The following is a 72,089-nucleotide window of genomic DNA, read 5'->3' on the forward strand; positions in this document are numbered from 1 at the left end:
TTAAAACGAAAGGTAACCTCACGAGGTCAGTCGATCGACCAAGTATGTCGGTCGATCGACTGACACGCGAATTCAGTCCAATTTAATACTTCGCCGCCTATGCCATAATTCGCCTACATCCTAGCACAAACTATTTAGCTACTCATGGTGAGGGTGATAACAACAATAATACTAGGGCATAAAAGCATTGAATTCATAATTAAAGCAGTAATTAACATGCAACAATAAGGTGGTTTCGGGAATCTAACTAGCAATTCTATACTAATAACGAAATAAGACGAACTGAAAGTAGAACAGGAAGAATACCGAAAATCGCAGGAGAACAGTAACGGGATGATTAGAAGTATGAATAAAAATCCGATGCAACCAATATTCCAAACCCTAACTATGATATTGAATGTGAAACTTAGATAAAAAACTTGATGTAAAAACTGGATGCTAAACTGAAGTTTCTAGGTTACGTTATATAGCAACTAACATAATTTTATTTCCTTAACCTAACATAACTTTGGGCTTCAAGATTCACGGTCTTTTAATTCTCGTCTGGAATAACAACCTGGTCGATCGACTGCTAGGACTGGTCGATCGACTGGTCTTCAGTAAACAGTAGCTTCTGGAACCCGCAGTTTGGTCGATCGACTGATGGCAGTGGTCGATCGACCGCTTGAGCTGCTACTTGACTTCTATAAACCCGTGGACTTGTCTTTTGGGCCTTGAATTGCGCACCAAGCTCGTTCCTCGGGTGAATACTTCACGTCATATGAAATGCAGGATACTCGGGGACGGATTTAGCTCGATTTCCGATAGGTTCTTCACATTTCTGCAATAATGTACAAAAATACGGAAGTAGACGGAAATAGGGAGAAATGTAGCATAAACTACATGAATGAGCCTGAAATGCGTGTAAAATGGGATGTAAAACATCATATAAAGAACACGCATCAGCCTTGATGTTCACGTTTGAGTTTCGATTTATCTTTCGTGTTTATAAACTTAGTTTAATTAACTAATGAGGCCACTATCCTTATTGGTGACGGCATGTATCCTCTTGAATCAAAAATCATCTTAAAATGTTGCCCAAAATCTTTTAAAATTTCATCTTAAAATGAATGACTTTGATCTTGGCACTCAAGACTTGTTCCAGTTGTTTCTTGGTATTTAGTGCTTGTTGATATTGCATTGTGTTGTATTAAGCTAACGGTTTTGCCTTACAAAATGTTTCAAGTTTTGGCATTTATGTTAGTTATACCGACAAATCCGATTTTTATATCCCATTTTTGTCTAATTATGTCATAAAGATTCAAATGTTGTTTAATGATGTCAAGCAGGGTCTACAAATTTGAAAATCTTGTCTTAGAGTTTTTCTTAATTTAACCGAGTAATAAGACTTCAATTTTGTTAATAACGTTATGTATTGTCTTTAGTCGAGAATCTTACCTTAAAATTTTGCTTAAATTTTTTTTTATACCGTAGTGTATATGATTGAATTTCAAACTTTCTATTTGAAACATAGTTTCCTTGTTCCATAGTGTTGCAATCTTTGTTAATGATGTATTATTTTGCTTATATATGTGTCTCAATGTTTGTTTACCATGTGAGTTGTATGGTTTTGATGAGTAAAGACGTGTAGACACACGTGATTATGATTGATAGGATGTGAAACAAAAGTGAGTCGGCGAACTTATGAGGATAAAAGGGCAAGTGCTAATACTGTGTGATGAGTGATGTTGCATCTTGAGAGTTATGAATGTGAAACATGTATTTTATTAGGATTGATGTAAGTTGTTCGTTTGATGTGGATTCGAACCGTGTAAGTAGATAGGGGTGTAATTCATGTTTGGAAAGTAGGAGTAGGAGAAAGTGACTTTAGTTTGCGTAAGGTGTCTTGAATTGGGTATGATGACTGTATGAAGTAATTTGTGGATAATGAGTGATGTGTAATCTAGGTTGAATATTTGTTAAGTATTTGAACTTATGGATAGTGAACACGGTTTGAGTTGCCTGTTCAGGGATATTCTTATTGAGTATAACTTGAAAACTTTGGTTGAATTAGTATTACCAAGTTTGGTTTTCGCGGTCAATAGAGTAAGAGTGTGGCATGTAATACTTGAAGATTCAATCATATAGTAGAGGTATTTGATCATTCGTGTTATAAAGTATAATCGTTTATTTTGAGTGTGTATGCATGAAGCATGAAAATGGTTGTGTGGAACTCCGACCCCATGAGCGGTAGTATAGATGATGTTGTAAAGTTGCCTCCTAATTGTCAGGTAAAGCGTCCGTGGTATATATCGTGATCTTGTTGTAGTGTTCATCTAAGGGGTGATGTTGTTGTTATTCCTTGAGAATAATGAGTGGTTAGGCCATGCCCATGAAATAGTATGTTTGCGTCGGTAGTATGTCTCCAATATTTCATCTTAATTGTGTAATAATGATGGCTATAAGGCCAAGAGTTTGTGTTTAAATTCGGTTAGATGGTGTATTAGTCACCATCGGAGTCTATTAGCAGTTGTGTGATGAAATAGGAAAGTTGGAACCGAGTTGAGAATGAAAACCTTCTGCTCAGGTGACACTCGACCGAGTGCACCATGCACTCGACCGAGTGGCCTCCTACACTCGACCGAGTGACCTGCTTTGACCCTTGTTTTGTCGATATTTGACCAAATACTGAGCGTGTACCCTCATTTTGCGGTTTATATTAGTTGACTTTTGTTTGGATGAACATGTTGACCTTACATGGGTGATGTTTTGTGAATTGTTTACGTTTGATTATATGGTGTGGCATTTTTTAAATAAATGGAAATTGTTGATTCGACATGAGTGGATTGACGACAGAAATGAGGTGATAATCTTGTTTGATATGTGTTAATTGATATGATTCTATTTTGCTCTGTAAACGCAAGACGAAAAATGCAATTATGTGTCGCACAATGGTCATTTGCATGATTGTGATTGTGCCCTTCCGTATGAGATGAAGTGTTGATGATGGATGGGAATAGATTTGGAAACACATGTGTGATCATGGGGTGGATTTGACGCGGCATTTGCGTGGCATAATGTCCGGAAATGGGCATGTTAAACATGGTTGAGTCACATTACGTGTAATTTTGCATTATTTGATTGTTTCATGGAGTTCGCATTTTCACGATTGATGTGCATACATATGAATGTATGATATTTGATGTGATACAGATACGTAATAATAATCGAGTTATACCCAATGATAGATACGTATACATATAACCAACATAAATGGGAGTTATTCATAGGATTATCGATTGGAACCGAGGGTTTGACCCGGCGCTTGACCTTTGGGAGGATTGTAGATGGGGGATAATATTGATGGAATTAAAACAATACGAGGTTTGATTACGGATTTGCAATGAGTAAGAGAGAGTGTTGAATCTGGAACATAGTCATTTGTGGAATTTAGTAATGAACGTATGAGAGCACACTATGAGGTTTGATAGTTGAACTTCGAGACTAAGTTCTCTTTTAGGGGGAGTGAATGTAACAATTGGGAATTTAAAGCAGGAAAACGGGCGTAATATGTACATGAGTAGCGTATGAGTAAAGAGAGGATATACGATAAAGGAAAACGCGTGAGCTTGTGTGAGCCTGATGAGATAGGTGAGAATCTTATTGGCACAATGAGAGTGATGATGACAGTAAGAACCTCGAGAGAGTACTTAAGAATCGGTGATGAGACTTGAGGAAAAGAGAGAGTAGGGCGATCTTCGCGGACGAAGTTCATTTTAAGTGGGGAAGACTGTAATACCCCGTATTTTATTACCTTGGTCAAAGGCTAGTCAACGGTAAATGGATAAATATATTTATATATTTTACATGGTTTATAGGAGTTATGTATGAGACGGAATAATAAAATAATAATTATAAGATGGTAATAATGATAGTAATAATAATAATAATAATAAGTTGTAATGATAATAATAATAATACGTAATACGATACATGTGTGTGTGTGTGTGTGTGTGTCTATATATATATATATATATATATATATATATATATATATATATATATATATATATATATATATATATATATATATATATATATATATATATATATATATATATATATATATATATATATATATATATATATATATAAGTCCCTTATATGTTTTGAGTCCCTAAGTCCTCACTACATCTCTTGGATCTTCCAATATTGATGGTTGAGATTAAAAGCAAGAAACACACTTAACACTAATTAGTTTCTTATACACTAATTAATTCTACTTTCTCTCTCTAGCTTTAATTATACATTCACTAATTGATTATTCTACCCAATTAACACTATCTTTTGCCTTCTTATATTTTCAAGTATTTACAAATTGTTTTTTTTTAGAGAGAGTTTATACAAATTTTATGACACTTTTACTGTTTTAAAAGTGTAACTCTAACAAAAAAAGTGTAATTTTAACAAAAAGAAAGCGGTTTTGACGGATATTATTTTGAAATTTCAAATTTTGAAGCAAGTTTACGACAAATTTTGCGTTTTACGACAAATTTGAAATTTTGAAGCAATTTTATGTCAATTTTTGAGAAATATTATTTTTTTTTCAAATTTTAACACAACTCATTCTAAATTGAGTGATTTATAAGTGTAACTTTAGTCTTTTAGAAATGTAACTTTAGTCCATTAAAGTGTAATTTTAGTCCATTAAATTGTAATTTTAGTCCAGAAGTGTAGCTTTAGTCCATTAAATTATAATTTTAGTCCAGAAGTGTAACTTTAGTCAACTAAAGTGTAATTTTAGTCCATTAAATTGTAATTTTAGTCCATTGAGAGTATATCTTTAGTCCATATTCAATGTGTAACTTTAATCCATTGAGAGTGTAACTTTAGTCCTTTGATAGTGTAACTTTAGTCCATTGAGAGTATAACTTTAGTTCTTGAGAGGGTAACCTTAATAGAGATAAGTGTAACTTTAAAAGAAAAAAGTGTAATTTTAATAGAAAAAAGTGTAATTTTAATGGGGAAAAGTGTAATTTTAATGGGGAAAAGTGTAATTTTAACAGAAAAAGTGTAATTTTAATAGAAAAAAGTGTAATTTTAATAGAAAAAGGTGTAATTTTAATAGATAAAAGTGTAATTTTAATGGAGAAAAGTGTAACTTTAATAATAGAGAAAAATGTAATTTTAACATAAAAAAGTGTAATTTTAATAGAAAAAAGTGTAATTTTAATAGATAAAAGTTTAATTTTAATGGAGAAAAGTGTAAGTTTAATAATAGAGAAAAATGTAATTTTAATAGAAAAAATGTAACTTTAATAGAAAAAAGTGTAACTTTAATGAGTATAACTTTAATGGAGAAAAAAAAAGTAAATCTAAAACAAAAAATAGATCTAAAATCTAAAATTTGAAAAATGTAACAATAATATAAGATCTATTTACTAGATCTAAGATTAAAATAAAAAGATCTCACAAAATATGAATAAGATCTAATAAAAAAATATAAACGAAATTTTTTTAAAAATATGTGTCACAAAACAAATTTAAAAGGAGGGGTATATGAAGGAGAAAAAAAACAAAAACAAAAAAAAAACAATAACAACATCATGAAGGAGAACATAAAAAGAAAAAAAACAAAAATAAACAATAACAATATCAATCGACAAACACATTATTTAAAAAAAAAAAGTAGATCTGAAAATCGAAAAAGGAGGAGAAGAAATGGGAGAGGATGTTGGAGCTTGTGTCCTCCAGTGAGTGCGGATAACGTCATTGCACGTACACTTGTATGGACAAGTGGGAGCTTGTTGGGGCTGGTGTCCTCTACAGTTAGTGCAAGGACTTATAAATCTCTAAAAGGATCAAAGGGTATACTTTTTTATTATAATCAATTGGTCCACGTTTATCAATAACGGTTGGCTTGCTAGATAAGTTTGACGTTATTGTCATACAAATGGCGGTGATCAACTGGTCCCTAAAAGTCACACCTATAGGATACGTTTGAGAGATGTGACGGTATGAAAATACAGTCATGTTGATGCCAAAGTTGACTAAGCAGTTAGTCGGAGTCATTGACTAATAATTAGTCAAACGCGATGTTGAGATAATTATTTAATACGGATTAAATAATAATGGCTAAGACGAATTAAGCGGTTAATTCGTAAATTAAATATAAACGATTCTATTTAATTGATGTATATTGAATTAATTATACAATATTGTCTTTGTCGGACATGTATTAATAATTCAACTAATCCGTGTTATTAGTTGATATTTTAATAACCGATAACCGATGACGATTTATAATAAAACCGCGTCATATACATTTAGCATTTTTCGAGTCGGACCTCGAGTTAAAATTAAGAGGAAATGAAAGCCCATTTCCCCTCTAGGCTCACGGTTTGGCCGAATAGAGCAAACAAAAGGAGAGCCTCTCCTCATTTGTAACCTAATCATTTTTCATTTGCAAAAATATTAGGGTTTTGGAGGCATTTTTCCTCTGAAATATCTAGATCTCACATCGTAAAAATTCACAACAATTCTCTCAATATTGCAAGGCAATTAGAGAATACATTTCTAGCACAAGGGCATAGTCTCAGACGGTCTTGGGTGTATCGATTAGGAGGAAATCTACTTTGATTTTTGTTCTTAGGCCGCATCTCAAAGGACCCGAGGTTATTTCTTATGCTTTATCGTTTCTTTGTTGTCTTTCGTTTATGACAATAAATCGCATATTAAATTTACGTTATAGTCCTATAATTTAAGGGTTTTATACGGATATTACCCCACAAGTGGTATCAGAGCGAGGCCACGTAAAATTTTCTATGTGATTTTCATCAAACGAATTTGAATCGATAAATTGTTTGCATAAAATTCCGTGCGGCACAAATTTTTTTTTTGTCTCGGCTAATTTTTTTTTGGAAAACCGTGCGGCCTTTGTTGTTTCTCGGCCTGTTTTCTGTTTTTTTTTGCCTAGAAATGCGTGCCACACGATTCATGCTAGATCAGACGATCTTTTGTTTTTCGTTTTGTTCTTTGCGTATTGTTATTTTAAACGATAATTATAACAATATGTTAAGATCATGTCAATTGTAATTTTGTTTTAATACGGATTATGTTCTAATTGCAATTGGGTTTTGTCAAATCGATTTGGTATTGTTTGTTGAGGCTCTCGTTTTTGTACCGCTGGAATTTATTTATTTTGCCTTTTGAGCTCTCGGCAATCAGCTTCAAAATAAAAAAAAAAAAAAAAAAACAAATTTTTTTGGTACTGTTCACGGTCAGACGTGAAGAAAAAAAAAAATTTGAGTTTTATTTTTTTTTTGGCCTTAACATGTGCATAATACGGATTTTATGCATTCGCTTGATAGTGAAACGGTTCACTCACGTACCATTTAGTTATTTTAAAGCGATTTAAAGTAACGGATTGTAATGAATTAAAATTAAGTTGATTAAAGCGGTTTTGTCACATAATTTTAATTATTAAAGGTGGTTTGGATAAATTTAACATAATTACGGAATTATGTCACGAATAAATTTTATTTTAGTTGATGCATTTTATTTATCGTTATTTTGAATGTTTTGAATGCTTACATTACGTATTTATTTATTTTTACAAACGGTTGTAACTTAGTGTGGCCTTAGTAGAACGTGTTACCGTAATGATGGAACACGATCTTGGTTGTATTTTCAGATCTCGTATCTCCATTTTGATTTTTCCCTTGTAATTACAGTTTTATTTAGAATGTAAATAGGTTTATTTTTGTAAATTTTAATTGTAATTTTGAGAAGACCAAAGATGGAGATCGGATGCTCACTCCCGCTGCATGGACAAAGATGGAACATCAAGACAAGCTTCTCGGGTCCAACGGTGGATTCCAAAGTTGTATTATGTTCTTTTTACTAGGATAGGCCACACTAGGAATTTTTACTTACGTTTTTGCATTCTTTTATTTATTTTATCGTAACGATAGATTGCATCATATTCCGCCTAAAACCAAACCACCTAATAATTGCATGAAAACTGACTCATATAGAGGTCACGCGTTAGTTTTCTTTGACATTCTTATGTCACACGATCAATTTTAAGCCATCACCTAAGTTAATTCATTCACGTAATGCTAGTTATTCGTTCACTTAAAATGAATTAAAACTAAGTTGATGGGATCTTCCTCGTATAACCAAAAATTGAGAATAGTCTTTATAGGTCAAACTCCAATGAATCCCTTCTTCGTCGGTAGGCATAATATGACCCCTTCTACGTCGGGTAAGTTGGAACCGATTGACTTATTTTATCTCAACACTATGGTCACCAAATACGATCCTGTGATTATGGTGGACTATAGATAGGATTTACGGAAATCTATCGACCAAGAGTTCTTACGGAAGAACTAGCTAAACAGTTGGCTTATCAATTTACGGAAATTGAGTCTTGGGATCACTTGTATTATTCTTGAGGGAGATCAATTATGCAAGTGCAATGAGTCTACACGATTAAAATGAATTTTTAATAGACTTAAATCACCTCGATGAGTTGCTTATTTCGTTTTGTTTTTCCTTTCTTTTTCAATGTAGATCACGATCACTTAAAGCGCAAATAACAAAATGGCTGGCCGTCTTGACGACCCAATGCCAAGTGCCACATTGGACCGTGAGTCCCGGCTTCGGATCTTCATGAATCGGATGAATCGATCAACTCGATCAAGAATGATGGATCAAACTTCGCATGGACCGGGAGGCGGCATTACGGAATCTTTGCCGCGGCACCGACTGGGAAGCTCAAATTTCGACAGAGCCCATCCCGTCAAACCCGGGTCCCACGGTGGAGCTAACGAGATCGCCAAGTATAACGATTTCGTCATGGAAGCTGGTGCGATTAAAAACATACTCATTTTTGCAATGGAATCCAATTTGCAGAAACGCTTCATAGCCCAAGGTGCAAACAAGATTTTCACCACGCTCACCAAGGAATTTTTCGAAAGCACCGAGAATCGTGACCTATGAGCATACCACTCGCTTCTTTGATGCGAGACTCCGTAAGGGCCAACGGTTAGCCCACACATTCTCAAAGCATGATTGAGAATGTCGAGAGATCGGAGGCGCTTGATTGTAAAATCAGCGAGAACATCGTGATTGACCGCATGCTTCATTCACTCCACGATGGTTTTGCGCTCTTTAGAGCGAATTACAATATGAATGATTTGAAGAAAAGTCCTCATGAACTACACTCCCTACTCGCATGCACCGAGAAGGATATGAAGTTGAGTGGGAGCTTGAAACAGGATGTTCTCGTTGTGTCAAACAAGGGCAAGGGTAAGGGCAAAGCTCAGGCAGACCTAGCGGTAGGTAAACCGAAGTTCAAGAAGTCAAGATCAGGTAAGAGTGGGCCTGGTGAGGCAAGCAACTCATCAGGCGCGACAAAGAGCAAAACCGAAAACATGGAATGCCATCACTGCCACAAGACTGGGCATTGGAGGCGCACATGTCCTGTTTATCATGAGGACATAAAAGCAGGTCGCGTTAAACCTGTTGGTATGTCTTCTTTCTCTTCTACTTTTATTCATATGATTGAGATTAACCACACAAGTTACGGAACTTGGGTACTAGATACTGGTTGTGGTTCTCATCTGTGTAATCATGTGCAGGGGCTCCGAAACATCGAACCCCTCGTAAAGGGTGAGGTGGACCTGCGTGTCGGGAATGGAGCACGAGTGGCTGCCGTCTCGAGGGGAACATATGTGATCCAGCTTCCTAGCGGATTTGAGTTATTTTTATATAACTGCTATTATGTACCCAGTCATTCTAAAAACATTATTTCAGTTTCTGCACTTGACAAACTTGGTTTTTCATTTGTAATAGAGAATAATTCTTGCATTTTCTCATTACACGATATGATTTATGGCAAGGCAGTCTCCATGAATGGAATTTATGTTTTAGATCAGACCACCGAAATATTACACGTAATGAATAAGAAGTTAAAGGTTGGTGACAAAGATCAAACGTATCTATGGCACTGCCGTATGGGACACATTAATAAGAAACGCGTAAAACAGCTCATAAAGAATGGAGCTATTTCAGCCTTTGATTTTCAATCATTTGGCACGTGTGAATCATGTCTCGTTGGTAAGATGACTCGAATTTCCTTCAAAGGTGTTGGAATGCGCGCTGCTGACTTATTAGGACTCATACATACGGATGTGTGTGGACCTATGTCAATCACCGCACGAGAAGGCTATAGGTATTTCATCACTTTCATGGATGATTTAAGTAGATATGGCTATGTCTACTTAATGAAGCACAAAAGTGAATCCTTTGAGAAATTCAAGGAATACCGAAATAGGGTACAGAACCTCATCGGGAAGAAAGATTAAAACACCGCGCTCGGACCGTGGTGGCGAGTATCTTTCTCACGAGTTTGATCAACACCTCAAAGACCGTGGGATTGCCTTACGATTAACTCCACCGGAACACCTCGGTTGAATGGTGTGTCCGAACGGAGAAATCGAACACTACTTGATATGGTTCGATCCATGATGAGTCGCACCGTATTGCACGACTCATTATGGGGTTATGCTCTTCTCGTCATTTGCTCTAATACTTAATCAAGTCCGTCTAAAGTGTTGACAAGACTCCATATGAACTATGGAAGGGAACGGTCCCTAACTTGTCCTTTATACGGGTTTGGGGCTGCGAGGCTTATGTCAAGTGGAGACACGAGGATAAGCTTGGCCCGCGATCAGTCAAGACATACTTTATAGGTTATCCTAAAGGAACACTTGGTCATTACTTTTATTCGCCAACCGAACAACGTGTATTTGTTGCGGCTAGTGCGACATTCTTAGAGAAGGAATTTCTCGAGAATGCAAAGAGTGATAGAACCTTCGAGCTGTCGGAGGTTCCAGAACCAAATACCGAGCAACCATTGGAGGAACCAATTCCTTCAATCCCGGCTGCGGTTAATATTCCTGAGGAACCTAGGAGGTCGGGAAGAGTCTCTATTCCTCCGGACAGATACATTGGTATGGTCGAGGAACATGACATAGATGACATTCTACTCTTAACGAGTAGTGAACCCGCAACCTATAAAGGTGCCATGACTAGTTCCGACTCGAAGCTATGGCTTGAGGCCATGCAATCCGAGATGGACTCCATGTATGAGAACAACATATGGGATCTTATTGACTTACCTGCTAAGGTTCGTCCCCTTCAATGCAAATGGCTTTACAAGATAAAGCATTCTGTGGAAGGTCAACAAGATATCTATAAACCACGACTAGTTGCTAAAGGTTTCACCCAAGTGCCAGGCTTGCACTACGATGAAATTTTTGCACCCGTAGTCATGCTGCGTTCCATTCGGATTATCTTAGCGATTGCCGCTTTTCATGACTATGAAATTTGGCAGATGGATGTGAAAACCGCCTTCTTAAACGGTTTTTTGGAGGAAGAGTTGTACATGGTACAACCCGAAGGTTTCGTCGATCCAGAATATCCTAAGAAAGTGTGCAAGCTTAAGCGTTCCATTTATGGACTTAAGCAAGCTTCAAGGAGTTGGAATCATCGTTTCGACCAAGTGATAAAAGAAAATGGATTTACTCGATCGGTCGAGGAACCATGTCTATATATCAAGTCGAGTGGGAGCAAGATTGTCTTCCTAATATTGTATGTCGATGACATACTCCTGATTGGGAATGACATACCTCTCTTAACTTCGGTGAAAGTATGGTTGAAAAACCATTTCCAGATGAAAGATCTGGGTGAGGCACAAAGAATTTTGGGCATCCGTATCTATCGAGATAGATCACGTCGGATGTTATCTCTCAGTCAGGAGTCTTACATAGACAAGATCCTAGAGAGATTCAGCATGACTAACTCCAAAAAGGGGTTTCTTCCTATGGCTCCAGAGGTGCATTTGAGCAAGTCTCAGGCACCAGAGACACCGGAAGAGAAAGAGCGCATGACACGAATTCCTTATGCCTCGGCTATAGGATCAATCATGTATGCCATGATATGCACACGTCCGGACGTGGCATATGCATTGAGTATGACAAGTCGATTCCAACAGCATCCAGGTGAATCACATTGGATGGCTGTCAAGAACATTCTTAAGTACCTACGGAGGACTAAAGATTGGGCATTGACTTATGGAGGCAATCAAAAGCTATGCGCAACCGATTCTGTGAGATGCTAGCCTCCAAACGGATCGAGATGACTCGAAATCTCAGTCTGGATTCGTTTTTACTCTTAATGGCGCTGTGATCGGTGGAAGAGTTCCAAACAAAGTGTTACAAAGCAGATTCTACGATCGAGTCCGAGTACTATGCCGTCGAAGCCGCAAAGGAAGCGATATGGATGCGTCAATTCTTACAAGGACTATCTGTAGTGCCTAGTTCGAATGACCCGATCACCATCTATTGCGACAATAGAGGTGCCATCTTCCAAGCTAAGGAGCCAAAGTCTAGCAACAAGTCTAGACATGTACAACGGAAAGCTCATCTAATCCGAGATTACGTGGAGAAAAAGGAAGTAGTGATAGAAAAGATTGCTACAGATGATAACATAGCAGATCCTCTCACTAAACCATTACGACAAGATAAGCATGAAGGGCATGTTAATTCCATGGGAATTAAACGTGTTCCTAAGTTGTAGTACTCTTTTATGGATTAGATTCATTCTCTTATGTACTCTATACGACATCATCGTTTTGATATTTATATATTTTGTTTTTCATGTGGATTTGTACGACAATTTTGAACACCACAAAGTGAACTGAAAAAACATTATATTTTTGGTCCTTAATTGCCCACGTGAGCTGATAACTCAAGGTAATTATTTTGTGACGTTGGTTGATGGTTGGTTCAACGAGCCATAAGTCAAAAGGTTTACTGACCACTCACAGAGGCGATTTATACGGATATCTCGTAGGACACAATTGTGACATCGACGTGGAGTCCTAAATGTTTTATAACATTTGGTGCCAGGTCGTGGATAGGACCTCCATGGTGATCCTAAGAGTCGATTCTTTTGACTATCGACTGTCTCTTGAGACTAAGGCAGATTTTGGGTGACTTTGGTTTCTTTCTCACGGTCATCCGTAACAGGGGGCCAAGTAGATTTTTTCTGGGTCATTTCATGCTGTGCTTAGTTCGGAAGGAGTCGAGTTGAAGGAAATATTCAGCCTTTATCAGGTACTCGATATTTCTCAGGGCCACTCGAGGAGTCAGAATCGAAATGCATGGCCATGCTCGAATACGAATTCGTTTTATCAGTTAAGTTACTCTCTAGTCGGGGAAACCACTCTTGATACAGATCGATTGTAAAATACGACCTTTGGGGATCCGGATCTGCAAATTGTTTTACATTGAGTGGGAGAAATTTTAAATGAATATGAGAATCGGTTATCGCACATACACTTGTACGGACAAGTGGGAGTTTGTTGGAGCTTGTGTCCTCCGGTTAGTGCGGATAACGTCATTGCACATACACTTGTACGGACAAGTGGGAGCTTGTTGGGGCTGGTGTCCTCTACAATTAGTGCAAGGACTTATAAATCTCTAAAAGGATCAAAGGGTATACTTTTGTATTATAATCAGTTGGTCCACGTTTATCAATAACGGTTGGCTTGCTAGATAAGTTTGACGTTATTGTCATACAGATGGCGGTGATCAACTGGTCCCTAAAAGTCACACCTATAGGATACGTTTGAGAGATGTGACGGTATGAAAATACAGTCATGTTGATGCCAAAGTTGACTAAGCGGTTAGTCGGAGTTATTGACTAATAATTAGTCAAACGCGATGTTGAGATAATTATTTAATACGGATTAAATAATAATGGCTAAGACGAATTAAGCGGTTAATTCGTAAATTAAATATAAACGATTATATTTAATTGATGTATATTGAATTAATTATACAATATTGTCTTTGTCGGACATGTATTAATAATTCAACTAATCCGTGTTATTAGTTGATATTTTAATAACCGATAACCGATGACGATTTATAATAAAACCGCGTCATATACATTTAGCATTTTTCGAGTCGGACCTCGAGTTAAAATTAAGAGGAAATGAAAGCCCATTTCCCCTCTAGGCTCACGGTTTGGCCGAATAGAGCAAACAAAAGGAGAGCCTCTCCTCATTTGTAACCTAATCATTTTTCATTTGCAAAAATATTAGGGTTTTGGAGGCATTTTTCCTCTGAAATTTCTAGATCTCACATCGTAAAAATTCACAACAATTCTCTCAATATTGCAAGGCAATTAGAGAATACATTCCTAGCACAAGGGCATAGTCTCAGACGGTCTTGGGTGTATCGATTAGGAGGAAATCTACTTTGATTTATGTTCTTAGGCCGCATCTCAAAGGACCCGAGGTTATTTCTTATGCTTTATCGTTTCTTTGTTGTCTTTCGTTTATGACAATAAATCGCATATTAAATTTACGTTATAGTCCTATAATTTAAGGGTTCTATACGGATATTACCCCACAGAGGAAGGCAATGGTTGGTGGTGTAATGTGTTGAAGTTGTGGGTGGTGTAGCGGCAGGGGACGAGGGAACGGCGACAGAGGCAGTGGTGGTGTGTGGTGACTGGGGTTGGGGACGAGGGGAGACGGCAGAGGCGGATATGCGGCATAGGAGAGGCGTGGGGTGGTCGTCGGTGGTGGAGAGAGGAAGAGAGAGGCGGCAGAGGAGGGTGGTCGTCGTTCGGTGTGCTGGTAGTGGGTGTGGGTGGCGGTCGTGGTATTGGTGTCGGGTGATGATGTGTTGTGCATCGAGTGGTGGTGACCAGAGGATGGGTCGTTGATGGTGGTGACTGCGTGGTTGTGCGTGGCTGTGTGGAGGTGGTGGCCGCTGATGGGTTGGCCGGGGATGGGTAGGTCGGTGGTGGTGGTGGTGGTGGTGTAAGGTTGTGAATTAATTTGGCTTTTTTTTGTTAGGTTGATGGTATTTATTTGGGTTTTGAATTAATTTGGGATTTAGAGAGGGAGTAGAGAAATGAATTGTGTGAATGAGAGAGAAGTGAGTGGAAAAATAAATGTTATATAGTGGATTAATGTTGATTAGTGAAGTAGAGAGGGAGAGTGTTTAACTAGGCATTAATCCTCCCATTTTTGCTTTCAATCTCAGCCCTTCAAATCCCTCATCCAAGGGCTCTAAGGAAGACTTATGGACTCAAGGGTAGAAGGAGGATCTTGTGAGTTTGGTTCTTACGGTGAGTTATGAGTTTGTGTGCTCACAAATCTCAGCCATTGAATAAAGGGAAATAGATGGCTAAGATTGAATCTAATAAAAATTGTAATAATAATAAAAAAAAAAGCTGAAAACAAACTTACAACTGCAAGTCCCAGACTATTACTCTTTTTCGTCTCCAAATTCTTCGATTCAACATTCAAAAATCGCAGATCTCAAAACGTAATTCTCTCTTTCTCTTCCTCTAATCTTGAATTCGTGACATTCGCCAACGAGAAATCGATGAACGATGCGATCGAAGGAATGAATGGACAAGATCTCGAGTGTCGTAGCATTACCGTCAACCAAGGTCAATCCCGTGGATCCAGCGTTGGAAGCGGTGGTTACCGTGGTCGTAGCGGAGGAGGAAGCCGAAGATATGGCGGTGAAGGTGGTAGTGTTGAGGTTATGGAGATCGTCGTGAAGAAGGAGGAGGTGGTTACGGTGGTGGAGGTGGAGGATTAATGGTGGTTTTAGGGGTCTTTGAGGGAGGATTAATGGTGGTTGTAGGGCGGTTGAGGGGGTATACAGCCGTTTCTAGTGATTCACTGATGGCGAATGGTGGCTGGTGAGGGGTAATATCCGTATAAAACCCTAAAATTGTAGGACTATAACGCAAATTTAAAACGTGATTTATTGTCATAAACGAAAAACAATGAAAAACGATAAAGCACAAGAATTAACCTTCGGTCCTAGTGCAATTCGGCAATGAGAGATCAAAGTAGATCTCCTCCTAATAGTTGCACCCAAGATCGTCTGAGAATATGCCCTTGTGCTAGAAATGTGTTCTCTAATTGCCTTGCAATATTGAGAGAACTTGATGTGAGTTTTCTTTAGATATGAGATCTGAATTTTTTGAGAGGATATGTTTCTCAAAAACCCTAATTTTGTTGTCAAAATGAATTAGGTCACAAAAGGAGAGAAGGCTCTCCTTTTGTTCTCTAGCATTCGGCCAAACCGAGCTCATCATGGGGAAGTGGGCTTCCACTTCCTCTTAATTTTAACTCGTGGTCCGGTTCGTAAATTGCTAAAATGTATATGACGCGGTTTTGTTATAAATTGTCATCGGTTATCGGTTATTAAAGCATCAACTAATAACACGGATTAGTTGAATTATTAATACATGTCCGACAAAGACAATATCGTATAATTAATTTATTCAATATACATTAATCAAATATAAATCGCTTTATATTTAATTTAAGAATTAACCGCTTAATTCGTCTTAGCCATTTTTATTTAATCCGTATTAAATAATTATCTCAACATCGCGTTTGACTAATAATTAGTCAATAACTCCGACTAACTGGTTAGTCAAAATTTGGCATCAACATGACTGTATTTTCATACCGTCACATCTCTCAAACGTATCCTATAGGTGTGACTTTTAGGGACCAGTTGATCACCGCCATCTGTATGACAATAACGTCAAACTTATCTAGCAAGCCAACCGTTATTGATAAACGTGGACCAACTGATTATGATACAAAAGTATACCCTTTGATCCTTTTAGAGATTTATAAGTCCTTGCACTAACTGTAAAGGACACCAGCCCCAACAACCTCCCACTTTTCCGTACAAGTGTATGTGCAATGACGTTATCCGCACTAACTGGAGGACACAGCTCCAACAAACTCCCACTTGTCCGTACAAGTGTACGTGCGATAACCGATTCTCATATTCATTTAAAATTTCTCCCACTCAATGTAAAACAATTTGCAGATCCGGATCCGCAAAGGTCGTATTTTACAATCGATCTGTATCAAGAGTGGTTTCCCCGACTAGAGAGTAACTCAACCGATAAAACGAATTCGTATTCGAGCATGGCCATGCATTTCGATTCTGACTCCTCGAGTGGCCCCGAGAAATATCGAGTACCGATAAAGGCTGAATATTTTCTTCAACTCGGCTCCTTCCGATCTAAGCACGACTGAAATGACCCGGAAAAAATCTACTTGGCCCCCTGTTACGGATGACCGTGAGAAAGAAACCAAAGTCACCCAAAATCTGCCTTAGTCTCAAGAGACAGTCGATAGTCAAAAGAATCGACTCTTAGGATCACCATGGAGGTCCTATCCACGACCGGGCACCGAATGTTATAAAACATTTAGGACTCCACGTCGATGTCACAATTGTGTCCTACGAAATATCCGTATAAATCGCCTCTCGTGATTGGTCGGTCAACCGGTTGACTTATGGCTCGTTGAACCCACCATCAACCAACGTCACAAAATAATTGCCAGAGTTATCAGCTCATGTGGGCAATTAAGGACTAAAAATATAATGTTTGTTCAGTTCACTTTGTGGTGTTCAAAATTGTCGTACAAATCCACATGAAAAACAAAATATATAAATATCAAAACGATGATGTCGTATAGAGTACAAAAGAGAATGAATCTAATTCATAAAAGAGTACTACAACTTAGGAACACGTTTAATTCCCATGGAATTAACGTGCCCTTCATGCTTATCTTGTCGTAATGGTTTAGTGAGAGGATCTGCTATATTATCATCTGTAGCAATCTTTTCTATCACTACTTCCTTTTGCTCCACGTAATCTCGGATTAGATGAGCTTTCCGTTGTACATGTCTAGACTTGTTGCTAGACTTTGGCTCCTTAGCTTTGAAGATGGCACCTCTATTGTCGCAATAGATGGTGATCGGGTCATTCGAACTAGGCACTACAGATAGTCCTTGTAAGAATTGACGCATCCATATCGCTTCCTTTGCAGCTTCAGACGCGGCATAGTACTCGGACTCAGTCGTAGAATCTGCTGTAACACTTTGTTTGGAACTCTTCCACCTGATGCAGCGCCATTAAGAGTAAAAACGAATCCAGATCGAGATTTCGAGTCATCTCGATCCGTCTGGAAGCTAGCATCTGCAGAATCGGTTGCGCATAGCTTTTGATCACCTCCATAAGTCAATGCCCAATCTTTAGTCCTCCGTAGGTACTTAAGAATGTTCTTGTGACCATCCAATGTGATTCACCCGGATGCTTTGTTGGAATCGACTTGTCATACTCAATGCATATGCCACGTCCGGACGTGTGCATATCATGGCATACATGATTGATCCCATAGCCGAGGCATAAGGAATCCGTGTCATGCGCTCTTTCTCTTCCGATGTCTCGGTGCCCGAGACTTGCTCAAATGCACCCCGGAGCCATAGGAAGAAACCCCTTCTTGGAGTTAGTCATGCTGAATCTCTCTAGGACTTTGTCTATGTAAGACTCTGATCGAGAGATAACATCCGTCGTGATCTATCTCGATAGATACGGATGCCCAGAATTCTTTGTGCCTCACCCAGATCTTTCATCTGGAAATGGTTTTTCAACCATACTTTCACCGAAGTTAAGAGAGGTATGTCATTCCCAATCAGGAGTATGTCATCGACATACAATATTAGGAAGACAATCTTGCTCCCACTCGACTTGATATAAAGACATGGTTCCTCGACCGATCGAGTAAAACCATTTTCTTTAATCACTTGGTCGAAGCGATGATTCCAACTCCGAGATGCTTGCTTAAGTCCATAAATGGAACGCTTAAGCTTGCACACTTTCTTAGGATTTTGTGGATCGATGAAACCTTCGGGTTGTACCATGTACAACTCTTCCTCCAAAAAGCCGTTTAAGAAGGCGGTTTTCACATCCATCTGCCAAATTTGATAGTCATGAAAAGCGGCAATCGCTAAGATAATACGAATGGAACGCAGCATGACTACGGGTGCAAAAATTTCATCGTAGTGCAGACCTAGCACTTGGGTGAAACCTTTAGCAACTAGTCGTGCTTTATAGATATCTTGTTGACCTTCCACAGAATGCTTTATCTTGTAAAGCCATTTGCATTGAAGGGGATGAACCTTAGCAGGTAAGTCAACAAGATCCCATACGTTGTTCTCATACATAGAGTCCATCTCGGATTGCATGGCCTCAAGCCATAGCTTTGAGTTGGAACTGGTCATGGCACCTTTATAGGTTGCGGGTTCACTACTCGTTAAGAGTATAATGTCATCTATGTCATGTTCCTCGACCATACCAATGTATCTGTCCGGAGGAATAGAGACTCTTCCCGACCTCCTAGGTTCCTCAGGAATATTCACCGCAGCCGGGATTGAAGGAATTGGTTCCTCCAATGGTTGCTCGGTATTTGGTTCGGGAATCTCCGATGTGGTCGAAGGTTCTATCACTCTTTGCATTCTCGAGAAATTCCTTCTCTAAGAATGTCGCACTAGCCGCAACAAAAACACGTTGTTTGGTTGGCGAATAGAAGTAATGACCAAGTATTCCTTTAGGATAACCTATAAAGTATGTCTTGACCGATCGCGGGCCGAGCTTATCCTCGTGTCTCCACTTGAAATAAGCCTCGCAGCCCCAAACCTGTATAAAGGACAAGTTAGGGACCGTTCCCTTCCATTGTTCATATGGAGTCTTGTCAACAGCTTTAGACGGACTTCGGTTAAGTATTAGAGCAAAGTGACAGAAGAGCATAACCCCACAATGAGTCAGGCAACACGGTGTGACTCATCATGGATCGAACCATATCAAGTAGTGTTCGATTTCTCCGTTCGGACACACCATTCAACTGAGGTGTTCCAGGTGGAGTTAACTGTAGGGCGATCCCACAGTCCTTAAGGTGTTGATCAAACTCGTGAGAAAGATACTCGCCACCACGGTCCGAGCGCAGTGTTTTAATCTTTCGCCCAAAGAGGTTCTGTACCCGATTCTGGTATTCCTTGAATTTCTCAAAGGATTCACTTTTGTGCTTCATTAAGTAGACATAGCCATATCTACTTAAATCATCTGTGAAAGTGATGAAATACCTATAGCCTTCTCGTGCGGTGATTGACATAGGGCCACATACATCCGTATGTATGAGTCCTAATAGGTCAGCAGCGCGCATTCCAACACCTTTGAAGGAAATTCGAGTCATCTTACCGATGAGACATGATTCACACGTGCCAAATGATTGAAAATCAAAGGCCGAGATAGCTCCATTTTTGATGAGTTGTTTAACGCGTTTCTCATTAATGTGTCCCATACGGCAGTGCCATAGATATGTTTGATCTTTGTCACCTACCTTTAACTTTTTATTCATTACGTGTAATATTTCGGTGGTCTGATCTAAAACATAAATTCCGTTCATGGAGACTGCCTTGCCATAAATCATATCGTGTAATGAGAAAATGCAAGTATTATTCTCTATTACAAATGAAAATCCAAGTTTGTCAAGTGCGTAAACCGAAATAATGTTTTTGGAAAGACTGGGTACATAATAGCAGTTATATAAAAATAACTCAAATCCGCTAGGAAGCTGGATCACATATGTTCCCCTCGAGACGGCAGCCACTCGTGCTCCATTCCTGACACGCAGGTCCACATCACCCTTTACGAGGGGTTCGATGTTTCGGAGCCCCTGCACATGATTACACAGATGAGAACCACAACCAGTATCAAGTACCCAAGTTCCGTAACTTGCGTGGTTAATCTCAATCATATGAATAAAAGTAGAAGAGGAAGAAGACATACCAACGGGTTTAACACGACCGCCTTTAAGTCCTCATGATAACAGGACATGTACGCCTCCAATGCCCAGTCTTGTGGCAATGATGGCATTCCATGTTTTCATTCTTGCTCTTTGTCGTGCCTGATGAGGTGCTCGACTCACCAGGCCCACTCTTACCTGAACCCGACTTCTTGAACTTCGGTTTACCTACTATTAGGTTTGCCTTAGCTTTGCCCTTACCCTTGCCCTTGTTTGTCACGACGAGAACATCTTGTTTCATGCTCCCACTGAACTTCATGTCCTTCTCGGTCTGTACGAGAAGGGAGTGCAGTTCATGGGGACTTTTCTTCAAATCATTCATATAGTAATTGGCTCTAAAGAGCGCAAAACTATCGTGGAGTGAATGAAGCATGCGGTCTATCACAATGTTCTCACTGATTTTACAATCAAGCGCCTCCAGTCTCTCGACATTCTCAATCATGCTGAGAATGTGTGGGCTAACCGGTTGGCCCTTCTGGAGTCTCGCATCAAAGAAGCGAGTGGTATGCTCATAGGTCACGATTCTCGGTGCTTTCGAGAATTCCTTAGTGAGCGTGGTGAAAATCTTGTTTGCACCTTGGGCTATGAAGCGTTTCTGCAAATTGGATTCCATTGCAAAAATGAGTACGTTTTTAATCGCACCCGCTTCCATGACGAAGTCGCTATACGTGGAGACCTCGTTAACTCGAGCCGTGGGGCCTGGGGCTGGCGGGAGGGGCTCAGTCAGATACTTGAGCTTCCCGTCGCGGTGGCGCATTCCGTAATGCCGCCTCCCATTCCGCGAAGTTTGATCCATCATTCTTGATCTAGTGGTGATTCATCTGATTCATGAAGATCCGAAGCCAGGACTCACGGTCCAATGTGGCACTTGGCATTGGGTCATCGAGGATGCCAGCCATTATGTTATTAGAAGTTTTTTTTTTTTTTTTAAAAACGTGATCTACGCTGAAAAAGAAAGAAAAACAAAAACGAAATAAGCAACTCATCGAGGTGATTTAAGTCTATTTAAAATTCATTTTAATCGTGTAGACTCATTGCACTTGCATAATTGATCTCCCTCAAGAATAATACAAGTGATCCCAAGACTCAATTTCTGTAAATTGATATGCCAACTGTTTAGCTAGTTCTTTCGTAAAAACTCTTGGTCGATAGATTTCCGTAAATCCTATCTATAGTCCACCATAATCACAGGATCGTACGAGTGACCATAGTGTTGAGATAAAATAGGTCAATCGGTTCCAACTTACCCGGCGTAGAAGGGGTCATATTATGCCTACCGACGAAGAAGGGATTCATTGGAGTTTGACCTATAAAGACCGTTCTCAATTTTTGTTTATACGAGGAAGATCCCATCGACTTAATTTTAATTCATTGTAAGTGAACGAATAACTAGCATTACGAGAATGAATTAATTTAGGTGATGGCTTAAAATGATCGTGTGACATAAGAATGTCATAGAAAACTAACGCGTGACCTCTATATGAGTCAGTTTTCATGCAATTATTAGGTGGTTTGGTTTTTAGGCGGAATATGATGCAATCTATCGTTACGAAAAATAAATGAAAGAATGTAAAAACGTAAATAAAAATTCCTAGTGTGGCCTATCCTAGTAAAAAGAACATAATACAACTTTGGAATCCACCGTTGGACCCGAGAAGCTGTCTTGATGTTCCATCTTTGTCCATGCAGCGGGAGTGAGCATCCGATCTCCATCTTTAGTCTTCTCAAAATTACAATTAAAATTTACAAAATATAAACCTATTTAGATTCTAAATAAAAACTGTAATTACAAAAAAAAAAAAAAAAATTGGAGATACGAGATCTCAAAATACAACCAAGACCGTGTTCCATCATTACGGTAACACGTTCTACTAAGGCCACACTAAGTTACAACCGTTTGTAAAATAAATAAATACGTAATGTAAGCATTCAAAATATTCAAAAAACGATAAATAAAATGCATCAACTAAATTAAATTTATCCGTGACATAATTCCGTAATTATGTTAAATTTATCCAAACCACCTTTAATGATTAAAATTATGTGACAAAACCGCTTTAATCAACTTAATTTTAATCCGTGATAATCCGTTACTTTAAATCGTTTTAAGGTAACTAAATTGTACGTGGGTGAACCGTTTCACTATCAAGCGAATGCATAAATCCGTATTATGCAAAAATGGCCGAAAAAAAAACAAAACAATTTTTTTTTTTCTTCACGGCTGAGCGTGAACAGTACCAAAAAAAAATTTTTTTTTTTTTTTTATAATGTTGCTGAATGCCGAGAGCAACAAAAGACCAAAAAAAAATATCGGCTCAAAAATGTGAGCAACAACGATCAAAACAAAACGATTTGTTAAATCCCAATTGCAATTTTAATCTAATCCGTATAGAAATGAAACTACAATTGATACATCTTTAACATATTGCAACAATTATCGATTAAAATTACAATATGCAAAGAACGATTGAAAACAAAACATTGTTTAATCTAGCAAAAACGTGTGGCACGCAAATCAAGGCAAAAAAAACAGAAAACAGGCCGAGAAAAACACCAATGGCCGGACGGTTTTCCAGAAAAAAAAATTTGGCCGAGACAAAAAAATTTGTGCCGCACGAAATTTTATGCAAACGATTTGATAGATCTTTAACATATTGCAATGAATATCGATTACAAAACAATATGCAAAGATCAAGTCGAAAACAAGACAAACAACAACCAATACCGTGTATACTTGACACGGTTCCCAAGACAGAAAAAACGCAACATAAAAAAAAAACTGCCGAGAGGAAAAAATTGGCTGCCGCACGAATTTTTAAGCAAAAAATCATCGATTCAAAATTCGTTTGATGAAAATCACATAGAAAAATTTACGTGGCCTCGCTCTGATACCACTTGAGGGGTAATATCCGTATAAAACCCTAAAATTGTAGGACTATAACGCAAATTTAAAACGTGATTTATTGTCATAAACGAAAAACAATGAAAAACGATAAAGCACAAGAATTAACCTTCGGTCCTAGTGCAATTCGGCAATGAGAGATCAAAGTAGATCTCCTCCTAATAGTTGCACCCAAGATCGTCTGAGAATATGCCCTTGTGCTAGAAATGTGTTCTCTAATTGCCTTGCAATATTGAGAGAACTTGATGTGAGTTTTCTTTAGATGTGAGATCTGAATTTTTTGAGAGGATATGTTTCTCAAAAACCCTAATTTTGTTGTCAAAATGAATTAGGTCACAAAAGGAGAGAAGGCTCTCCTTTTGTTCTCTAGCATTCGGCCAAACCGAGCTCATCATGGGGAAGTGGGCTTCCACTTCCTCTTAATTTTAACTCGTGGTCCGGTTCGTAAATTGCTAAAATGTATATGACGCGGTTTTGTTATAAATTGTCATCGGTTATCGGTTATTAAAGCATCAACTAATAACACGGATTAGTTGAATTATTAATACATGTCCGACAAAGACAATATCGTATAATTAATTTATTCAATATACATTAATCAAATATAAATCGCTTTATATTTAATTTACGAATTAACCGCTTAATTCGTCTTAGCCATTTTTATTTAATCCGTATTAAATAATTATCTCAACATCGCGTTTGACTAATTATTAGTCAATAACTCCGACTAACTGGTTAGTCAAAATTTGGCATCAACATGACTGTATTTTCATACCGTCATATCTCTCAAACGTATCCTATAGGTGTGACTTTTAGGGACCAGTTGATCACCGCCATCTGTATGACAATAACGTCAAACTTATCTAGCAAGCCAACCGTTATTGATAAACGTGGACCAACTGATTATGATACAAAAGTATACCCTTTGATCCTTTTAGAGATTTATAAGTCCTTGCACTAACTGTAAAGGACACCAGCCCCAACAGCTGGAGTGTGGGCACATGTTTGCAGGCCTTAGATGAAGGTGAAGATGAAAGCTTAATTGAAGGAGGAAATTGGTCGGTGGTTGTTTTCATGGTGGTTTCTTGCCGTTCAAGTGGAAGAGGTGAGGGGCTATGGTGGTGGCTCGGTGTTGGCAGCGATGTTCGTCTTTTGTGGCTGATGCTGACTTGCTGTCATTCATGGCTTTTAAGACTACTATAAAAGGCCATCCTTTATATTCGAGCTCACATCTGGGTTGCTGCACATTTCTGATTTCTAATGCTGTTCATATTACTTGCACATTTCTGATTTCTACTAAACTTGATCCAGATTCCTACTACAAATTTGGCATAATCAGTGAGTCGATTATTTTCTTGTCGTCATGCATTATCGTAATTTGAATCCTCGTTTTCAGAATTGGCAATTTTCGTAACTGTAATGTCTTGTTTCAGGTGACTTGGGTCAGACATATAACTCTATTTCGACACTAGAGCATTATATGCAGAGCGGAGCAAAAGCTTTTTTATTTGTTGGTGATCTCTCTTATGCTGATAGATATAAGAAGAACGTTATTGGCCTTCGTTGGGATACTTGGGGCCGCTTTGCTGGTAATCTCGCTTTTCTGGGTCTTCCCGTTTATGGGATACTTCCTGCAACTCTATACCTGTCACAGAATATGACAGTTGTCGCAATTCATCTCACATTGAAAAAAATGGTTGCAGGTTTGGAAGCCGAAACAATGCCAAGTTTGAAGCTTTTGCACAAATTGTTTACGAGTATATGCAATCTTAGGTTTGAACGCTGAAAGTCCTTTAACTAGTCATCAATTGAGTTCATCACATTTCCTACGTTTCTCTGCTGTGAAAGCTGTCCTTAGCGGTGTACAAAGCTATTGGGCTAGAGTTTTTTTTTTGCCAGCTGCTGTTATTAAGAAGCTTGATTGATGCTATTTGCAGAAGTTTTCTGTGGTGTGGGACTGAACATCGAGGTAGGGTTATGATTGGATGAAGGGACCTTTGTAGAAAGTAGATTGGTATCCTTTTGCGTGGGGGAAGCTTAGCATTCCTAAACATCAGCTTATAATGTGTTTAGGAGTCGGAGGAAGATTGGCCACTACAGACAGATTGAATAGAATGCAGATACGTGTGGATGGGGCATGTTTGTTATGTGGAATAGAGGATGAATCCCGTAGTCATCTTTTTTTTTTTTTTTTTAGTTCTAGAATAACATCAAAGTGACACATGGTAAAAAAAGAGTAAAAAAATCAAAGTAGTAAAAAAAATCAAAGTGACACCGGAATAACATCAACATCACAATAACACCAGAATAACAGCACAATAACACATGGTAAAAAAAGAGTAAAAAAATCAAAGTAGTAAAAAAAATCAAAGTGACACCGGAATAACATCACAATAACACCAGAATAACAATACCACCAGAATAACAGTACAATAACACATGGTAAAAAAAGAGTAAAAAAATCAAAAGTAGTAAAAAAAATCAAAGTGACATCGGAATAACATCACAATAACACCAGAATAACATCACAATAACACGTGGTAAAAAAGAGTAAAAAATCAAAAGTAGTAAAAAAAATCAAAGTGACACTGGAATAACATCACAATAACAGCACAATAACATGTGGTAGAATAAAAGTAAAAAAATCAAAAGTAGTAAAAAAAATCAAAGTGACACCGGCATAACATCACAATAACACCAGAATAACAATTCCACCAGAATAACAGCACAATAACACGAGGTAAAAAAAAGAGTAATAAAATCATAAATAATAAAAAAAATCAAAGTGACACCGGAATAACATCACAATAACACCAGAATAACAATACCACCAGAATAACACCACAATAACATGCGGTAAAAAAAAAGTAAAAAAATCAAAGTAGTAAAAAAAATCAAATTAGTAAAAAAATCAAAGTGACACCGGAATAATATCACAATAACAGCAGAATAACAGTAGAATAACAGCACAATAACACGTGGTAAAAAAAAGGAAAAAAAAAAAAATCAAGTCGTAAAAAAAAATCAAAGTGACAGCAGAATAACATCACAATAACACGTGGTAAAAAAAAAGAGAAAAAAAAAATGAAAGTCGTAAAAAAAAATCGAAGTAAAAAAAACACAATAATAGCATAATAACACGAGGTAAAAAAATAAGAGTAAAAAAAATTAAAGTAAAAAAAAAATGGTACAAAAAGAAAAAGAAAAAAAAGGTAACATAATGAGAAAATTACAGAAAAAACATAAGAGAAAAAAAAATCAAAGTCGTAAAAAAAAACACAATAACACGAGGAAAAAAAAAGATAAAAAAAATTAAAGTAAGTTACCTTTTTTTCTTATGGTGAGTCGTGAGTTTGGTTCTTGTGAGTTTTGTTTCTTATGGTGAGTCGTGAGTTTGTGCTTGGAAATCTCAGCCACTAGATTATATTAGAGATTAATGGCCAAGATCTAATCTTACCTGTCATATAAAATCACTGTCATTTACTTATTTTCTCTTTTTTCTAATGCTACTTTTTTTTTACTTTAATTTTTTTTATCTCCTTTTTTTTACCTCGTGTTATTATGCTTTTTTTTTACAACTTTGATTTTTTTTTCTCTTATGTTTTTCTCTAATTTTCTCATTATGTTACCTTTTTTTCTTTTTCGTTTTGTACTAGATTTTTTTTTACTCTTATTTTTTTACCTCGTGTTATTATCCTGTTATTGTGCTTTTTTTTACGACTTTGATTTTTTTCTCTTTTTTTACCACATGTTATTGTGCTGTTATTGTTATTCCGCTGTTATTGTGATGTTATTCTGCTGTTACTTTGACTTTTTTTTAAGACTTTGATTTTTTTTTCCTTTTTTTTACCATAATGAGAAAATTACAGAAAAACATAAGAGAAAAAAAAAATCAAAGTCGTAAAAAAAAACACAATAATACGAGTAAAAAAAAGATAAAAAAAATTAAAGTAAGTTACCTTTTTTTCTTATGGTGAGTCGTGAGTTAGGTTCTTGTGACTTTTGTTTCTTATGGTGAGTCGTGAGTTTGTGCTTAGAAATCTCAGCCACTAGATTATATTAGAGATGAATGACCAAGATCTAATCTTACCTGTCATATAAAATCACTGTCATTTACTTATTTTCTCTTTTTTCTAGTGCTACTCTTTTTTTTTTACTTTAATTTTTTTTATCTCCTTTTTTTAACTCGTGTTATTATGCTTTTTTTTTTACAACTTTGATTTTTTTTCTATTATGTTTTTCTCTAATTTTTTCATTATGTTACCTTTTTTTTCTTTTTGTTTTTGTACCAATTTTTTTTTTTTACTTTAATTTATTTTTACTCTTATTTTTTTTACCTCGTGTTATTATGCTGTTATTGTGTTTTTTTACTTTGATTTTTTTTTTTACGACTTTTATTTTTTTTTTCTCTTTTTTTTACCACGTGTCGTTGTGCTGTTATTGTTACTCCGCTGTTATTGTGATGTTATTCTGCTGTCACTTTGATTTTTTTTACGACTTTGATTTTTTTTTTACCACGTGTTATTCTACTGTTATTCTGCTATTATTGTGATGTTATTCCGGTTTCACTTTTGATTTTTTTTACTACTTTGATTTTTTTACTCTTTTTTTTACCGCATGTTATTGTGCTGTTATTCTAATGTTATAAATGATGAAGTTTCATTAATTTATCATTCTGTCAGAAGACCAAATTCCCATTACGATCCAACACGATGGTTTATTAATGAGCTCATTTTCTAAACCAGATTCCCAGTTCCCCATCATTATTGACACAAATAATGAATTGCAATGGAAAAATTAATTCATCAGCTCAATCAAATACTCTATTGTATAATAAACCACATTTTCAGAGAGCTCGTGGAGAGCAGACCACTATTTACAATCCAACAGTATAGTTCTTGTACAGAATCCCTTTTTTGCCACATGGATTGTGAAGCAATAAGACCTATACGCACAACGGGCGTCTAATCAGCAAGCACCAGGTATATACTCACATGCTTGCTCATTGTCGACATTTCCATCTTCAAGTAACGAGTAAGTATTAGCTTTAATTGATGAGTAGCAATGAAATTTGAACATCAAAACACCCAGAAAGGCGATCAATACATAATGTTCAATTCAAATTATGAATATACGAAGAACCCAATAAATCACCAAAATTGTGAACAATTAATTAAGTTATTAATCATCCTCACCACTCTCGTCGCTAAAATAAGTGGTCTTCTTAACAACCTTCTTCCTTTTCCTATTCTTATCTTGAACCTCATCATCTTTCATTAGCAACCTCTAATCAGCACCATTATCAACAACAGACGCCCAATTATCCTCATCAAACACACTTGTATATGTATCCTCATCCTCATCCTCATATTTGATGTTAGATCCCTTCACGAACCTCCGCCCCTTTTTAGGGACAGGTCGTTCCCTCTTTCCAAGCTGATTTCGGGGACACTCGTAGCTCAAATGCCCCTCCTCGCCGCATTCATAACACCTCGACTTATCCTTATACACACGCCGCCGAATGAACTCAGCCGAGCCACCGTTGTCTGCGGCGATCGAAGCAGTCATTGTTCGGCCGTTGAGGAGCTTCTCATTCATCTGTTTGGCGGATGAGACGACGTCGTTACGGGAGACGAATAACACGCTCGCGGAGAGCAAACCACTATTTACAATCCATATTTGGGCACCAAAAATGTCGAAAATTGACGATATTGTTGAATTTAATGGTAGAATTCGTGAAATTGTAGGAGATATCATTGCTAGTATACTAATTTTGCCCAAAATTCTAAGTATTTTTTATTTTTTAATCGTATTTTTACCCAAATCTGGGTTTTTTTTTGTTTTGGAGGTGGAGGGAGAATGAAGATAGAATTATGGGGAAGAAAGACGATATACGATGTCAGGCTTTTTTTTTCTTTTTAGTTTCAATCTCAGGCGTTGGTTTCCCTTAAATCAATGGCTGAGATTTTCCAAACTCACAACTCACCGTAAGAACCAAACTCACGAGATCCCGCCTATATATATATATATATATATATATATATATATATATATATATATATATATATATATATATATATATATATATATATATAGAGGAAGGATCAACTAAGGTCCATTATATATTTGAGTCCATAAGGTCTTTTGTGAGCCATTGGATGGAGGGAGATGGAGGGATGAGATGAACCCACCAAAAGTCATTATACAAGCAAATTAACACACTTTACTAATCCACCCTAATTAACCACTAATTTACTATATATTTGTTTTCTACCCACCTATTTCTCTCTCATCTCACACATTTCACTCTTCTCTTCTCTCAAAAAAAAACCCAAAAAATCTAAATAAATAAAAAACCCAAAAAATCCAAATAAAAAAAAAACCCAAAAAATCCAAATAAATAAAAAAACCCAAAAAATCCAAATAAATCAAAAAATCCAAATAAATCAAAAAACCAAATAAATCATTCATTTCTCTCTACCTCATTCACCACCACCCACCACTATCCCAACCGACACCACCCACCGCCCACATCCACCGCCACCTCCACCACCGCCGTAATTATATAAACTCGTTTTTTTTTTTTTTTTTTTTTTTTCCAGATTTTGCGTCTCGGTTTATTTCGTCACTTTTTTTTTTTTTTTTTTTTTTTTTTTTTCAATTTCGTGTTTTAAATCTCGTTTTTTTTTTGTGAGATACTTTTTTTCATCTAAGACAATAATGGACTAAAGTTATACAAAAATGAACCAAAGTTATACAAAAATAGACCAAAGTTATACAAAAAAGACTAAAGTTATACAAAAAAAGACTAAAGTTATACAAAAATTGGACTAAAGTGATACAACAATGGACTAAAGTTATACAAAAATGAACCAAAGTTATACAAATATGGACCAAAGTTATACAAAAAATTGGACTAAAGTTACACAAGAATGAACCAAAGTTATACAAAAATGAACCAAAGTTATACAAAAATCGACCAGAGTTATACAAAAATGCACCAAAGTTATACAAAAAATGTACCAAAGTTATACAAAAAATGGACTAAAGTTATACAAAAATGCACCAAAGTTATACAAAAAATGGACTAAAGTTATACAAAAATGAACCAAAGTTATACAAAAATGAACCAGAGTTATACAAAAATGAACCAAAGTTATAAAAAAATGAACCAAAGTTATACAAAAATGGACTAAAGTTATACAAAAATGGACTAACTTTTGTATAACTCTGGTGCATTTTTGTATAACTCTGGTGCATTTTTGTATAACTCAGTCCTTTTTGTATAACTTTGGTTCATTTTTGTATAACTTTGGTTCATTTTTGTATAACTTTAGTCCAATTTTTGTATAACTAACGGTGCTTTTTTGTATAACTCGGTCAATTTTTGTATAACTTTGGTTCATTTTTGTATAACTTTGGTTTATTTTTGTATAACTTTAGTCCAATTTTTTGTATAACTTTAGTCCATTGTTGTATGACTTTAGTCCAATTTTTGTATAACTTTGGTGCATTTTTGTATAACTTTGGTCCATTTTTGTATAACTTTGGTTCATTTTTGTATAACTTTGGTATATTTTTGTATAACTTTAGTCCATAGTTGTATAACTTTAGTCCATAATTGTATAACTCTAGTCCATTTTTGTATAACTCTAGTCCATATTTGTAAAACTTTAGTCCAAAATTGTATAACTTTAGTCCAAAGTTGTATAACTTTAGTCCAAAGATGTAAAACTCTAGTCACAATCTGTATAACTCTAGACATACAATGTATAACTCTAGGCATTTGATGTATAACTCTAGTCAAAAAAAAAAAAAAAAAAAAAAAAAAAAAAAAAAAATTATAGTCAAAAGATGTAAAACTCTAGTCACAATCAGTATAACTCTAGACATACAATGTATAACTCTAGGCATTTGATGTATAACTCTAGTCAAAAAAAAAAAAAAAAAAAAAAAAAAAAAAAAAAATTCTAGTCAAAAGATGTAAAACTCTAGTCACAATCTGTATAACTCTAGACATACAATGTATAACTCTAGGCATTTGATGTATAACTCGAGTCAAAAAAAAAAAATAACAACAAAAAAACAAAAAAAATAATATGTATAACTCTAGTCACAATCTGTATAACTCTAGACATACAATGTATAACTCTAGGCATTTGATGTGTAACTCTAGTCAAAAAAAAAAAAAAAAAAAAAAAAAAAAAAAAAATAACAACAAAAAAACAAAAAAAATAATATGAAAGATCTAAAACAAATCTAAAAATCTAAAAACTAGATCTAAATAAATAACAACATAATAAGTAAATCACAAAAAAAAAAAAAAAAACCAACAACCCAACCCAACCCGAAATCTGAAATAAACCAAATAACAATAAAAAAAAAACAAATAACAAAACCAAATTTAAATATCGTGTGTATAACTCTAATGCACACAGTGTATAACTTTAATAAACAAGATGTATAACTTTAGTCTAAAAAATCAAATAACAATAACAACCAAATAAAAAATAAAAACAAAAACAAAATCAAACAAATTATTCAATAATAAAAATATCAAATAATAAAAATAAAATCGAAAACAAAACCAACAATACTGAAAAAAGTAGATCTGAAAAAAAAAAAAATCAAACTTAAAAAAAAAAGAAAGACGAAACCGAAATCAAATGAAAAAAAAAGTAGATCTGAAACGACATAAACAAAACCGATTCAGCAATAGATATGAAAACAAATAATAACAAAAAAAAAACATTAACAAAAATTCCAAATAACAAGACGATTTTTTAAACAAACAAACCACATTAACTCGGAAATCGAAATAAAAAAAGAAAAAATAAATAAAACAGAAAAATCAAAATCAAAATCAGCGAACTCAAACTTCACTTTTGGCAATCAAAGACACAAATCGAAATCAGCTGAAAACAAAAGAAACAAAAAAAAAATTAACAAGCAAAAAAACAAATCGAAAACAAATTTCATGGCTGTGTTGTTGTTGCGGTGGTGGAGAGAGGAGGGAGGCGAGTGGTGGTCGTGGTAGGCCGTACGAGGTGTAGGTGAGGTCGGTGGTGGTCAGATCTGGACGGCGTGATGCGGGTGATACGGGGGTGGTTGTGGGGTGGTTCGTGGTGGGCCGTGTGTGGGTGGTTGTGGGAGTGGTCAGATGTTTTTTTTCTTTATTGTTGCTGTTGGTCAGATCTCCACGAATACAACTCCAAGAAGATTGTTGATGAACAAAAGACTATTTGTTGGTTTTTGTTTTTATTTTTTTGGGTTGTTTTTTTTTTGTTGGGAGAGAATGAATGAGAAGAGGAGGAGTGAATGATTGAAGAAGTTGAATGAATGAATGGATAATGAGTGACTGAGTGTAGGGAGATTAGAATGGGAAAAGAGTTATACAAGATTAGAAGGAGTTATACAAGATTAGGAAGGGAGATTAGGGAGGGAGAGTTATGACCCTTCTTTGAGATGTAATCTCATCCCTCCAATTTCCTTCATCCAAGAGCCCTTATAAGGACTTAGGGACTCAATATATATGAAGGCCTTACTAGAACCCTTCTCGGTTCTTATAAGGCCTTCATACCTTATAAGGCCCTAAGTCCTTATATGAGCCTTTGGATAGAGTGGATGAAGGGATGAGATTCAATCAAAATGAAGGGCTACAAACTAATCTCACTAAACAAAATGCTTATTTCTCTAATTTCCTCCTCAACTCAATTACTCCCCCTCACTAATCATTCCTCTCCTCTCATTATCATAACCACTCTCCCTCTCTCTATCTCACTTCTCTCATTTCATAAACAAAAAAAAAACCAAACAAAAAGAAAACCTAGAAAAAAATCCAAACAAAAATAAAACCCAACCACCTCCAACCCGGTTACCACGCACGCCGACCGTCACCACCACACCACCATAACCAACCACCCTTCCACCACTACTCCCCACCACGCACGCCGACCGTCACCACCACACCACTATCACCATATAACAACCACCACGACCTCCAACTCGGTTCTGCCAAGTCCCTGCCACAGCCGAAGAGCGACGTCCACACCACCTCCTGGCCGCAACACCGACGTCCACACCACCACCGCATGACATCAACGACACCAAACACCACCACCGCCTTCTGCCGCCTCCCTCCTCAGTCCAACGGGGTTTTAAATTTTTTTTTTTTTTTTACAGATCTACATTAATTTTGGGGCGTTAGTTGTAGGCGTGGGGTAGTAATGTTGGTCTGTGGTGCGCGTTAGGAGGCGGTTGTAGGCGGCAGAAGGCGGTGGGTCAATAGGGAGGTCGTATGGTGGCTGATGGTGGGGTTAGTGCGAGGTGTTGTTGGTGGTGGTGTTATTTTCAGATTTGTGATGGGTTTTTTTAATTTTTAATTTACATTTTTTTATTGTTCTCCTCTTAAATATCGACAACCCTCCGTCTCCTTTTTTCTTTAGATTTGTTTTTATTTCAGATCTAATTTTTTTTAAAAAAATTATTGCATTGAGGGTCTTTGTTTTGATTTGTTCCTGTGTATGGCTCTAGTTTTTGTTTTGTTTATTGTTTTTTATTATTGTTATTTGGTTTTATTATTGTTATTTGGTTTTTTGTTATTGTTATTGTTATTTGGTTTTTTGGTTTTATTATTGTATTTGGTTTTTTGTTTTTGTTATTATGGGTTTTTTTGTTTTTGTTATTATTTAATTTTTTTATTTGGTTGTTATTGTTATTTGATTTTTTGGACTAAAGTTATACATCTTGTCTATTAAAGTTATACACTATGTGCATTAGAGTTATACACACGATATTTAAATATGGTTTTGTTATTTGGTTTTTTTTTATTGTTATTTGGTTTATTTCAGATTTCGGGTTGGGTTGGGTTGTTGATTTTTTTTTTTTTTTTTTTTTTTGTTATTTACTTATTATGTTGTTATTTATTTAGATCTAGTTTTTAGATTTTTAGATTTGTTTTAGATTTTTCATATTATTTTTTTTGTTTTTTTGTTGTTAATTTTTTTTTTTGACTAGAGTTATACATCAAATGCATAGAGTTATACATTGTATGTCTAGAGTTATACAGGTTGTGACTAGAGTTTTACATCTTTTGACTAGAATTATAAATACTGTGACTAGAGTTATACATTAAATGCCTAGAGTTATACATTATATGCCTAGAGTTATACAACATATGCATAGAGTTATACATTATATGACTAAAGTTATACAATTTTGATCTAAAGTTTTACAAATATGGACTAAAGTTATACATATGAAGGACTAGAGTTATACAAAATTGGACTAAAGTTATACAACTATGGACTAAAGTTATACAAAAATATGGACTCAAATATATAATGGACCTTAGATTTTTAGATTTGTTTAAGATTTTTCATATTATTTTTTTTGTTTTTTTGTTGTTATTTTTTTTTTTGACTAGAGTTATACATCAAATGCCTAGAGTTATACATTGTATGTCTAGAGTTATACAGATTGTGACTAGAGTTTTACATCTTTTGACTAGAATTATAAATACTGTGACTAGAGTTATACATTAAATGCCTAGAGTTATACATTATATGCCTAGAGTTATACATCATATGGATAGAGTTATACATTATATGGCTAAAGTTATACAATTTTGGACTAAAGTTGTACAAATATGGACTAAAGTTATACATATGAAGGACTAGAGTTATACAAAAATGGACTAAAGTTATACAATTATGGACTAAAGTTATACAACTATGGACTAAAGTTATACAAAAATTGGACTAAAGTTATACAAAAATGAACCAAAGTGACTAGAGTTATACATTGTATGACTAGAGTTATACAAACTGTGACTAGAGTTATACATTGTATGACTAGAGTTATACATTTTATGACTGAAGTTATACTCTTATGGAGTTATACATCAAATGCCTAGAGTTATACATTGTATGTCTAGAGTTATACAGATTGTGACTAGAGTTTTACATCTTTTGACTAGAATTATAAATACTGTGACTAGAGTTATACATTAAATGCCTAGAGTTATACAATTTTGGACTAAAGTTATACATTATATGACTAAAGTTATACAATTTTGGACTAAAGTTTTACAAATATGGACTAAAGTTATACATATGAAGGACTAGAGTTATACAAAAATGGACTAAAGTTATACAACTATGGACTAAAGTTATACAAAAATATGGACTCAAATATATAATGGACCTTAGATTTTTAGATTTGTTTTAGATTTTTCATATTATTTTTTTTGTTTTTTTGTTGTTATTTTTTTTTTTTGACTAGAGTTATACATTAAATGCCTAGAGTTATACATTGTATGTCTAGAGTTATATAGATTGTGACTAGAGTTTTACATCTTTTGACTAGAATTATAAATACTGTGACTAGAGTTATACATTAAATGCCTAGAGTTATACATTATATGCCTAGAGTTATACATCATATGCATAGAGTTATACATTATATGACTAAAGTTATACAATTTTGGACTAAAGTTTTACAAATATGGACTAAAGTTATACATATGAAGGACTAGAGTTATACAAAAATGGACTAAAGTTATACAATTATGGACTAAAGTTATACAACTATGGACTAAAGTTATACAAAAATTGGACTAAAGTTATACAAAAATGAACCAAAGTGACTAGAGTTATACATTGTATGACTAGAGTTATACAAATTGTGACTAGAGTTATACATTGTATGACTAGAGTTATACATTTTTTTTATTGTTATTTGATTTAAGAAAATGACTAAAAAATGATAACTAACAAAATAAAAGACAACTAAAATAAAATAAAAGACAAAAAAAATAATAAATGGAAAAAACAACTAAAAACATACAAATTAATACAAAACGAAAAAAAAAAAAAAAAAAAAAAAAAAAAAAAAAAAAAAAAAAAAAAAAAAAAAAAAAAAAAGTCGGCGGGGGGGGGGGGGGGCGGTGGGGTGGCGGCGGCGGGGGTGGTGGGTGGTTATTTGGTGTCGGGTGGGGTGGTGGTGGGTGGTGGTGAATGAGGAAGAGAGGAATGAATGATTTATTTGAGTTTTTTGATTTATTTGGATTTTTTGGGTTTTTTATTTATTTGGATTTTTGGGTTTTTTTTATTTATTTGGGTTTTTTTTTTAGAGTTTGAGAGAAGAGAGAAATGAAATGTGTAAGATGAAAGAGAAATGGATGAGTGGAAAAGAATTATAAAGTAAATTAGTGATTAATTAGAGTGAATTAGTGAAGGAGGAGAGAGATGGTGAGATTAGCTTTATAAACACACTTTTTGGGGTTGATCTCATCCCTCCATTTCCCTCCATCCAATGGCTCATAATAGAACTTATGGACTCAAAATAAATGTAGACCTTAGTTGATCTCTTCTCTATATATATATATATATATATATATATATGAGCGAGCATCCGGTGAGTCTAGCTTCTTAGGTGAGTCCGTCCCGTGAATAAGGACCATTAGATCTAAAGATCCAACGGTCCTCGTTCAACCACGTCACCCCTAAACATTCAGCCAAATTATAAAACCTAAACATTGTTTATCGCAGTCTTATTATTTTCTTAAATTTACTCTCTCTTCAGATATTTTCTTTGTTTCTCTCTCTCTCTCTCTAGTAACTGCAACCATCTCTCGTTGCCAAAAAATCTTCCACAATCAAGTAAAATTATCACCACAATCAATCGAAGATCTTCAAAAAAGTATAGTCAAGATTCCGTTACATCCGTTTCTCACATATTGGAGAGGTATAAATCGCGCTCTTTCCACAATCTTTTTTAAAAAAATTTTGTTGTGATTGATCTTATCGAATGTTGTTCTTGATTGACATGAAGAATTTGTCTTTCTGTTCAATTTTGATTTTCGTTTTCAACAAAAAAAATTAGGGTTAGTGTTGTGCTTAAAGTGATTAATTGATTTTTAGTCCTAATTTGTATGTGTTCATATTGTTGTTGTCGATTGTTCATACTATTAACTTTGATTGTATTGTTCATAGTGTTTGTGCAAAAGTTTAGGGTTATGACCTGATGAAATTGTGCAGTAGTTTTAATTTGTGGTTTTTAATTTACGGTTGAATTATGTATTAATGTGTGATTTTGTGGATTGTTAAATAGTTTTATAATATCATTTTTATATTCTTCGCTGTCGATTCTATGTATTCATAGTATTTGTCAAAAAGCTAGGGTTACGACATTATTAAATTCATAACTGGATTTATTTTCATGAAATTGAGCGTAAACTGTCGCGATCAAATTAGCTTTTGTAAAATTTTCGACACATGTTACTGTAATATTGTTACTGTAATATTGTTACTGTAACAATATTACTGCATCACATAATGTAGTTGTTATTGGGGAATGGTCGGTTATTTGGACTGAACTTGAAATATTTTTACAACATATATATTTGATGTTATGTGATTGAACCCAAATAAATTTGATGGTATAATATTGTTATATACTCGCAAATGATGTTGATTACTAATGATTGACCACCGGCTTTCGCATATGTTTTTATTATTGATGGTCCAATGTTTTGTTTTGAATGTCAAAAAATTTGAAGAATAAGGTATATATAAAAAAGAGTAAGACATTAACAATTCAGCCGTGAAGATAGGCGTGAAGAAGGCAGCGTTATTGAAGTTAAAATGCTATTAAAGACTTTTAACATTATGTGTCGTTATTATGTATACTTGTAAGCTTTTCATATTATTGTATGGTGATTTTGCAAAACATTTTAGCTTATCGGGACCTTTTGTTGCGGAAATGATTGAAGTTGCAACTTTTAACATTGTTTTCGTGTTATTTTGATTAATAAATATTGTTACAGTAATAGAATTACTGTATCATTGTTACTTTAATGAGTAAATGATATTACAGTAACATTGTTTCTTTAAATATGACAAAAATGAATTTTTACCTTATATTTTAGAACTACTTTATACTCAGTTTTTTATAGCAAACAAACTAGATAATTATTACTGTAACATTGCTTCCAGTTACTTATGAAAAAGGCAAATTCCACTTGAAAGGTTTACAAGCTTGATTCTTAGCAGAGGACGACCAATGATTATAACCCTCGTGGACATCAAATACTACAAATGCTCCTTTAATGTAAATATGATATATACAGGCTTTGTAGTCAATCCTTGGTACACTGATTAGCTGGGAAACTTGTAGCAAAGAAAAATCCCTCGCTTCCCTGCAGTTTGTGAGACAAAACAAGTGGATGATATGGTTGAACATCAGTTGGTTGTAGAATCGACTTACAATCGGCATTATTCACACAATTGGAGTCTGGAGAAAATGCAAACTTATGAATATTATGCATATAGAATAACAACACGAAGAGAAAACAGAAAAACATTGACAATGACTAATATAGGACTATACTGTTACTGTAATGAAAGACTCTTGTTACTGTGATACTGTTACTATAAGCATTTACAACACAAAAAGATACTGTAACAACAATTGAAAAACAACGTGGTTTTATTGTTACGGAGGCCAAATATGACAATAAGCATCAACATCAAATGACACCAATGTAATAAACATAAAATCTCAAATTATTAGGCCGCTCATCCAAATCTATGAATAACTTACCTACTATCAGCCTTTTAAAATGGTGAAACTCAAAATCATCCGAAATTATGAAAAAATAACTATAATTAGCTCGTATAATACAAGTTCCACCTACAATCATAAGACAAATTAGATACACCGTAACTGTTGATTGCGTGATAACACTAGCCAATAAGAATCATTCACTTCTTTCAAATGACCTAATAATTACCTAATTTATGCAGGTTAGTGCAAGTTAGAGAAAAACATCAATTAATAAAAAAACCAACATAAAAATTTGAATTATATTTGGAAATTCTAATGGCATGATACCTAATTCTAGAGATATTGAAACAAAAATATTCACCGCAAAATAAATAACTAAATCGTACCTAATATCTTACAACTTTCATTGCTTGTTGTTAGGTTTGCTTTGATTTTGCCCAAAATTATTGAAACTGAGTAATTAATGTACATTTTTGTGTTTGCGATGTATTGATTACTGTAATAGCGTTACTGTAACATTACTACTGAATGACAGAACTGTAACGATTTCACAAAATACTCAACTCTTGTTACTGTAATAGTGTTACTGTAACATTACTACTATATGACAGAAATTGAACTTGAAATACTGTTACAACATTGTATATCTGATGTTATTTGTTTTTCTCATTAAATTTGATGGTATAACAATTGTCAAAAACACACAAATGATGTTACCGTAATATTGTTACTGTAATATTGTTATTGTAATATTTTTACTATAAAGTTATCTATAATGATGGACCAGAGGCTTTCAATTCGCACAAGTATTAGTTATTAATGGTTGAATATTTTGTTTTGAATGTCAGAATATTTGAAGAAGAAGGTTTGAGAAATCAACCAATACAAAAAAAGCGTGCAAGGAGAAGATATATACAAAACGGAGTAAGACTCTGGCTAATCAGTCATGAAGATAGACATGAAGAAGGCAACGTTATTGAAGTTGAAATGCTAGTTGCGACTTTTAACATTGTCGTGAGATTTTGATGTGTGATTATGATGTATATTTATTGTAGACTATTGTGATGTGGCATTGCAAAACATTTTAGCATATTAGAAGCACCAGAACTCTTCTGTATTCACTTGTCGTTTGTTGTTGAAATGAATTACAATCAGTACTTTTTATATTGTTCCCGTGTTACTTTGATGAAACAATGAACATTGTTACGGTAATATTGTTACTGTATCATTGTTACTTTAATGAGATATTGTTACTGTATCATTGTTACTTTAATGAATAAATGATGTACAGTACCACCGTTACAACTCATGATCAACAACTAAAAAAAAAAATTAGGAGGAATGCACAACGTTCTCAAATAAATTATGGTCCGCTTAAATGGTTTACAATATGAGTGTAAAATAACTAGGCTATATGGGATTTGAACCCATACCTTTGTACAAGGTCTGCACATCACTCTACCATTTGAGCTAATAGCCTTTAAACGAACTACTCAACATTTTAAATGAAATGCATAACGATAAAGGTATCGTCCTCCTATTAATCTCGGAAATTATCTAGACTTATTTGAAGAAATAATGGCCAAAATATTATAATAGTGTATAACGTCAGCTATTTATAGTTTATTAATGCTTGGAGAACGAAAATAATGTAATATTACGCCATCACGAGAGTCACAATTGTACAAAAAATCAATGTAATCTAACGCCAACCAATTCTCCATTATTGTAACACAAGGCCAACAATTTCCCCATTACTGTTACACATTAAACTGTTACTGTAACAAATTAAGCTGTTACTGTAACACCATTACACTATTACCGTAACAAAGGTAAACGAAGTACACAATTTCGTCAGAGAATTATCTAAGTCCTTCTAAATTGATCGACCTAAGGTTCATCTGATCTCTGCAAATTACAAAACAGAAAAGCTCTCATAAGAAATGAATAATGATTGCAATTAATTTGTAAACCTATATCAATTTAATCCGAAAATTGCATACGAACAACAAAATACCTAAAATTTGTGAGATTAAGCCAAAAACCTTCACCTCAAGTTTAAATAACATAATTTCACACTATGTCGCACGATTCTTAGTGATTACTGAAAATTAAAATAGGAGGAAAAAAAAATCATCGTAAAAAATTAACATAGTAGGAAAAACCTCAAATGCAAAGATGTAATGAAATTATGTATACGCAAGTTGTTCTTACTATCCATACAAGTAATGAACATAAAATCTGAATGCATCGTCGAAATTATTAGTTGAACATCAATTATAAAAATTCGAAAATCAATAACAAAATCGAATTGATATAATTAAATAAGAATTTTGAAACCAACTAGAATGTCTAAAAATAACCTGAAAATCGATTGAAGGTATGTCATCAAACATGCAATTTTAATTGAAATATCTAAGATTGGAGATTGATTAAGTTGTTTAAATTATTGAACTGATTATATCGCTATTCAAAGCTGAACATCAATTTAAAAAACAAAATTCAATAATAAAATCGACTTGTAATTGAATAGGAATTGCGAAAGCAAATAGAGCTAACCTTGAGATCGATTGAAGATGAGCGATCGAAGTATGCGGAATCAGAGTCTAGTTAAATTGTTTTGAATGATTGAATATTAAATTGCAAAAAATAATGGATGAATTGCAAAACGCAGGTGATTTATTTGGAAATCGCCAGAATTGGGGATAAATTTTAGGGTTTAAGGAAGAATGTGATTATAGTGAGAGGTAAGAGAGAGAAAGTGATATTCAGTTATGACGGCAGAACATTGGAAATATGAGGGTTTTATATGTCAATCAAAGGATTAATCTCAGCCCTTTATTTGTTTTAGATCTAACGGTGGAGAATCGCGGGACGGACTCACCTAAAATACATAGACTCACCGGATGCAGTTTCTATATATATATATATATATATATATACAGTGGGGATCCGGTGAGTCCGGGGTTTTAAATGAGTCCGTCCTATCATTATACACCGTCAGATCTAATACAGTTGGATGCGCCAGATTAAGCCACGTCAAGTTGAGCAATTAGAACAAAAACCATCCACCGTCCCTTTATGTCTTTCTTTATCTTTCCATTGTCTTTCAGTAAAAAAAAGCATCTCGAAAATCAACTAACAAAGAAATTTACGGAGAAGATTATTGAAAAAATTCGCCATTGTCATTCTTCATCTTCTTCATCTGACTGATCAAAAGAAGAGGTTATCTTTAATCTTTCTCTCTTACTTTCTTTAATTTGCTTGTTTAATTGTGCGAAATTAATCATCTTTCTACAAAAACCTAATTTAAAAAACATAATCATTCTGATTTAATTGAAAAATTGTAATCTATAGTTTAATCGAAGAATTTCGATTCGAAGTTAAGGCAATAGGCCACTTCTCTTCATGGACATCTTCAACATCACAAGGATTGATCCCGATGGCAAGAAATTCGATAAAGGTAGTAAAAGGGTTGATTTATTGATATGTAAATTTGTACGATTGTTTTGAATTTTGCCTTCTTCATGTGCATTTTACTGGAACTTAGCTTTAATTGGGTAAAGTTTCGCTTTCGGCGTAAATTTACGAGACTGAGAATATAGAATGTTGATGCTAGTTGCTTACTTTTGCCTTTAAATCGGCTGTAGTTCAAAGCGTTATTGTGAGGTTTAACATTTTTCGGGTGTGTAATAACACATCTTTGTTACACATTTGATGGCGTAACTATGTTCCTTTAGTGGTGTAACCCTGTTACCATAATGGTAAAACTGTGTTATTTCGATTGTATAATTCTTTCTCTTTGTTGGTTGAGTTTTATTAATACTATTTTAGTGTCAAAACATATTATTGGAGTAGTATTACTTGAATAATTTAACTTCGTTAGAATAATTGTTCATTTTAACGCTAATAATGTTACTATATAAATGATGTTATTGTAACACACATGGGTCGTTATTGTAAGACATTTTCACCATCATTATAACACACATATAATTAGGATGCTAGTTGGTAATTATATACCTCTGTGTTTGAGTTCTTGAAAATTTATCTCATTTATGAAATTTCGCCAAGATTTGTGATTAAGGTTTGCGTGCTAATGGGAATGAATATCATATCATGTAAAACTATTAGTACTTTATCATTCAAAGCTAATTAGCAACTATAAATCTTGCAGGTGTTAAGGGATCGTAAGCCTTGACTTTGTTTGCCTAGAGTGTTTAGAAAAACATGTGAGCTGATAGTACTAGTTAGAGCGTGATTTTAGTCTAAAGAATATCAATCTTTAACTTTCTTACTGTAATTTCTCAAGGCACGACATTCCACTACTTGGACTGGTTTTTTATCCCCGTGATCTTTTTTTATCATTGACTTGGAGTGGACTGAAGTTCGGGTCTGTTTCAGCGATTTTATCACAAGGTAACTAGTGTATTATAAACCTATTATCTTAACTCGTAAAAGCACCAAAATATTGTGAATGACGTGGTTTCCAATCCCACTTGGCCTTTTCTTTATTGGAACTTATTTTGTAAGGCTATTAGCTCAATGGTAGAGCAATGTACAATCGTGTAAAAAGATGTGGCTTCGAGTCTCACATAGCATAATTCTTCGTTGGTATTAGTGACGATATTTAACTGTAAAATACTAGCCAAAGAGTAACAAGAATTACTTTATAAATTACGGAGTATTAGTAGCAACTAGCAAGTGGTTATATTACCTAAAAGAATAACACAAACTCCATGAATAACTAGTGTTACTTTATAAAATGATCACTGTGCCTTACTCTCGTAGAAAGCCAATTAGCTCAAACGGAAGAGCATTGTGCGATGCACAAGATTTGGGTTCGATTCCCATGTTGGCTAAAAAACTTAATAGTAGTGTTATATATTCTAAGTCTCCTCCGTCTTGGGAAAGTGAAATTCTCCCTACACTTACCTGATCAGATTAATGCCCTTACACATCTATGTGATTTGAATAGCACCCAAAATCATTCAACACTACTCAATCGCTTTATTCTAATTTTTTGAGCATGTTATTCTAATTATATAGGCATGTTATTCTAATATTAAAGGCGTGTTATTCTAATTTGAATTACTCATTTGTTTGCTCCGTAAACAAATATGTAGTGTTTTATATAAAAGCAATTGAGTGTGTGATTCCAGTTATAAAGCTGTTGTAAATAGATTAACTAAGTTTGAACATTGGAACAAGTTATGTCCTCTATACGATCTTTATTTCTTCGTCTATGTGGGAGTCGAACCCACATCTTATGCCGTAGCATAATGCTCTACCATTTTTGAGCTAATAGACGTCATAGTGTATATAAAGAATTTGGAATGACAACAGCTGCAAATATGGTACATACATAGCAGAAAGAGTACCAAATATAGGAGATTTAGAGCAATTTGCCTTTGTATCAGCAGTATCAACATTATAATTATGTGATATTTGGGAAATGTGAAACTTCGAATTATGCGAATGACTATTACGATAAAAAGTAATATAGTAGAGATGTATTAGATTGAACCAAAAACATTTGATCCATGAAATTTTTCTTCTGTTGAAACATTTACCTTGTTTTTCTTTGATGGTGGTGAATCCATTATTGTAACACTCGCATACCATTACTGTAACACTCGGAAACCATTACTATAACACGAGGAGTCAATACACAAATATCATTACACATACCCCATAGGCCCATAATCGTAACATAGAGATATCAGTATCGCAACATAATGATTGTATTCCAGCTTTCACTTCATTTATATACTGTTATAGATTTCAATAATGATACTAGGAATAGAGAAGAGAAAATCTAAGGTCTTCCATGAGAACCATAAATATGTCCTCTTTAGCCATAAAAGCTTTCATTGTATAGCAAATTATTCAGTTTTCAACACCTAAATTCAGGAGGATTACTTCTCAATCTAAATCATTATAATCACGACACAATGCGACAAATTAACTAATACGGAGTATACTTTAACACAAACTGGTAGACTATGTTACTCTAATGGCATACTCATGTTACTCTAATGGCATGCTCATGTTACTCTAATCATATTATTATCATAATCTATTCATAGGATTAGAGTAACATGTGTACGATTAGAATTTCAGCTATATAATCAAATCACACATTCTAAGAATGTTCTCATAGGAAAGCAAGTAGCATTAGGCCATATTAGACCAATACATGAGAAAGAAAAGCAAAACATGTGAACCATAACTTAAGAATACAATGCAATCAAAAGTTAAGAAAATCATCAGGCACATAAATGCAGTATGGAGTAATATCAATATGATAGCACAATTTAAGATTACCGTAACACAACTTAAGAATACAAAAGAGTTCAACTGTTATTGTAATTTGTAACACGAGTAAACCATTATTGTAACAAAGTATAACCGTTATTATAACACGAGTAAACCACTATTGTAACAAAGCATAACCGTTATCGTAACACGACTTATCGCAACATATTTAAACCATTATTATCGCAAGTTACATGGTGTGGAATATAAAGCTGAAATCAAACATCAACTTAAGACACAGGGAAAACCGCTACGATCAAGTATTAAAAAAAAGCATACTCCGTAACGAATATACAAACATATTTAAAAAAGAATATTCAGAAATTCGAACAGAAATATCAGCAGTTTGAAAATCGACAACAAAAATATACTTACTATCAAAACTAATTCAACAATTTCGATGCAAGAAACGAATCGTAAGCGCGATTAAGTTAGGGTTTCCACAATCAGGAATCAATTGAAACTAATAAATTTACACAGAAACTGGAACAATTAGTTTATAAAAGGTAAACAAGTGAAAACACGGTCAAATTAGGGTTTCAACATTTAGGCGTTATTGAAATGAAAGATTAAATAGCAAATAAACAAAATTTCAAAGAAAATCTTGAGAACACTTACACTGAATTGAACTGAAAGATGATTTGCCATTTGAGAAATAAATTGAGAGCTAAATCCAATATTGTGTTGTGTGCTGCGCTTATACGAAGAGAAAAAGAAGAAAGAGAACGAAAACTTTGATGAGAGAGAAAGTGAGGCTGATTAAATGACGGAAGTTAAGAAGTGTAGTGCTTTTTTAATTATGATTGTAAATTACAGTAGTACCCTTACTAAGACACGCTATTCTCAGCCGTTGATTTGAGCAGATCTGACGGTCAGGATAGGTAGGACGGACTCACCCCAAGAGGGTAGACTCAATAGATCCTAACTCTATATATATATATATATATATATATATATATATATATATATATATATAGGATCCGGTGAGAACGACCACTCGGTGAGAACGCACTAGATACATTAGAATATATAAACTAGGTACACTTTTTTTTAACCAAATCTCAGATACACTTTTGACTATCGTAGGTACGCTTTTTAGCTAAATTCTATATACATTTTTTAAGAATGTAGATACACTTTTTTTATCCTAGATACACTTTTTACCTGAATTCTATATACACTTTTTTATAATGTAGATACACTTTTTTCTATCTTAGGTACATTTTTTACCTGAATTCTATAGACACTTTTTTTATGTACCCGATCTTAAAATTAACGTATCTAATAGTATTTTTAATGTTTCTGAATGCAATTTTTTAATCAAATTTGCCCAACCCGTTCTCGTTTACTCACCACACGCTTTTCGAAACCATAATACAATCACATGATTGTAATTAAATCAAATTAAAAAAAAAATGCAGCACACACATAATCAAAAGCAAATGTATACATACTGATTACTGGTGGTATCTTTCCAAAGCTTATCCATTTAAAGCCTAAAAGTAAAAGTCAGAGGAGGCAAAGTGCTGCACATATGAAAAGCAAGCTATGAACCTATGGTTATACCGTATTCGACATCCCATAATAATGTGGCAATGCATTTTATAACAATGCAGCGAGAATCAATCCAATATAGGGGTTCGAATTTCTTATAATTCCATATTTTTAAAACAAATCTGTTGGACATTACCGAGTACGAGTAAGAATCGATCGAAGAGGAAAAGCAGCAAGAAGAGAGAGTGAGAGAAAGACGATGTTGACGGAAGAGTGAAGCTGAGAGATGTCGACACGGCAGACGACGAGCGTTCACGGAATAAGTTGCAGCGAAGCTACTGTGAGAATGGCGACGGAGAGTGAAAACATGATTAGTGAGAAAGAGACAGGGATATATGAGTGGAGATGGAGGAAGTGGTGTTCGCCGCCGTTTTATGGTACTGTTCGCCGCCGACTGGCGGTTGTGGTGGTGGCTTGCCGGCAATTAGGGTGGTGGCTGAGGTGAGGGGAGAGGAATGACGGGACGCGAGGTGTTTGATTTGTTGATTTATGTTTGGGTAATTGAGAGATGGGTGGGCGTTGATTTATTTTAATCTTATGGTTAGTGAGTGTTCTCACCGTTCTCACCGAATGGTCGTTCTCACCGGATCTTGACTCTATATATATATATATATATATATATATATATATATATATATATATAGAAATAGGATCCTCACATGCGAACCTAAAGTTCGATGTCTTAACTTATTTAACTAAACACAGATCATTGGATGAACATAATCAACGGCCAACATTAAAGACACAAACAAAACAAACAAAACCATATACGTTACAGCTCTCCTCCCCTTTTTCTCTCAAACAAAATCCCCAAATCCACCCGACACACTCTCACTCTCACTAACACCACTCATCACTGACATGCACCGCTCTCCGATGACGGCCGTTCTCCGATGACGACGACTATCCGGCGGCGGGATCTCTATCTAACTATTTCGCAGAAAATGACACTTTCGATTGTGTTTCGCTCAAATTCATCACATCAATCCTCCAATTTTGATCAAATTTAGGAGATTCTTCGTCATGTAAGCTTATAATTCGTACTAATTTTCATTGTTTTCGTTAACTACTTCCATCATTTTCTTAATTTCCCCCAAATTTGAAGAATTCTAACCCTAATTTCATTTCGGCCTCATTCCACTCAAAATGGCGTCGAATAACTTCGCATTTGCTCGCCTATCATTCGTCTACTGCGGTTCTTGATGTAACGTCTCCAATTTATTCACAAGTTTAAACTTTCTTACAATTCTACTGCTAATTGTACTGTTTTTTTGCGAATTATATCTTATTTTTGTGTGAACTGTAGCTTTGACTATTCCATGTTTAAATTGTGTATGCTAGGTCTTTTCTTAATAGGATTCTTTTCAATTAGCAATTTTTATTATTTAGCGATTTTTATTAGTTGGAGCGATTTTTTAACGTTAGATGTTCATTGTTGTTTTGTTGTCTTACTTGGCCATTATCCGACTTCATCACCAATATTGATTGCCCCTTTCCAATAATGTCATGTGTGGAGTTGGATTTCGAGGTACTCTCTTAGGTCTGTCTCATAGTCTTTGTAAAGACTGAAAAAATGTGATGGTATTTCGATCTCTACTGCGTTTTGCCGAATGAATACAATGACTTCTCTTTAGTGTTTGATTGTACATGTTTCTTCTTCATCTTTCATGTTCAAGTTATTGGTGCTCCTATCATGTATGATGTATACTAGTACTTCCTTGGTTTTAGTAGTTTGTGGAACCCCTCCAGGGGTATTGTTGTTCACTTTGATTGTTAGGGGGCTTAGGTATGGGAGTGGGAATGCAAAGATTGTGTATGTTTATGATGGGTTGTATGAGGTCACTGAAACTGTCCAGAATAGAGGGCCTCAAGGGAACTTGGTATTTGAGTTTCGGATGACTCGAGATGCTGGACAGCCAGTTGTTCCATGGCGAGAGTATAAGCGCCAGTTTGCGTAGCTAAGCTATTTAATGTGGTCTGTCTAGCTAACATGAATTAGCCTTGTCTTTACTGTATTGGAGCTTATGTTGGTCTGTTTTAGGTTGGTAGTTTGGTTGGTACTCTTTTAGGTCTGTCTCCTAGTCTTTGTAAAGACTAAAAAAATGTGATAGTATTTCGAGCTCTATTGCGTTTTGCCGAATGAATAAAATGACTTCTCTTTAGTGTTTGATTGAACATGTTTCTGTAGGGTAATATCCGTATAAAACCCTTTAATTATAGGATTATAACGCAAATTTAACATGTGAAATATGGTCATAAACGAAATACAATGAAAAACGATTAAGCACAAGAATTAACCTTCGGTCCTAGTGCAAATTGGCAATGAGAGATCAAAGTAGATCTCCTCCTAAATGATGCACCCAAGATCGTCTGAGAAATGCCCTCGTGCTAGAATGAATCCTCTAATTGCCTTGCAATATTGAGAGGATTATTTTGTGAGTTTTGTTTAGATGTGAGATCTAGGTTTCAGAGAGAAATGATCTCCAAAACCCTAGTTTTTCTGCAAATGAAAATGTCTAGGTCAAAAGGAGAGAGAGCCTCTCCTTTTGTTGCCTCGGTCCGCGGGTCATGAGAGGAGGGAGTGGGCTTTCCACTTTCTCCTCATTTTTTAACTTGTGGTCCGATCAATTCCGCTAAAATGTATATGACGGGTTTTATTATAAACTGTCATCGGTTATCGGTTATTAATACATCGACTAATGACATGGATTAGTTGAAATATTAATACATGTCCGACAAAGACAATATTGTATAATTAACTTATTCAATATACATTAATTAAATATAATCGTTTATATTTAATTTACGAATTAACTGCTTAATTCGCCTTAGCCATTATTATTTAATCCGTATTAAATAATTGTCTCAACATCGCGTTTGACTAATTACTAGTCAATAACTCCGACTAATCGGTTAGTCAAATTTGGCATCAACATGATGTATTTTCATCTTGTCACATCTCTCAAACGTATCCTATAGGTGTGACTTTTAGGGACCAGTTGATCACCGCCATCTGTATGACAATAACGTCAAACTTATCTAGCAAGCCAACCGTTATTGATAAACGTGGATCAACTGATAATAATACCAAAAGTATGCCCTTTGATCCTTTTAGAGGTTTATAAGTCCTTGCACTAATTGTTAAGGACACCAACCCCAACAAGCTCCCACTTGTCCGTACAAGTGTATGTGCAATGACGTTATCCGCACTAACCGGAGGACACGGCTCCAACAAACTCCCACTTGTCCGTACAAGTGTATGTGCGATAACCGATTCTCATATTCATTTAAAATTTCTCCCACTCAATGTAAAACAATTTGCGGATCCGGATCCACAAAGGTCGTATTTTACAATCGATCCGTATCTTGAGTGGTTTCCGACTAGAGAGTAACTTAAGCGATAAAACGAATCCGTATCCGAGCATGGCCATGCATTTCGATTCTGACTCCTCGAGTGGCCCCGAGAAATATCGAGTACCGATAAAGGCTGAATATTTCCTTCAACTCGACTCTTTCCGATCTAAGCACAAAGCATGAAATGACCGAAGAAAAAATCTACTTGGCCCCCTGTTACGGATGACCGTGAGAAAGAAACCAAAGTCACCCAAAATCTGCCTTAGTCTCAAGAGACAGTCGATAGTCAAAAGAATCGACTCTTAGGATCACCATGGAAGTCCTATCCACGACCGGGCACCGAATGTTATAAAACATTTAGGACTCCACGTCGATGTCACAATTGTGTCCTACGAAATATCCGTATAAATCGCCTCTGTGATTGGTCAGTCAACCGGTTGACTTATGGCTCGTTGAACCCACCATCAACCAACGTCACAAAATAATTGCCAGAGTTATCAGCTCATGTGGGCAATTAAGGACTAAAAATATAATGTTTGTTCAGTTCACTTTGTGGTGTTCAAAATTGTCGTACAAATTCACATGAAAAACAAAATATATATAAATATCAAAACGATGATGTCGTATAGAGTACAAAAGAGAATGAATCTAATCCATAAAAGAGTACTACAACTTTGGAACACGTTTAATTCCCATGGAATTAACGTGCCCTTCATGCTTATCTTGTCATAATGGTTTAGTGAGAGGATCTGCTATATTATCATCTGTAGCAATCTTTTCTATCACTACTTCCTTTTGCTCCACGTAATCTCGGATTAGATGAGCTTTCCGTTGTACATGTCTAGACTTGTTGCTAGACTTTGGCTCCTTAACTTGGAAGATGGCACCACTATTGTCGCAATAGATGGTGATCGGGTCATTCGAACTAGGCACTACAGATAGTCCATGTAAGAATTGACGCATCCATATCGCTTCCTTTGTAGCTTCAGACGCGGCATAGTACTCGGACTCAGTCGTAGAATCTGCTGAATGTGATTTGTTTGGAACTCTTCCGGTGATCGCAGCGCCATTAAGAGTAAATACGAATCCAGACCGAGATTTCGAGTCATCTCGATCCGTTTGGAAGCTAGCATCTCACAGAATCGGTTGCGCATAGCTTTGAGGGCCTCCATAAGTCAATGCCCAATCTTTAGTCCTCCGTAGGTACTTAAGAATGTTCTTGACAGCCAGCCAATGTGATTCACCTGGATGCTGTTGGAATCGACTTGTCATACTCAATGCATATGCCACGTCCGGACGTGTGCATATCATGGCATACATGATTGATCCTATAGCCGAGGCATAAGGAATCCGTGTCATGCGCTCTTTCTCTTCCTGTGTCTCCGGTGCCCGAGACTTGCTCAAATGCACCCCGGAGCCATAGGAAGAAACCCCTTTTTGGAGTTAGTCATGCTGAATCTCTCCAGGACTTTGTCTATGTAAGACTCCTGACTGAGAGATAACATCCGACGTGATCTATCTCGATAGATACGATGCCCAAAATTCTTTGCGCCTCACCCAGATCTTTCATCTGGAAATGGTTCTTCAACCATACTTTCACCGAAGTTAAGAGAGGTATGTCATTCCCAATCAGGAGTATGTCGTCAACATACAATATTAGAAAGACAATCTTGCTCCCACTCGACTTCATATATAGACATGGTTCCTCGACCGATCGAGTGAATCCATTTTCTTTTATCACTTGGTCGAAGCGATGATTCCAACTCCGAGATGCTTGCTTAAGTCCATAAATGGAACGCTTAAGTTTGCATACTTTCTTAGGATGTTCTGGATCGATGAAACCTTCGGGTTGTACCATGTACAACTCTTCCTCCAAAAAGCCGTTTAAGAAGGCGGTTTTCACGTCCATTTGCCAAATTTCATAGTCATGAAAAGCGGCAATCGCTAAGATAATCCGAATGGAACGCAGCATGACTACGGGTGCAAAAATTTCATCGTAGTGCAAACCTGGCACTTGGGTGAAACCTTTAGCAACTAGTCGTGCTTTGTAGATATCTTGTTGGCCTTCCACAGAATGCTTTATCTTGTAAAGCCATTTGCATTGAAGGGGACGAACCTTAGCAGGTAAGTCAACAAGATCCCACACGTTGTTCTCATACATGGAGTCCATCTCGGATTGCATGGCCTCAAGCCATAGCTTTGAGTCAGAACTAGTCATGGCACCTTTATAGGTTGCGGGTTCACTACTCGTTAAGAGTAGAATGTCATCTATGTCATGTTCCTCGACCATACCAATGTATCCGTGGGAGGAATAGAGACTCTACCCGACCTCCTAGGTTCCTCAGAATGTTAACGCAGCCGGGATTGAAGGAATTGGTTCCTCCAATGGTTGCTCGGTATTTGGTTCTGGAATCTCCGACAGGTCGAAGGTTCTATCACTCTTTGCATTCTCGAGAAATTCCTTCTCTAAGAATGTCGCACTAGCCGCAACAAAAACACGTTGTTCGGTTGGCGAATAGAAGTAATGACCAAGTGTTCCTTTAGGATAACCTATAAAGTATGTCTTGACCGATCGAAGGCCGAGCTTATCCTCGTGTCTCCACTTGACATAAGCCTCGCAGCCCCAAACCCGTATAAAGGACAAGTTGGGGACCGTTTCCTTCCATAGTTCATATGGAGTCTTGTCAACAACTTTAGACGGACTTTGGTTAAGTATTAGAGAGCGGTGATTAAGAGCATAACCCCACAATGAGTCGCAACACGGTGTGACTCATCATGGATCGAACCATATCAAGTAGTGTTCGATTTCTCCGTTCGGATACACCATTCAACTGAGGTGTTCCAGGTCGAGTTAACTATAAGGCAATCCCACAGTCTTTAAGGTGTTGATCAAACTCGTGAGAAAGATACTCGCCACCACGATCCGAACGTAGTGTTTTAATCTTTCTACCCAATAGGTTCAGACCCTATTCGGTATTCTTTGAATTTCTCAAAGGATTCACTTTTGTGCTTCATTAAGTAGACATAGCCATATCTACTTAAATCGTCCGTGAAAGTGATGAAATACCTATAGCCTTCTCGTGCGGTGATTGACATAGGTCCACATACATCCGTGTGTATAAGTCCTAATAGGTCAGCCAGCCGCGCATTCCAACACCTTTGAAGGAAATACGAGTCATCTTACCGATGAGACATGATTCACACGTGCCAAATGATTGAAAATCAAAGGCCGAGATAGCTCCATTCTTGATGAGTTGTTTTACGCGTTTCTCATTAATGTGTCCCATACGGCAGTGCCATAGATACGTTTGATCTTTGTCACCAACCTTTAACCTTTTATTCATTACGTGTAATATTTCGGTGGTCCGATCTAAAACATAAATTCCGTTCATGGAGACTGCCTTGCCATAAATCATATAGTGTAATGAGAAAATGCAAGTATTATTCTCTATTACAAATGAAAATCCAAGTTTGTCAAGTGCGTAAACCGAAATAATGTTTTGGAAAGACTGGTACATAATAACAGATTATATAAAAATAACTCAAATCCGCTAGGAAGTCTGGATCACATATGTTCCCCTTGAGACGGCAGCGACCACTCGTGCTCCATTCCCAACACGCAGTCCACCTCACCCTTTACGAGGGGTTCGATGTTTGAGCCCCGCACATGATTACAGATGAGAACCACAACCAAGATCAAGTACCCAAGTTCCGTAACTTGCATGGTTAATCTCAATCATATGAATAAAAGTAGAAGAGGATGAAGACATACCAACAGGTTTAACGCGACCTGCCTTTAAGTCCTCATGATAAACAGGACATGTACGCCTCCAATGCCCGGTCTTGTGGCAATGATGGCATTCCATGTTTTCATTCTTGCTCTTTGTCGCGCCCGATGAGGTGCTCGACTCACCAGGCCCACTCTTACCTGGACCCGACTTCTTGAACTTCGGTTTACCTATCGCTAGGTTTGCACGAGCTTTGCCCTTACCCTTTCCCTTGTTTGTCACAACGAGAACATCCTGTTTCATGCTCCCACTTTGGACTTCATGTCCTTCTCGGTGCCTGTACGAGAAGGGAGTGCGGTTCATGGGGGCTTTTCTTCAAATCATTCATATAGTAATTCGCTCTAAAGAGCGCAAAACCATTGTGGAGTGAATGAAGCATTCGGTCGATCACAATGTTCTCGCTGATCTTACAATCAAAAGTCTCCGACTTCTCGACATTCTCAATCATGCCGAGAATGTGTGGGCTAACGGTTGGCCCTTTCGGAGTCTCGCATCAAAGAAGCGAGTGGTATGCTCATAGGTCACGATTCTCGGTGCTTTCGAGAATTCCTTAGTGAGCGTGGTGAAAATCTTGTTTGCACCATGGGCTATGAAGCGTTTCTGCAAATTGGGTTCCATTGCAAAAATGAGTACGTTTTTAATCGCACCCGCTTCCATACAGAAATCGTTAAACTTGGCGATTTCATTAGCTCTAGCCGTGGGACCTGGGTTTGCCGGGATGGGCTCTAATAGATATTTGAGCTTCCGTCGGCCAGCCGCAGCATTCCGTAATGCCGCCTCCCATTCCGCGAAGTTTGATCCATTATTCTTCAGTCGAGTAGACTGATTCATCTGATTCATGAAGATCCGAAGCCAGGACTCACGGTCCAATGTGGCACTTGGCATTGGGTCGTTAGTAGGACCAGCCATTTCGTTATAGCAGTTATAAAAATTCGTGTTCTACACTGAAAAAGAAAGAAAAACAAAAACGAAATAAGCAACTCATCGAGGTGATTTAAGTCTATTTAAAAAATATTTTAACGTGTAGACTCAAGCACTTGCATAATTGATCTTCCTCAAGAATGATACAAGTGATCCCAAGACTCAATTTCCGTAAATTGATAAGCCAACTGTTTAGCTAGTTCTTCCGTAAGGACTCTTGGTCGATAGATTTCTGTAAATCCTATCTATAGTCCACCATGATCACAGGATCGTACGAGTGACCATAGTATTGAGATAAAATAGGTCAATCGGTTCCAACTTACCCGACGTAGAAGGGGTCATATTATGCCAACCGACGAAGAAGGGACTCATTGGAGTTTGACCTATAAAGACCGTTCTCAATTTTAGTTTATACGAGGAAGATCCCATCAACTTAATTATAATTCATTTTAAGTGAACGAATAACTAGCGTCTGCGTGAATGAATTGATTTAGGTGATGGCTTAGCATAGATCGTGTGACATGAGAATGTCAAAGAAAACTAACTCGTGACCTTTATATGTGTCAGTTTTCATGCAATAATTAGGTGGTTTGGTTTTTAGGCGGAAAATGATGCATATTATCGTTGCGAAAAATAAATAAAAGAATGCAATACGTAAATAAAAATTCCTAGTGTGGCCTATCCTAATAAAAAGAACATAAAACAACTTTGGAATCCACCGTTGGACCCGAGAAGCTTGTCTTGATGTTCCATCTTGATCCATGTAGCGGGAGTGAGCATCCGGTCTCCATCTTTGGTCTTCTCAAAAATACAATTAAAATTACAAAATATAAACCTATTTACATTCTAATTAAAAACTGTAATTACAAGTGAAAAATCCAAAACGGAGATACGAGATCTCAAAATACAACCAAGACCGTGTTCCATCATTACGGTAACACGTTCTACTAAGGCCACACTAAGTTACAACCGTTTGTAAAATAAATAAATACGTAATATAAAGCATTCACGGCATTCAAATCAACGATAAAAGAAAATGCATCAACTAAAACAAATTTTATTCGTGACATAATTCCGTAATTATGTTAAATTTATCCAAACCACCTTTTAACGATTAAAATTTATGTGATAAAACTGCTTCTATCAGTTTAATTTTAACCTTTTACAATCCGTTACTTTAAATACGCTTTAAAATAACTCATTGGTACGTGTGTGAACCGTTTCACAATCATAGCGAGTGTACAATATCCGTATAAAGTACATATTAAGGCCAAAAAGAAAATTTTAAACAAAAAGAATAAATTTTCAAAGTCGCAGAACAAAAATCCTCGATCCAGGGACACAAGTGCTCGATCGAGGAACAAAAGGGCTCGATCGATCGAATCGCTACTCGATCGAGAGGTATGCTAATCGAGAAAGTACTCGATCGACAAGATCGGAGGTCGATCGAGGGCTTTTATCAGCAAATCTGCTCGATCGAGTACGAGGACTTCTCGATCGAGCAGTGGGGTTTTGAAAGTGGTCGATCGAGTACAGCAAGGACTCGATCGAGTAAAAACAAGACAGAAAAACCACTCGATCGATTAAAAACATGCTCGATCGAGAACAAAAGTTTCTGGAAAAACAAAACCCTCGTGAAAACTGTTTTGACGAAACAAAATAAACGCAATTTTGATCAAAACCGCATCAAAACAATTTTGCAATCTGACAAAACGTAACATATTGTTATAATCTCCGTATAAAACAACAATATGTAAAATAACAAATCGAAAACAAGATGAAACAACCGTGTAAAACATGTCACGGTAAAAAAAACTTCAGCCGTGTAAACAAGGCACGATTTTCGAGACAAAAACAATCGTTTCAAAATCGTATTATGAAAAATCACAATGAAAATTTACGTGGCCTCGCTCTGATACCACTTGTAGGGTAATATCCGTATAAAACCCTTTAATTATAGGATTATAACACAAATTTAACATGTGAAATATGGTCATAAACGAAATACAATGAAAAACGATTAAGCACAAGAATTAACCTTCGGTCCTAGTGCAAATTGGCAATGAGAGATCAAAGTAGATCTCCTCCTAAATGATGCACCCAAGATCGTCTGAGAAATGCCCTCGTGCTAGAATGAATCCTCTAATTGCCTTGCAATATTGAGAGGATTATTTTGTGAGTTTTGTTTAGATGTGAGATCTAGGTTTCAGAGAGAAATGATCTCCAAAACCCTAGTTTTTCTGCAAATGAAAATGTCTAGGTCAAAAGGAGAGAGAGCCTCTCCTTTTGTTGCCTCGGTCCGCGGGTCATGAGAGGAGGGAGTGGGCTTTCCACTTTCTCCTCATTTTTTAACTTGTGGTCCGATCAATTCCGCTAAAATGTATATGACGGGTTTTATTATAAACTGTCATCGGTTATCGGTTATTAATACATCGACTAATGACATGGATTAGTTGAAATATTAATACATGTCCGACAAAGACAATATTGTATAATTAACTTATTCAATATACATTAATTAAATATAATCGTTTATATTTAATTTACGAATTAACTGCTTAATTCGCCTTAGCCATTATTATTTAATCCGTATTAAATAATTGTCTCAACATCGCGTTTGACTAATTACTAGTCAATAACTCCGACTAACTGGTTAGTCAAATTTGGCATCAACATGACTGTATTTTCATACTGTCACATCTCTCAAACGTATCCTATAGGTGTGACTTTTAGGGATCAGTTGATCACCGCCATCTATATGACAATAACGTCAAACTTATCTAGCAAGCCAACCGTTATTGATAAATGTGGATCAACTGATAATAATACCAAAAGTATGCCCTTTGATCCTTTTAGAGATTTATAAGTCCTTGCACTAACTGTTAAGGACACCAACCCCAACAGTTTCATCTTCATGTTTCATGTTCATGTTATACTAGTACTTCTTTAGTATCTTTTGGTAGAAACTATACATTGATTATGATCTCTCTGTTATATTATCATCACGGCTAAGGGTAGTTTGTGGAACCCCTCGAGGTCCTGGGTATTGTTGTTCACCAAGATGAGGACTTTTGAGTTATCTTAGAGCTGACATTTTTAGTCTTGAAATGTATCTTATTAACAAGGTGAAGTATTCTTAGTAGGTAAGCCTTTCATTAGATACCATTATATGTTTCATGCCCGCTTTGCCTTTATATATGTTTGTTTCTAATAGACTTTTGAGTAATTTAATTTCGGTGGATTCCTAAGTTGAAACATTATGCTCTTGGTTTCTTCGAGTAACTTATAGTAAGTTTGACTACATTTTGATTCTCACTAAATATCAAGTTTTCTTCTGTTTGGTTCCATAAATTGCAAGATGCATTGCAATAATTTTTGAAAAGGCCAATACATTATAGATGCTGCAGATTATGGATAAGTAATATAGTGTAGAATTTGGTACCGTATTTATCTATCTATCTTTTTCTTACTCTTTCTCTGTAGGATGACAACGGTGGTCATAAAACTGGCACATATGTGCATTGGCCAAGCACGATACTTGCTCTGGAAGGAATGAAAGTATCGTGTTTTCACAGGTGAGGTGGTATTGAGACATTGTTTAAGCAACTCCAGTATATATTGTCTACCTTTATAATGTTAAGACACTTATGGGTTTGAATGTTTGATAATTAAACTTTAATTGTTGGTCTTATGTCTTGTTTAGTCGGTGGCTGGCCTAATTTAGTCTTTAGAGGAGCTTGTTTTGCTTTCAAGCTTATTTTTATCAGATTGAGGGACTGGAGCAACACGCATGAACTGAAGCTCTAGGGTATTCAAAGTTCAAAGGAACATTACTAGACACTCACTTAATGCGATTTCTATGTGCATGGCTGTTAGACGCCTTGGAGTTTTGTTGTTCAGACTCGTGAAGGAGAATACAACATGAGGTGGACTGCAATAGGAAGATTATTGAATGCTGCTGTGCAATTTGGAGATTAAAGAATGTTCCTGTGCAGTTGCAAGTTATGGCATGTTTCCAATTAGATTATGAATATGTTCAAAGTCTATTAGATAACGAGGTTACGTGTATGGGCATGTTTTTCCTATTAAAAGATTGTTTTGGTCTCTTTAGTTTGTATTTAGTTTTGGGGCTGGTTTATGTTCTTTTTTTAAACTTTAGTGGAATTGAATTTTGTATGAATGGTGTAATTTTGTTATTAATGCAATTTCTTACTTTTTACAAAAGAAAGAGAATGTTGCTTACAATTCTATTAAAAAGAGTAAAGTTACAAGAGTGGTCATGTTGCTCCCGGTAATGTTCATTTGTTACATTATGTATGGAGGTGGGGTGAGTTATGGTAGTAGGGGCGCAATTGATGTGGTTATTGTGGCGACAGTGGTGATAATGGCAGTGGGTCTGGTGGCCGTATCGATATATATTGGATGCTTGAAGGCCCCGTGAAGAATAAGTCGTGGTGTTGGTTGTCGCGGATTTGATGGACATGTATAATTATGGTTAATCCGGGGTTGTGTGCGGCTCAATGGGTGGTGGTTGTCGTAGATACACTCATTTACCTTATTAGATACACTCATTTACCTTGTTAGATACACATCTGTGGTAAGCTAGATACACTCTATACTTTGCTAGATACGCATATATGGCAAGCTAGATACACTCCTTTATATTGTTAGATACACTCATTTACCCTTATTAGATACACTTCTTTATAATGCTAAATACACATCTCTGTCAAGCTAGATACACTCTTTTACCTTGCTAGATACACATATATGACAACTTAGATACACTTCTTAAGATTGCTAGATACACTTCTCTAGCTAGCTAGATACACTCCTTCACCTTCATAGATACATTTCTTTAACTTGTTAGTATGTTTTAAAATAAAATAGGCCACAAAATATTTTATAAAACTAGCCGTGTCCGAAACAAAAAAGCATCCTTCATTGATTGAATTAATCAACTAACATCTCTATTGATGACTTATATTTTGCCGTTGTTATTAGTGAGTTTTAATTCTTTCAAAATATTGGCTCTTAGTTCATCCTTCACTGTAAATGTAACAAAAATATCACAAAAAAACAAAAGTCCCATGTGAGTGATTAGTTTTTGTCTTACTATTTGCACAAATGGGAATGTATGAATCGCATGTTTATCTTCATGATACTGAAATTAGGACCTCTTGGCATTGACCAGGAGTAGTGTAATATGATTTTGCTTTTTCAAATTCAAGATCAGTGAACTAATTGTTTAATTATACAATTTCAATCAAGTCCGGTATTCGTTTGAAATTTGCAGGAATGTGACGGTTCTACCGAAGATTTAGCTAGTTTCCCACCGTGATCCAATTGTTAAACTTTCACCCGACTTTCCTGGCCACCAAACAACGGCGATGGCAGTACCACCACCACACACCCGAAACTAACACGAGGCTCACCTAATCAACCGAGCCATCACCACTCTCAATAGCACATAAACAACATATATATCACCGTCGCCATTCTCCAATCGTTGCAATCTCCAGCGTCCCAGTCGACGGCGGCGAACAACAAACCACTATCGTCGCCTACTATTTTCACTACCACCACACACAAGACACAACTTAATGTCACGCACCACGCCACCACCGTAACCACCTATCACTCGACGTCGTGCACCACGACCACCATAGAAATGCAAAGCTGTGCTTCTTGTCGACGTCGCCAACGTTTTACGAATAGGTTTCCGGTGGCATCATCACCAATAGTGCGCCAAATCGAAGAGAAAAGGTGGCACCCGGCGAAAAGAAGGTAGACATGGCGACTTCGTCGCGGTGACGACATGACTTTGTGGGACCGTTAGCTATTCCGGCTAGGGCTAATGTCTTCGGCGGGTTGGGGCTGGTGATTTGGCGTATACACTTATTTACATATTTTAACTTCAGCAAGAAATGTATCACATATTTTAATGTAGCTATATACACTTATTTACATAGTTACATTTACATATATGGCGTTTAAATTACTAGATACATGTCTTTAAGTTGTCAGATACACTCTTTTATATGGCTAGATACACATTTATGATAAGTTAGATACACTCCTCTAAATTGCTAAATACAATCATACAAGTATTTACCTTGCTAGATTCACATATCTAACAATCTAGATACACTCATATACCTTGCTAGATATACTCATTCACCTTTCTAGATACACATCTCTCGCAAGTTAGATACACTCATTCACCTCGCTAGATACACTGCCTTACTTTGCTAGATACATATCTTAGACAAGCTAAATACACTACTTTACCTTACTAGATACACATCTCTGACAATCTAAATACACTTTGTTACCTTACTAGATACATATCGTTACCTTACCAGATACTTTTTTTTTACCTTTACTAACCAAATAAGTTATGCAATATTACAAGCAACCTAATAAATTATGCAGCCTTGAATACTAACCAAGACCCAATAACTCCACCAACTACTTGAATGCTAACTTTACGCTACTAGATCAAAGCCATTGACCTTCCTTACACTGGAAACTTCAAAAACGACCATCTATATTGCTTTCGTCTTAAATTATGCAGCCTCCTCTCTCACCAACAATACACCACTGGCCCCTCTGCCTTCTCAGTTAAATGACTAGATACACACCTTAAACAAGCTAGATACACTCCTTTAAATGACTAGATACACACCTTAAACTAGCTAGATACACTCAAGCTGCAAGACAAATGCGCCTTACAGTCAATGTTTAAAAGATAAAAACTACGAAACTACACTAAATCCTATCAAATGCGCTAACAACTTCAGCATTTCAAGCCTCTACGATTAATCTCGACTATGATTCTACAAACGATTCGGCGAATGCTCGAATGTAATGTCCCGCAATTAATTCTGTCACACACAACTACATCCAATACCAAGAACACTCAACCTTTGGCATCAAATCTATCAATCACCTAACTATAAAACAAAACAACTAGATTACAGAAACTAATTACTAATTAAAAAACCTAGCCATTGGCTTTTGGAGACAGCACAACTTGAATGCTACAGAAAAGGAGACAACAATTTGTTATCATAGTAAAAAACTAGACATTGCTTTTGGAGTTCTCTCAACTCCTCCAGGGGCAACAATAAGAGTCGCCAATAGTGTTAGAATTTGCGTTGATTGCCATCATTTTGCCAAAGTATTTTCTGCAACTTATAATTGGAAAGTGATAATCCGTGATAGGAATAGGATTCATCTTTTTAGAGAAGGAAATTGCTCTTGTCGTGACATTTGGTAGTTGCTTGACAAGGTATATGGTTCTCCTGAAGTTATTCTACATTGAGGAGCTTACAGAAAAAGAGAATGGGCATCAGGCTACAGAAAAAGAGAACCATCAAGCTAACAAACTCGTACGAACAACAGTAAGGCTTATATTTCATAGAGAAAAACCCAATCAAAGTAATTGAAAATAATAAGGCTCTTTCTCAGTTACCTAAGAACAAAAAATTTCACCTTGCTTTGGTCGTCAAAGGATTGGCAACTTACGTGTACACAGCAATACCCGATTCGACACGCCCCAACTCCACCATCATCGGAAACCACGAGACCAACCGATGCTATTTTTTTTTTTTTTGAAAAATTCAATCGAAATGAGAGATCTGCAATAAACGAAGTAAGATTTCAGAAAACTAATTGCACCGTCGAAGTAATCGGAGAATTTAGAGTCGAAAACTGCAATTTATGGAAGTTGTCGGAAAATTAATAACTTGGTTGCCGGCAATAAGAGCAACAAAAGAAGATCGTCGGCTTGCGGGCTTGGTCTGCGTTGCCGGCGAAGGATGGTACCGTCTCCGGCGGTCGTCCGAGAAGTTACTACGGATGGTGGTGGTGGATGAGGGAGATGGAAAGTTAAGTGAGGTGAGGAAAAACATAAATAAAGGAGAAGGGAGGGGGAAAAGTCAGCGATGAGTTTTATATTGCTGCTAAGATAATTTTTTAAATTAGTTCGTACAGTTCGCACCGTACTTTAGTTCACACCTCACCCCGTCTATATATATATATATATATATATATATATATATATATATATATATATATATATATATATATATATATATATATATATATAGGATCTTGTGAGTTTGGTTTCTTATGGTGAGTTGTGAGTTTGTGCTTTGAAATCTCAGCCACTAGATTATATTAGAGATGAATGATCAAGATCTAATCTTACCTGTCATATAAAACCACTGTTATTTATTTATTTTCTCTTTTTTCTAGTGTTACTCTTTTTTTTTACTTTAATTTTTTTTATCTTTTTTTTTTTACCTCGTGTTATTATGCTTATTTTTACAACTTTGATTTTTTTTCCTCTTATGTTTTTCTCTAATTTTCTCATTATGTTCCTTTTTTTTTCTTTTTCTTTTTGTACCAGATTTTTTTTTTACTTGAAATTTTTTTTACTCTTTTTTTTTTACCTCGTGTTATTATGCTGTTATTGTGCTTTTTTTTACTTTGATTTTTTTTACGACTTTGATTTTTTTTATTTTTTTTACCACATGTTATTGTGCTGTTATTCTTATTCCGCTGTTATTGTGATGTTATTCTGCTGTAACTTTGATTTTTTTTTTACGACTTTGATTTTTTTTCTTTTTTTTTTTACCGCGTGTTATTGTGCTGTTATTCTACTGTTATTCTGCTGTTATTGTGATGTTATTCCGGTGTCACTTTGATTTTTTTTACAACTTTGATTTTTTTACTACTTTGATTTTCTTACTCTTTTTTTACCGCATGTTATTGTGCTGTTATTCTGGTGTTATTGTGATGTTAATCTGGTGTCACTTTGATTTTTTTTTTACTATTTTGATTTTTTTACTCTTTTTTTAACACGTGTTATTGTGCTGTTATTCTGGTGGTATTGTTATTTTGGTGTTATTGTGATGTTATTCCGGTGTCACTTTGATTTTTTTTACTACTTTTATTTTTTTACTCTTTTTTTATCACATGTTATTGTGCTGTTATTCTTCTGGTGTTATTGTGATTCTGCTATTATTGTAGTGTTATTGTTATTTTTAAAAAAAAATCTCGTTTTGTTACCTTTTTTTTCTTTACGTGATGTTACTCTAGTGTTATTGTGCTGTTATTCTGCTATTATTCTGCTATTATTGTTATTTTTTAAAAAAAAATCTCATTTTGTTACCTTTTTTTCTTTGCGTATTGTTACTCCAGTGTTATTGTGCTGTTATTCTGCTATTATTGTTGTGTTATTGTTATTTTTTTAAAAAAAAATCTCATTTGCTTACCTTTTTTCCCTATACATGTTGTTACTCCATTATTATTGTGGTGTTATTCTACTATTATTCTAAATTGTTACAACATATATACTCTTTGAGTCACCGAAACCGAAAATTTGCACCAATTCTTGAATTAACCGTCACACGTTCCCACTTGTTCTCTTCAATTTTATCCCCTTCTTTTAACATGAACACGAATAATGTCACTTTTTCGGACCCAACTTTGCTGGAACTGATAATTAGATACAATTGACCATTACAAGGCACCAAGTATACATGATCGAGAATGTAGCTATCCCCTTCAATCGACATCGAGTACGTATTGTCAATTGTTTCACCTAGACAATCCGGGGCATCCATGAATTTGAAGGATATTGAGGCTGATTTCCTAGGATTGATAACCACAACCTTCCAATTAACCAACTCAAATGCATAAAAGAGACCATTATGATACGCAATGTCAAGTATCCGATACTGCCTATTCTCCTTATCAAAAGTGCCCTTGATTGGAACCCATTGATAGTCATGTAACCGAGTAAACATCAACAGACCTTCAGCACTAAAATTTTGTCGTATAACACGTCCAGTAACACTTTCTAAACCTCCTAACCCAAAACAGATCGAACCTAATCACACCTGGCAGGAACAATAGATAGTGTAACCAAACTTATTTGCCATACTACTCTTGCAAAACCAATTGCAAATCCGCCTATAAACCTGCTTATATAATGTAATATCTTCCCAACCTGCAATTATACTTACGTACATCAATTTCCACAAATGAAGCAACACTAACATCAAAATTCCCCAACTTCAGTTGTTTTTTTGTTTTGTTTTTTTTTGCTGAACTTTAAATACAATTGAAATTGAATAATGAGAAATGAAACAACTACATTGAAATTGAAATCAATGATTATACAAAATGAGGTCGAGGTCTTCTATTTGTATATATTTGATGAACCAATCATCGTCACTCATACTGATACTCTGATAGTATTTTCTCCTCTGATTTTTGGTAAACCCACCAAATGAGACATCGTCCTCAAATGTGTAGATGGAAGGGAGGAAACAATTCGAACATCATCCGCAAGTACTCTTTTAAAGTGTTCCAAATCAAATATATCTGAACACTTGCTGCAGAAACCGAAATCGTCAATAATAACATTCAACATTCAACATAAACCAAACCAAAAAACCACCAACTACTTCATTATTTAATCAATTAGCAGCTACACAAATTCTTGTACAAAAAACCTGAAAGAAAGTATTTAGTCAAACCAACCAACCTAAATATGAATCTTTCGTGAAAAATCAATTCTTGTCCATTCTCCTAACTCTCCTAAGCAATTAAAGAACTATGAACCTCCCATATTATGAATATTTGGTTAAAATAGATCAACTTTTGTTCCAAAGTTCCATTATATTGGACGTCGAACCCGACTCCGTGCTCGATTGGAGCAGTCGATAACCGGAGCTCAGTCACCCAATATAGATTGATAAGTGCAGTGAAGTAATTGGATTTGAGATTTAAGAGAACAGATACGACGATTGTCACAAAGAGAAGGTTTGATCGAAATCAAGTTTGTTATGATTGGAATTCATATTGATTGGATTTGATAATTTGTTATGTTTTCAGCAGTAGTTTCGTGTTTTGCTATTGGGTTACTTTTAATCGTTGATCTATATTTCTATCTCAGCCATCTATTTCTAATTATTCAATGGTTGAGATTTTTCAAACTCACAACTCACCGTAAGAACCAAACTCACGAGATCCCGCCTATATATATATATATATATATATATATATATATATATATATATATATATATATATATATATATATATATATATATATATATATATATATGTATAGTGGTCGGATCCGGTGAGGCCGTTAATTATGGCGAGGCGGCCGGCCTCACCAAATTCCTTCATTGGAGTAATTTTTAATGTTCATTGGGCTGGAAATTTGGGGTCATTCCTAACTTTTTATTTAGCCCAAATATTTTCTCTATCTAAAATAAACACACAAAAATTATATAATACTTTACTCTCTCTCTACAGTACAAGAAAGAAGTAGAATCTACGCAAAACTATTCATTGCAGCGCACGATTTCTCGTTCTCCAAAATCGAATCAGCAAGATCAATTGTTCGTAGATTTCATCAAAACAACACACAACATGATTTAAGCAATTTAAGAAGAAGATTTTGATTAACTTACAGGTAATTTCATATTTTGGATCAAAATTTAGCATATTCATATAATTCTGTTAATTCAATCATAAATTGATGATATAAGGCTTGGTTGATCAACATTAAGTGATTTCGTAAATATAAGGTTCGATTGATCAAAATTGAGTGATTTCGTAAATATAAGGTTCGAATTTGATCAAAATTGAACGATTTCCTTATTATAAGGCTCGATTTTGATCAAAATTAAGCGATTTCCTTTACCTCGAGATTTCCTACTACTTATTACATTTTTTTGATGATTTTGCAGCTCTAATAGTCATGAAGATTGTAGATATCACAATACTTGATGATAATTGTAATACCCGGTATTTTAATATGATATTATATTAGGCCGAGTTACCAGCTGGGTCGTGTAGTGTATTGTGACTCGGGTAATTATGTGACTCGGGTTTTAATTAATCTAACTAGGCTAGGCCCGTATCGTCTTAATAGCACCTATCCTATATGTATAACTCATCTAACCAAACCCTAATCTCCCTATCACCATATTCACTTTAACCATGAGAAAAGAGAGAAAAGAGAGAAGAGGGAGCCGTGTGTGAAGGGAGCCGCGTGAGGCATTGCGAGGCGATTTCTCAGCCTATTCTCATCCTATTTCGTAAGTAGACTATCCTATTACCTCTTTATTCAATTATTAGCATAATTATAGTAGTAGTGGAATAATTTTTGTAACCCTAGAAATTGGTTTGGGGGTTTTGATTATAAATTGTATGAGATAAATGAATAGAATAGTTCTGACAATTTACATGATTCGTTGTCTGTGTTGTTTGAGTGTTTTTACCTGTCTTAAAGTCATGGGATGCAAAAAGTTAAAGAAGAGACTCATGTTTATTCCAAGCCTAGTTTATGCCTGTGAAAATTGGTAGCATTTTACCGTGTAGTGTTTCCTGAAGAAATTATTTGTGAACGTCTATCTAAAACATCCGCGAATCAGTAGAGGCTGAAAGATTACTTCTAAAACATAATTTAGATATTGAATTGGTGCTGGGTCTTTTTCATATATTTAATTTAAAGAGTTTAGATGAGTTTGGCGTTGGTTTTACTTAAAAATCATTTGTCAAACTCGTTTATGTCAGTTTTTGGAAATCAGTCTGAAAACCCTTGATAAGTTTGGAATTTGAGAAAAACACGTTAGATATAATTTGTAGCTAAGACTCATGGGGTTCCAATTCAATTGGCCTTGCATCAATTCGAATTTTCTGGAATTAGTTATTCATTTTATACCGAAGTCCGCCATGTGCGGGAAAATCAGGGAAAGTTGTGTTTGTTCCTTAAGTTGATATTCCTATTAAATTACGATGAGTCTAGGTTATGTGAATGATTAATTGACTGAGTAGGTGGTAATTATACATAATTATGTTATGTATATGATGGATATGTAAAGGATCATAATTGATTGCTTGTGCGTGCTTGGATTGCGAAAAGGTAGGGAAATACACTTGACTTATTATCGTTGTTGTTGAAAGGTGTTGATTTGTTGTGTTTCGTATGACCAAGTTGTGAACGTTGACTTATTTCGTGGTTGTTGCTTTATGCTATGACTCATATACTGGATTTTGATTGATCGAGTTGATCGTATTGAGTATGCTATCACAACATTTTGTAGCTGGCATGATTTTATAATTGATCAGTTCAATGGTATACATATTGCATTGCATTGTTTACTTCGTTAAGCATTTCATGTGCATTGGAGTTGGAGGATAGTGTGGTGGTGACGAGGTTGTGATACGTTGTGATGTTGTGATAAGGCCCAGGCGGGTTCGCAGACCGCCTGGATAACCCAACAAGGAATGGTATATCGACGACGGTCGATTGATAGTCTGCCGGGGATCGGTATGGCTGGGCGTTTCGGGTTATGAGATATGAGTTGAGATGGAGGTGGAGGTGACGGAGGAGCATGCATATCATATTTTGTTGTTTCATTGTATTCCCTACTCAACCTCGTGGTTGACCCGGTGTATTCGTGAACACCTGTGACGATCCAAATATTAGGGAGCAGACTTGACAGGTTTATGAGATAGGATGGGAGCTTGATGGGCGTGAGACACTGGATCAGAAGACTTAGTAGCTAGATCATCATTTAGAAGACTTTCACTTTTATTTATGTTAGTTCTTTGTAATTTGATGTAAATGAGGTTTTGTAAAAAAGTTAAGTTAAAGAAATTATGTAATTTGCCTTGGAGTTTAATTTGTTATTCACTACCTCGGGAAACCGAGATGGTAATGATCCGGTTTATTAGGGAATGTCTTGCTAGAGGCTCCTTTATAAATCGGGGTGTTACAAAGTGGTATCAGAGCGAACGATCCTCAGGCCTAAACCAATGAACCCAATGAACGTAGGATGTGTCTAAATAAAATGAACCCCTGGAAATAAACTGTTAGGAGCTCACAGGGCGGTTAAGAAGGCGCCCTTAATGCGTGCTCTTTTGCCCTCTCAGTTTTGAACCAGGTAACCCGAGAGAAATCGAGTGAATGGGGTAGTTAGAAGGAAAACCTTGGATATAATCGAGTGGGTGTACACCTTAAGACCTATATATTCTAACCACTCTGTAGGACAACGTTACGGTAAGTATTTTGTATGAATGATGACGTGATCATATGATGTTGTGGAGATGAGAAATAAATTTTCGTGTTCAGGTTGATAATCAATGAAGTGTTGGATTGTGGTAATCGTGAGCGTAGAAATAATTGCGAATTGATGATATTTATCTGGATGGATGTTGAATGACGTGTTGATAGTGCTATTATGTCTAATGATATGCGGTTATGTGATCCCGAAGCCATGCTAGTATAGTATTGTGATAGTAATCGGAAACACTATTGAATTGCATGTTTCTAGTCATAGCAATCGTGATTTAGATGTAAGGATTAGATCGAGATGCGAAGAGATTCTATGGGATAGATGTTTACGTAAGTACAAAGTGTGGGATTTAAGTTGGGATGGGTTAGTATACATAGTATGTTCATAAGAGCTTGTAACATAGTAAAGAATGACCTAGTGCTGAAACTCGTTTTGTTTGATTTTACTCTTTAATTGACCTTACTGCCATTTCTTTTCTGTTTATTGCCTATGGATGAAAAATTTATGGGAGATAGCCTCGGGAGTTAGTGTTCATTTGGCGTTGGTTTCATACTTATAGGATATACGGATTAAGAGTAATAAATATTTTAGTGGGCTGTGATCAGGAAGTTCCTGTGCAGTGATGTTTTGACCAACGATTTTGTAAAAATACTCATTTAAATTGTATTACTAATTTTTGCATAATTCCAACTCCATCGATCAGAAGATTCACATATGTTTTCAAATTGATAAGCCACGAAAATTCTTGATGTGTCTATATTAAATGGTAAGTTTTGCAAACTGACCCAAGTTTCGAACCAATTGCTGTCACATACTTGTTTGGACCAACTGAGTTGTAAAATCCTTTAAAAAATGAATTCTTGAGCTTTGGACCTCATTCTTTTTCTCACGAATTATTAACTCTCTGTAGGTTATAAAAAGTAATATAACTCCAGTTTTCGTTGAACGGTTATTTATTCGTGATTTTTGGAAGTTACAACGTGAATCATAACTTTTAAAATGTGAATTCTATGTTGAGTTTTCATACAGTTGTTCGATTATTTCATGAGCCTTATTAATGTGAAATTATAGTGTCCTTATATGATGATAGTAGTACACATATTCATTGGTTATGTATCTTAACAAGTGATAAAACAAAAAATTAAAGTTTAGTTTATAACATTGTTGGCATGATAGTATGTGTGAAATTGAATAGCTTAATCTGATCCTTAATCGAGGGTGAAATATTTTATACGAGTCCAGTTGTTGCATATTTTATATATGTTTGGCATGTTGTAATATCTCTGGTGTGTTCATCGTATTTGTATAGTGGTCGGATATAGATAAATATAAAACTATATTGTCATATCTTGGTAAAGTTGGTGGTGTTAAATGTTAACTTGATTGTTCTAATATACTCACGTGAATATTTATAATAATTATGTTTAAATGTTTACACATGGATCGTAGTAATGAGTATGTCTAAATGTTCACACATGTAGGATGTCATCTGAGTTCTCATGTCTTTTATGTGAGTCTGTGTGCCTATAGTTATACTTATTACTTTCATTGCATTAATTTATTTCAGTTGAACCTAAACTTATGATATGATAATAAAATAGTGTTGTTGTTCCTTATTGGATATGTTCATAGTTGTATTGTCATGAAATGCTAAGGTGATTGTTGCAATTGTCACGATATTTGAAATATAGTTGATATAGTTACGATATAGTTACGATATTTGAAATATATTCTCGAACCGTCGAATTATAATGAGATAACCCTTTGATGATTCACATGTCATGCGTATGTTTAAATGATAGTCGTTATAGTTACGTTTAATTGAGCCGCGAGTTGCCTATTTGTTCAAACCGTGCAAACCAGAGAACTTGTTCACCTTACTAATCTTTTGTCATAGATAATGTTTTACAAGTTATATGATGGTATATGTACATGTTTAAGTTGTTTATGCGATATCTTTTATTTTTGCTGAAAATGAATTATACTGAGTTGATGGATACAATTGAATGGTATGGTTGCTAAAATGTTAAACATATGTGTGATATGGAAGTAATTTTGTTGTTATTGTGAATCATATAACTATTAATACTCAATTGTAATTTCAGTTGTTTGACTTCTACATTATTAAGTTAATTACTCATGACGCACAGTCGATGGTTCCGTAAGGAGTTTAACTGGGAATTTTATAGTGTGCCTCCGATCTAAACTAATAATCTTCTTATATTGACTATATGGTTAGACTCTTGTCTAGTTCTTATGATGTGATAAATCGTTTTAAAATTTAACATGTAATTGAGTTGGTACTTATACTTTTGTGTGACCATGCAACCTGTGATAAATAGATCTGTAATAAAGAGGTAAAATTTTGATTAACACAATTAATTTGTAGTTACTTGCTTTACATTATGGTACGAATCGTATGCTTTGATAAGACGTCACCAGGGAATGTATACTATCTAAAAGGTCTCCGATTAAATGTTGTAGTCGTGTTAGCCGTGAATATAACTGAGTAAAGAAGTGCAACTAAAATCCTGATGTTGAGGTAATAGTCGTTCATTAGTAAAGATAGGACTGAAATGAATAAGATGAACCTCTAAATTACGAAATATGAGTCGACACCTAAGCTTGTATTGTTTGAAGGAATTGAGTTAAGTTTATCTGATTTTGAGTTAAATGGATTCTATGGACGACTCTGTTATAAGATTTATGTTAAGAAAGTTATTCACCGTCAAAGTATGAAAGTAAAAATTTTGAAAATGAAGTTAAATTTTGTCGTGTGAGTATAAATTGAATGAGATTTCCGGCCGATGTAATCCGGTT

General features: G+C 35.5%; 2 long non-coding RNA genes and 1 pseudogene across 2 annotated transcripts; 1 reads left to right on the forward strand and 2 right to left on the reverse strand.

The window, feature by feature from the left end:
- Positions 1-15,265: 15,265 nt before the first annotated feature.
- LOC141598238 (uncharacterized) lies at positions 15,266-26,969 on the forward strand. The gene is made up of 3 exons (XR_012523359.1): positions 15,266-15,777; positions 24,644-25,246; positions 25,361-26,969. It is a non-coding gene; the product is annotated as an uncharacterized LOC141598238 (long non-coding RNA).
- Positions 26,970-28,838: 1,869 nt separating this feature from the next.
- Positions 28,839-29,414, reverse strand: LOC141601453 (U11/U12 small nuclear ribonucleoprotein 31 kDa protein-like; annotated as a pseudogene).
- A 35,129-nt stretch (positions 29,415-64,543) lies between these two features.
- On the reverse strand, positions 64,544-66,096 carry LOC141598239 (uncharacterized). Its single transcript, XR_012523360.1, has 3 exons — positions 65,721-66,096; positions 65,328-65,568; positions 64,544-65,180 (listed from the first exon to the last, which is right to left on the reverse strand). It is a non-coding gene; the product is annotated as an uncharacterized LOC141598239 (long non-coding RNA).
- Positions 66,097-72,089: the final 5,993 nt, after the last annotated feature.

The sequence above is a fragment of the Silene latifolia genome, chromosome 9, assembly GCF_048544455.1.
Source record: "Silene latifolia isolate original U9 population chromosome 9, ASM4854445v1, whole genome shotgun sequence".
NCBI lineage: Eukaryota > Viridiplantae > Streptophyta > Magnoliopsida > Caryophyllales > Caryophyllaceae > Silene > Silene latifolia.